Raw genomic sequence first — 72,089 nt, 5'->3', positions numbered from 1 at the left:
TACACTGTGGGTGGCTGTAAGGGCTGGTTGCCCCAGCCCTGCCTCTTCTCCCTGAGGTCCTACCCCTTCCAGGGGAGCAGAGCCCCCTTCCCCCCCAAAACACACACAGTGCACGGGGCTGGGCATGGTTGTCAGCTCCCCTGTTAAGTCTCCCAGGAGCAAAAGCAGCTTGATATCTTTTATTGCTTAGGACTTTTCCCTGCTTGATAGTGATGGCAGATTTCATAGACATTAGCTTGCTCCAGCTCTAGCCTTCCCCTCAGTCCTACCCTTGCTGTTTTCCATCAGGGCCATCCTACACATATGCAGAATATGCAGTTACGTAGGGCACCTGAAAATTTGGGGCACCACTTGGTCTTAATGTTGACCCACCCACCTCTTCTATCCTTGCTCCATGGCTTCACTTCCTCCAGAGAGGATCTAGTTAATTTAAAAATTAAGGAAACGCGCCTAGTCGGGGCCTTCCTTTATGATCAAGCATAAGGAAAGCTTTGAAAATAAGTGGTAAGGCTAGAAATAATAAAGTTGGGAGGGTGCCTGGCTCAAAAAATTGAGCTAAGGGAAGTTTCTAACAAGAAGGCATCTGACCAAGAGGGGGTGACTTCAGGTGGCTTTAAACCAAACCCAGAGAATCCATTTTAAAATTAGCCAACATGACCGCAACCCACACTCTTACATGAAGCCAGCTGCAATGGGTGGTAGGGGGAGAGCTGGACAGCAAGAAGGAATGGAGTGAAGGCCTTGGGGAAGACAATCTGTTGTAAATCTTGTCCAGATTAAGACTGGAAATTAGAGTTAACCACCTCCAGTTAGTTTTGAGCTGAAGTTAGTAATTAGCAATTATATCACTTGTGAAAGGGAATAAAAAGTAAACTCTCAAGGGGTCATTACTAATATCTGCCCAATCATGCTCGAGCCAACCAATATGAGTCTAAGCATCCCTGAATATAGCCCATTTAAATGTCTTAATAGAATGTTTATAAAGGTATAGTTACTGTTTAGATGTAGTAAATTGCTTATTTTAAGCACTTGTGTATGTACCATTTGGCCTTTGGATTTAATAAAGGAACTTATGTTTAAATATTTGATGATTTCTCATGCTGTTCACTTCAGATATTAATTCTAACAAAGCTAGAATTGTTACTGCTTTGCAAACAGGCCATAAATATTTTTAAAACCATCATCAACTTTTAGTGATATATATAATTTAAATTTTTAAGAAGGAACTTTTCAACATCCGTGCCATTATACCTCAGTTCATTACCAGTTCAACAGGTGCCATTTGTCTTTTTCTTCTATGCTACTGCTCAATGTCATTCAAGCAAGACCACAAACCTGCTCAGCGGGAACTGCTCTGACTTAATGTAAACATCAAGAACTAGGGAGAACCATACTGCTGGCAGAGCAAGCCAGCCTTAAATACGTGCCAGGGGTTTAACACTATAGTCACAAAGCAAAACATCCACAATTCAGTAATTGTCCTTGAAACAGAAGGGTGGCTTTGTGTATAACTTGTATCACCTCCAGTACAGATATACATCACTTGTGCCAGCAGGTCAACATCTCTAATGAGGGATGGTGTATGCTCTGGCAGAATAAAATATGTCTGACAGTTTTAGATGCCCAGGTTACAGGAATTGAGAAATATGATGGATTAGAGGGACTAGGTGAATAAAACTGGATTGGGACACAAAGTAACATAAGAACAATAATGTATTGTTAGCTTGTCTCTAGAAAACAGAAAACCAAGGATTGTGGGAAGATAAGTTGTCAGACTTAAATGAAGGATGGAAAGGTACCCAGAATGCTCTTAGTCACTCAGCCCCAACTGAATGGAGTTCTGATAAAATCTCTTATCTTGGGATACAGAACCCCCTGTCTGGAAGTTAGGACAAGCCTGTCAGCTGGGGGTCCTAGAGGGCCAGATCTAATCAGTGTAAATCAGCCTAGCTTCACTGGAATCACCAGCTGAAGATCTGCCTGTTTATATGCATCTTCCTTTCCTTCTGTTCTCCTTGATTTTGGCTCCCAGAAGAGAAAACCCCAAAACCGCAACAGCACCAGCCTCCTACCTTGTGCCATACAGCCTACAGCCACTACATCAGCATCAGCATCCTGGAGTCAGAGAATGGGCTGCTGAGGGGGGAGGGGGAGAAGTGGAGTCACTGCAAGGGAAGGCATCAGAGGTGGTAGTGAGCTAATCCCCAGAACAACCAGAATTTGGCACCTGCAATGACTAGAGCATCCCTTGACACAGAGATGTGCCTTTTGCCATCCCAATGAAAAGTTGCTCAGATTTGGCCAGGTTATAAACATTTGTAAAACCGCAGTTTGCATGAGTTTGCTCGAAATCCTGTGAAAGTTGATAGCTAAAATCCAACTAGCCCAGTCTCACTGAGCATGCTCCATCCCCTTACTGCTCCTAGAACAACATGGGGTCACCCTGATTCTGGGGACAAACCAGTGAATTTGGGAAGATACAAGGTGGAGAAGAAGCCATCTTGGAATTCATCTGTGTTTGCCTTGAAGTGATTTATTAAGAGCAGTTCAAGCAACAAGCTTTTGCCCCTTGAAAGCAGAAACAGATCCGGTTGCTAAGCATTCCAGGAGAGGACTGGAGCCCTTAGGACTGATGGGTCCTGGGACTAGGTTTATATTGGGAGTCACTCTGCAATTAATAGCCATAGCTGGTAAAGGCCAAGGTGGGGCTGTTGTGGTGCAGGCAGGCTGCTGGGGTCAGAGTGCTGAAGTAGGGCAGCAAGGCACTCAGGGAACTATGTGCTTGCAGGCTGGCTGTGGGGGTTTCAGCTGTAAGTCATAGCAGGAGAGCATTCAAGACACCCAAAGTTACCAGAGCAGGCGGTGATCCAACCTCCCACTGATCTGAACTGCACCTCAGAACATGACAGACACTCACAGAAGAGTGATCCGGCCCCTATCCCCTTTTGTTTATATCCTCAAAGCTCAAATGCCTCTCCACTCTCAGAGGTGGCCCTCAGACCTCACAGTGCCAACAGATTCTCAAATGGTCTCCCATTCCTCAGGTATAGACCCCGAACCCAAATACGAACTTTTCTTTGCTGCAACCACCTGTACATTGACCATGAGAAAAACAGACAGTTCCTCCTTTTCTCTTGTTCCTGAAATGTGTATGGAGAATATCAGACCCTTCGTTTCTCCTGCAGACCCAGCCTTCAACAGTACGAAGAGGTTGCCCCACAGAAATCTCCCTAATCACATCTTCATAAAGTGCTAATAGTGCATTGTAAGGGTGGGTCTACACTACAGGGAAGCCTCAAAATTAGTCCAACTCAGGCTTCCCTAATGTGGATGCGCTACCTTGAATTAGAGCCCCAGGAAGCACTGGGGAGTAATAACAGACGTTATTTCAAAATAACAATGTGAGCGTCTACACCGCAATTGCATTATTTTGAAATCATTTTGAAATAACGGGCGGCTTTTTTTTAAAATCTGTAAATCTCCGTCCACAAGGAATAACACTTATTCCAAAACAGCTATTTCAGAATAGTAGTAGAGTGGATGCTCCCCTGCTACTATTTCAAAATAGCTCCTCCTCAGGGCCATTCAAAGTAATTATTCCCCAGTGCTTCCTGGGGCTCTAATTCAAGGTAGCTCATCCACATTAGGGAAGCCTGCCTTGGACTAATTTTGAGGCTTCCCTGTAGTGTAGACGTGATATTTTGAAATAAGCTCTTTTGGGGGAAAAAAATCCCAAATAGCTAAGGGTACGTCTAAACTACATGCCTCCGTCAACGGAGGCATGTAGATTTGTGTATTCGAAAAAGGGAAATGAAGCCGCGATTAAAATAATCGCAGCTTCATTTAAATTTACATGGCTGCTGCGCTGAGCCGACAAACAGCTGATCAGCTGTTTGTCGGTTCCGGGCGCTAGTCTGGATGCTCCCCTGTCGAAATGAAAGCCTTTTATCGACATCCCCTGTAAACCTCATCCTACGAGGAATAAGGGGGATGTCGATAAAAGACTTTCAGGTTGGCGCGGCGCGTCCAGACTAGCGCGCGGAGCCGACAAACAGCTGATCAGCTGTTTGTCGGCTCAGCGCAACAGCCATGTAAATTTAAATGAAGCCGCGATTGTTTTAATCGCGGCTTCATTTCCCTTTGCCTATCTGTCTAATCTACATGCCTCCATCGACGGACCCTAATAGTGCTATGTAGACATACACTAAGAAGCTTGAGTAGTGGTTTTCAACCTATTTACCATAGTGGACTACATATGCAGCTCTCTCTGTGGTAAATGTGCCAAAACTACACAACATATGCACTACCTGTATAGCCATGAGGATGTCACATGGGCTGGAGATACATGCTGATTGGGCTGCAAGTGGTCCATAAGACAAGAGAGATATTCAAAAAAACAAATGTAGATTATTTTGGTGCATGTGTGCTCTTTTTAAATGCTTATGAGTGAATATTCATCAAGTCATAGAATACTAGGACTGGAAGGGACCTCAAGAGGTAATAGAGTCGAGTCCCCTGCCCTCATGGCAGGACCAAATACTGTCTAGATGATCCCTGATAGACATTTATCTAACCTACTCTTAAATATCTCCACAGATGGATATTCCACAACCTCTCTGGGCAATTTATTCCAGTGTTTGACTACCCTGACAGTTAGGAACTTTTTCCTAATGTCCAACCTAAACCTCCCTTGCTGCAGTTTAAGCCCGTTGCTTCTTGTTCTATCCTCAGAGGCCAAGATGAACAAGTTTTCTCCCTCCTCCTAATGACACCCTTTTAGATACCTGAAAATGGCTATTGTGTCCCCCCTCAATCTTCTCTTTTCTAAACTAAACAAACGCAAATATTTCTTATTCTAAGAAACCAAATAAATACATGCCTCAGTTCTATCTGTCCATAAGGTTTATCAGGGAAGATGATGCTCACTTAAATTAAAATGTTGGCCACTTTGAAGATGTAGGGCCCAATTCTCTCCTCACTCCAGTTTTACAATGCATGCTCTATTGCCTTCGCTCCTAGTTTAGAACAGCAAAAACATGACCAGAATCACTCCCATAGCTTTGCACACATGCCCCTTTCTCAGCAGAATCAATTTCTTGTGTCATGCTCTTCTTCAGCAGACAGTTATGCTTTTATACTCTGCTAGGTTCCCAGGATTTATTTTTCTGGGCAATAGCCTGCCCTATAAGTCAGTGAAAATAGGATGGTAAATCTGCTAGAGCATAATAGAGACTTTTTTATGTCACAATAAATGCATTTTGAAAGCAATAAATGATTACATTTCTAAAGTCACGCTGAATAGGGTACAACTCTATAGCTCTTTCTGAAGTGGGATGTTGCCTAGTTAGAGTGAGAAATGGTTACAAAAAAAGGTAAAAGCAATGTTATTTGGGAGGTAAACTCCTGATCAAAAGCATGCACTCAACTTCCATGTGCTTGATTGGAAGCTCTGCATGGATATCTCCAAGTAATATTTTTTGGGATGCTGTGCTGAAAAATGCAACTCAACCACCTAGACTGCTCAGGTAAGTGTCTCTCTGAGACCCTGACCTTTCTGTGTGCTTCGTGTAGAGCACAGAGCATCAATCCTGCTATCTCCCCTCTTGAGAGCCAGTATTTTACCATTGGAGCTAATTCTCCTAGTTGTCAGGCAGCATCCTGTCTCCAGCCCTGCCATGGCTCACTTCTTCAGTGGCTGAGTGGGGTAAGGGGCACTGAATGGCTCAGTCCCCCTGAAAAGAAAGAACAACGACCTGGCGTGTGTCTCCCTCCTCCCTTTGGCAAACTTCCATTAGAGAATGCAAGCATTGATCTTACATCCACTTGCATGCAAAGTAGATCCACCATTTGAGCTGATCCCTCCAATGAGAAGCTGGCCCTGACTCACCCATGTCACACCAGAGGACACCACATCTGCCATGTGGCCTCTTGCTCCTTTCTGAAATACCATGAGCCAGTTCAAAAGCTTGATGTGTGTCACTAATATTGTCAGAGTTGTGGGTTTGGCACCATCTGCGGACCAAGGAGGGTGATTTGGCTTTGCTGTTACAATGAAGGAGACTCACCTCTCTCACCCCAGTTCTGGGTGAGTGTTCTACTGCTTGAGCTAATTCCCCACCTACAACTGGCCAGTCTGGTACCAGGGAAGCAAAGAGCTGACGCCAGGATCTTGAGCAAAATCACACAAATGGGGTGGCAGAAATGCTGCATGTGTTGGGGTCATGCAGCCATCAATAAGAAACAATTTGGAGGCAGCCTGGGTTGGTTACGCCCGGTATGGTAGAAGGGGAGTCACACCATGTCAAAGAACAGAGCTAAAGATTAAAAAATGGTTTGTTTAGAATGGAAAAAAGAAGGCTGAGAAGGGAGATGATAACAGTTTTCAAATACATAAAAGGTTGTTACAAAGAGGAGAGAGGCGGTTTGTTCTTGCAAGGGTATGAAAAGACGTAAGGGGCTTAAATTGCAGGAAGGGAGATTTAAGTTGGACATTAGGAAAAACTTCTGGGGTAGTTAACCACTGGAATAAATGGCCTAGGGAGACTGCAGAATCTCCATCATCATCGCCGATTTTTAAGAGCAAGTTAGACAACATTGGATGCATAGGGGATCAATGACATCTACTCTGGAAGCAGAGCAGTCACGCTGGGTCAAAAAGTGGAAGGGGGCAGGTATTGGAGGCAGCCAGGGTCACTGAGTTGTCAACAAGTGCCAATCTGCAGGCAGAAGGTTCACCTGGATTCACATAAAGGAAGCCTGGAAGTAGCAGGCTCATGCGAGGGATCAATGAAGAACAATTTTGAGGCAGACGCAGTAAATCAGCACCTGACTAGAGTCAAAGGATTCACATGGGGTCACAGAAAGCAAAGCTTGAAGTTATTGGGGTCATGCAGGAGTCATTGAGGAGTGATTTTGAAGCAGCTTGGGTCAATTACTCTTCATATGGGAGGCAGAAGAGGCCATCTGGGGTCAAAGAGAACAAAGCTGAAGTTATTGCGGACATGTAGGAATCAATAAGGAAACATTTGGATGCAGGCAGGGTTTTGTCAGGGACAATGAGTTCTAGTATGAAAGAAGGGTCATATGGCATCTCAAAGAAGAAGGCTGGAGGCACTAGGTTCATGCAGGGGATGATTTGGGGGACAGCTTTGGTCAATTAGTGTCTGTTTGGAGACAGAAAGGAAACAAAGTCATGAGAGCAAAGCTAGAATTACTGGGGTCATGCAGAAGTCAGAGGAAAAACGTTAAGTAAAGCAGCCTTGCTTTGGGGGTCATACGGTACTAATCTGGAGTCAGAAAGGTCACACAAGGGTTACGACGATCTGCCGCTGTTGATCTTCCAGGGTTCGAATAGGTCTAGTGAAGACATGCTAATTTGAACTGAGAGGGGCTCTCTGGTCGATGCTGGTAGTTTTGCTTCCACAATGAGTAAGGGAAGTTGAAGGGAATGTGTTCTCCCTTAGAATTCCTGCTGTGTCTACAAGCTACTTCGACTTCAGCTATGTACCTCAAGTTGCGTATCTTAATTTATCCTTGTCCTGTAGAATACAGACATTGATCCCTTACAGCTCACATGCTAAACAAGCGCTTTGCCAGCTGTGCCACTCCCGTACCTGCAGTAGCAGCAGTGGAGGAAAAAAAAAAAAAAAAAAAAGAAGGATTTGGAGGATACAGTGGATGACAATTGGAACATGAGTCAGCAATGTAATGCACAGGGTTTGACAAGCGGCAGCGAGCCCCGCTCGCCAGCCGCACAGTTTGGCACGCTGCGCATGCGCAGATTGGCATGCTGCGGTGCCGTGCCGGGCTAAAATCTACTCGCCACAGGTGAGTCGATTACCCTAATTGTCAAGCCCTGGTGATGCAGATGCTAAAATGCCTAATAATTTTCCTTCTGGAGTGTACCAACAGGAGTAGTGTATGTGTGACAAGAGCAGTAACTGTTCCACTCCTCCTGGCACCAGCCAAGAGTTGGACAGATGTGGACCAAGTGGAGAGACTTTGAAGAGCACAACAAAAGTGAAAAAAAGTCAGAAAATCTGACTAATGAGGATAGGTTAAAAAAATAGGCCTGTTTAAACTTGAGAAGAGAAGACAGACAGGGAACCTGAAACTAATCTTCAAATCTGTTAAGGGGCTATTATAAAAAGGGTGGTGATCAACTGCTTTCCATGTCCAAAAATGGTAGAAGAAAAATTAATGGGCTTATTTGCAGCGAGTGAGATTTAGGCTAGTTATTAGGAAAATCTTTCCAACTCGAAGGACAACTAAGCCCTGTAATAGGTTTCCAATGGAAGTTGTGGAATCCCTCTCATTGAAGGTTTTTAAGAATAGATTAGACAAATCCCAGTCAGGGATGGTCTAGATACACTTAGTCATGCCTCAGTTCAAGGGGTTGAACTAGATATCCTCTGAGGGTCCCTTCCAGCCCTACATTTCATAGACTATTAGGACTGGAAGGGACCTCGAGAGGTCATCGAGTCCAGTTCCCTGCCTTCATGGCAGGACCAAATACCGTCTAGACCATCCCTGATAGACATTTATCTAACCTACTCTTAAATATCTCCACAGATGGATATTCCACAACCTCCCTGGGCAATTTATTCCAGTGTTTGACTACCCTGACAGTTAGGAACTTTTTCCTAATGTCCAACCTAAACCTCCCTTGCTGCAGTTTAAGCCCATTGCTTCTTGTTCTATCCTCAGAGGCCAAGATGAACAAGTTTTCTCCCTCCTCCTTATGACACCCTTTTAGATAACTGAAAACTGCTATCATGTCCCCCCTCAATCTTCTCTTTTCTAAACTAAACAAACCCAATTCTTTCATAGGTCACGTTCTCTAGACCTTTAATCATTCTTGTTGCTCTTCTCTGGACCCTCTCCAATTTCTCCACATCCCTCTTGAAATGCGGTGCCCAGAACTGGACACAATACTCCAACTGAGGCCTAACCAGGGCAGAGTAGAGTGGAAGAATGATTTCTCATATCTTGCTCACAACACACCTGTTAATGCATCCCAGAATCATGTCTGCTTTTCTTGCAACAGCATCACACTGCTGACTCTCATTCAGTTTGTGGTCCACTATAACCCCTAGATCGCTTTCTGCCGTACTCCTTCCTAGACAGTCGCTTCCCATTCTGTGTGTGTGAAACTGATTGTTCCTTCCTAAGTGGAGCACTTTGTATTTGTCTTTATTAAACTTCATCCTGTTTACCTCAGACCATTTCTCCAATTTGTCCAGATCATTTTGAATTATGACCCTATCCTCCAGATTAGTTGCAACCCCTCCCAGGTTGGTTTCATCTGCAAACTTAATAAGCGTACTTTCTATGCCAATATCTAAGTCGTTGATGAAGATATTGAAGAGAGACGGTCCCAAAACAGACCCCTGAGGGTCTTGTTAAACCTTTCCAGCAGGATTGTGAACTATTAGTAACTACTCTCTGAGGGTATGTCTACACTACAAAGTTAATTTGAACTAACAGCCGTTAGTTTGAATTAACTTTAATAGCGGCTATACATACAAACCGCTAGTTCAAATTTAAATCAAACTAGTGGAGCGCTTAATTCGAACTAAGTAGTTGGAATTAAGTGCTGTGTAGCCACTCAATTCGAACTAGCTGGAGGCTAGCCGATCCCAGGTTCCCCTGGTGGCCACTCTGGGCCAAACCAGGAAAACTTTTGACCCCCTCCCAGCCCCAGAGCCCTTAAAGGGACAGATTCTGGCCATAGTGCCTTGCCAGTTGCCAGCATCCAGCTAGCAGAACCCTGCACCTGGCAAAGCATGAGCCAGCCACCCGCTGCCACCCGCTGCCACCTCTTCCCAGGACCAGGCTGGCAGCTCTCAGGAGCCTTCCCCGGGGCCGCAAGAGGCGGGCACCCACCTGGTCTAGTGCGGAGATCATGGACCTCATTGAGGTTTGGGGGGAGGACTCCAATGTCCACGATCTCCACAGTAGGCATAGGAATTTGGCCATCTACAGCCACATGGCTGCCAGCCTGGCCACCAGAGGCCACCTGCGCAGCCAGTGTGCTGCAAAATTAAAGACCTGCAGCAGGCCTACGCTAGGCGCACCACCCTGCCTGGAACAGCCACCGGCACCCAGGCCAGCAGGCGCACCCGGAACCTGGAGGAGTACCAGAGGCGGCACCTGTGGCTAAGGGGGCAGCATCTCGACAACCAGGAGCACTGGGTCCGTGAGGACCTGCAGCTGTAGCAGCAGAACTTGCAGGCTCTGGAGGACCAGGGCCGTGCCTTCTGAGGCCACCTCCAGACCCTGGTGTACAGGTTCCTGCCTCCTCCTGCTCCAGCCCCTGCGGCTGCCCCAGCTTTCTCCTCCTCCCACCCCTGCTCCCCCTCCCGCTTCCTCTGCCCCCACCCGTCCCTCCTGCTCCACCCTCCACACCCACTCCCCCCCCCCCCCGATGCCCCCGCACCCGCAACGGGAGAGCCAGCAAGACCCCCAACCCTGAGCTTTCCCTTCCCTTCCTCTCCTTGCCTCCCCCTTCCAGCTCCCTCCTCCCAGGTTTCCCCCTCTCCTCTCCCACTCTCACTCCCCTCCTCCCCCCACCTGAGTTCTGTGAAATAGACATATTTGTTGGCAAAACAGGTGTTTTTATTTTACATTAGGAAGGGGGGTTAGGGAGGGGAAAGGGAAAGGAGGGGAGGGTGGAAGAAAGACCCAGTGGGGCATGCCAGGAAGAGTTCAGTCCTCCTCCACCTTGAAGCTCTCCCGCAGGGCTTCCCGGACCTGATCAGCCCCCCGCTAGGCCTCTTGGATGGCGTTGGTACGGGGCTGCACATGCAGGCCAGCCAAGTGTTCCGCCTCAGCCATCCAGGCTGGCAGGGAAGCCTCCCCCTTCGTCTCACATAAATTTTGCAGCACACAACATGCTGCCACCATGGGAGGAATATTGTGCTCGGTGAGGTAGAGGTGGGTGAGGAGGCATCTGAAGCGGGCTTTCAGGCGTCCAAAGGCCCCCTCGACTACAATGCAGGCCCTGGTGAGCCTGGCATTGAAGGCCTGCCAAGAAGGGTTGAGGTGCCCCGTTTACGGCTTCATCAGCCAGGGCTGTAGGGGGTAGGCCGCATCCCCCACCAGGCACACAGGCATGTCCACATCTCCAACCCTGATGCGGCAGTCAGGGAAGAAGGTCCCCGGTGTACAGCCTCTGGCACACAGAAGAGTTGCGGAACACCCTGGCATCGTGTGCCTTGCCAGACCAGCCCACACTGATGTCCGTGAACTAGCCCCGGTGGTCAGACACGGCCTGCAGGAGCACGGAGAAGTAGCCTTTCCTGTTGATATACAGGGAGGCCTGGATGGGGACATGCGTCCCGTCGATGGCCCCCCCGCAGTTGGGGAAGCTGAGGGCGCCGAACCCCTGGATGACCGTGTCCAGGTCAGTGAGGCAGACAACCTGCGGAGCAGCACCCTGCTGATGGCCTTGACCACCTGTAGAGAGAGACACAAAACCAAGAATCACTGGGCTGCCCAGGTGGCTGGGAGTGTTCATTCCCTGGCACTGCCCTGTGCCCCACTCCCAGAAGCAACCCCCGCTACAATCCTGGCCACCGCGGGTGGTGTGTAGTACAGCTGGGACAGACCAAACCCTCCCTTGCAGGGCACTTTCACCTCCTCCCCCCTGTTTTCCCTGGGGCAGCCCAGCCCCTCCAAGCAGCACCCCTCCCCCCCAGCCGGTGAGTGCAGTACCTGCATGAGCACTGCTCCAACAGTGGATTTCCCCATGTCAAACTGGTTCCCAACAGATTGATAGCTGTGCGGTGTGGAAAGCTTCCATAGGGTGATGGCCACCCGCTTGTGGAGGGGAATGGCGGGCCTCATGCAAGTGTCCGGTCACCACAGAGCAGGGGCGAGCCACTCGCAGAGCTCCAGGAAGGTGTCCTTCTTCATCCTGAAGTTCTGGGTCCACTGTTGGTCTCCCCAGCACTCCAGGACGATGCGGTCCCATGAGTCGCTGCTGGTGTCCAGACGCCAGATGCAGCAGGGCATGCTGGCGTCCGGGCGCTGCTGCGGCACCTCCATGGCCCCCAGGGAGGCCAGTGGGAGGTGCAGGGGGCTGACGTGCACCAGACGGTGCCAGGCAGCCTCCAGCCATTGCTGCCAGGCTTGCAGCAACAAATCCAAAAACTGCACCAGAATGCCCAGGGGCAGCTCTGGCTCCATGGTACCAATTGCTGCGGTGTCCCCAATGGGAACGACTGAAATAGACAGGCAGAGAGGAAAATACTTTACCTCGGCGAGGTAGGCAAGCCAGCGGAAAAGCTGAGAACCGGCTGTCCTGGGGGGGTCCCTTTAAGCACAAGCCTCAGATAGCCTCAGACACCAGCCACACAAAGCAACTACTGATCCGATGCCCTGATGGAACCGGTTTCAGCTGGCCTTACATGCGACCCAGCATCCAATCCGTGTGGATGCGCTAATTCAAATTAGTTTTTGGGTCTAGATGCGTTATTTTGAATTCGCTTTCTTTGATAGGATAACGGGTCTTGTGGATAAGGGAGAAGTCGTGGATGTGGTCTACCTAGACTTTAGTAAGGTGTTTGATACGGTCTCGCATGATATTCTTATCAATAAACTAGACAAATACAACTTAGATGTGGCTACTATAAGGTGGGTGAATAAATGGCTGGATAACCGTAATCAGGATATGTCTACACTACAGCGTTATTTCGAATTAACTTATTTTGAATTAGTTAATTTGAAATAAGCTATCAGATTAGTTTGACATGATTTGTTCTTTACAAATCTATGCTGGCTGTTCCCTATCACCTTCCAAGTGTTTGCAGATGATTTCCTTAATTACCTGCTCCATTATTTTCCCTGGCACAGAAGTTAAACTAACTGGTCTGTAGTTTTCTGGGTTGTTCTTATTTCCCTTTTTATAAATGGGCACTATATTTGCCCTTTTCCAGTCTTCTGGAATCTCTCCTGTCTCCCATGATTTTCCAGAGATGATAGCTAGAGGCTCAGATACCTCCTCTATCAGCTCCTTGAGTATTCTAGGATGCATTCCATCAGGCCCTGGTGACTTGCAGGCATCTAACTTTTCTAGGTGATTTTTAACTTGTTCTTTTTTTATTGTCTTCTAAACCTACCCCCTTCCCACTAGCATTCACTATGTTAGGCATTCATTCAGACTTCTCGGTGAAGACCGAAACAAAGAAGTCATTAAGTATCTCTGCCATTTCCAAGTTTCCTGTTACTCTTTCTCCCTCCTCACTGACTAGTGGGCCTACCCTGTCCTTGGTCTTCCTCTTGCTTCCAATGTATTTATAAAAAGTCTTCTTGTTTCCCTTTATTCCCATAGCTAGTTTGAGCTCATGTTGTGCCCTTGCCTTTCTAATCTTGCCCCTGCATTCCTGTGTTGTTTGCCTATATTCATCCTTTGTAATTTGTCCTACTTTCCATTTTTTATAGGACTCCTTTTTTATTTTTAAATCATCCAAGATCTCATGGCTAAGCCAAGGCGGTCTTTTGCCATATTTTCTATCTTTCTGACACAGCGGAATAGCTTGCTTTGGGCCCTTAACAATGTCCCTTTGAAAAACTGCCAACTCTCCTCAGTTGTTTTTCCCCCTCAGTCTTGATTCCCAATCAGCTCTCTGAGCTTACCAAAATCCACCTTCCTGAAATCCATTGTCTCTATTTTGCTGTTCTCCCTGCTATCCTTCCTTATAATTGTGAACTCTGTGATTTCATGATCACTTTCACCCAAGCTGCCTTCCACTTTCAAATTCTAAACCAGTTCCTCCCTATTTGTTAGGATCAAATCTAGAACAGCTTCCCCCCGGTAGCTTTTTCAACCTTCTGAAATAAAAAGTTGTTTCCAATGCAGTCCAAGAACTTATTGGATAGTCTGTGCCCTGTTGTGTTATTTTCCCAACATATATCTGGATAGTTGAAGTCCCCCATCACCACCAAATCTTGGGATTTGGATGATATTGTTAGTTGTTTAAAAGAAGCCTCATCCACTTCTTCCACCTGGGTAGGTGGCCTGTAGTAGACTCCTAGCATGACATCATCCTTGTTTTTAATCCCTTTTAGCCTAACCCAGAGACTCTCAACACTTCCATCTCCTATGTCCATCTCCACCTCACTCCAAGTGTGTTCATTTTTAATACATAAGGCAACACCTCCTCCCTTTTTTCCCTATCCTTCCTGAGCAAGCTGTACCCTTCCATACAAACATTCCAATCGTGTATTATCCCACCAAGTTTCTGTGATGCCAACAATGTCATAATTGTACTTATTTATTAGCACTTCCAGTTCTTCCTGCTTATTACCCATACTACCCATTTTTATGACACTGACCCTATAAACTGGTATGCCTGATATATAGTGAAACAACAAATAGTCTAGTAGAACCTTAAAGACTAACAAAACATGTAGATGGTATCATGAGATTTAGTGGGCACAACCCACTTTTTCAGATGGCTCATGACACCACCTACATGTTTTCTTAGTCTTTAAGGTGCTACTGGACTATTTGTTGTTTTTTAAGTTTTTCCTATCACAGACTAACTCAGCTACCCCTTTTGTATAGAGGAATGACACTGATCAAAGGGGATTCCATCTTGCCTTGGCATAATTGATACAGGCAGGTTAGATTAGGTCACAGATCTGGGGGGTCTACATGAAAAGCCACAAACTGTATGTAGCATTCCAAGACAGAACGGTAGCATTATATCAACAAGCAAGAGGACATATCATTCCTTCTGAGAAGAATGCAGTCCTGCAGTAGTGCTGGTGCACCCAGGCACAAAGTTGTGAGTAAATCCTTTCCGTCAGCTGCTAGGCCATTTCAGAGTAGAATGATATGCTGAGGGGAGAACCGTTAGCAGTTCCCTGATCAATATTGCTTGTGTGCGAATTTCTCTTATTACAGTCATCAATATTCAGGATATCCCACCCTTTAACTAGGGCTCAACAGAAAGTTTCAATTAGTTAATTTTACTTTTCATTCTGATATATTTGTACAAAGTTTGTAATAGGGATCACAAGAGAACACACGAAGCAAGAAGCAATTAGAACATTAGTTTTTTACATTTAATTCAATGTCATATTAACAGAAGGTCAATATTCAGTTTTAACGTGAAATGCATGCTAGCAAAAGCGTTACTCTTTTTACCTGATAAATGTTTGTCACTATTGTTTTAGTAGGAGTCCTCTGTGTATCTCACTCAACTTATGTGCTTTCACTTTTTGCCTAGTTGGCACTGTGTTTCCAGAATGAGACTGGAAAGCCTTGATTAAAAAGTCAGACAAGTGATTCTGTATGAGAAGGGCAGTGCTGGTCATACTACACTCATCATCCCTCTGGAGCTTTTAAAAAAAAAAAGGATTTTGCAAATATAGAAACAGAAAACGGAAGAATTAACCTTTTCCCCAAACAATGATCCATACAAATCAAGATGTACTTCATGCACACAAATTATGTCCTATATATAAAGAGAAAATAGACTATGGAACATTGATATCTCACAAAAAGACCATTCCCCTCTTCCAATTAGTTTTACAACGCCACTTTATAAACTATGTAATACATAAACTGATGGCTAAACAGAGAAATAAATCTTTTCCAGAGAATAAGGATCATTTCTCCTGCATCTCCAGGCATACCATATTGCAAAATTATCAGACTTAAGTGCCTAAGTGAGGTATCTAAATTAAATATAAGGACTCCTAAATAAGTGGCCTGATTATCTAAGTTTCTGAATTCTCAGAGTGATCGGTCACTGACTTTCTATTTACATCTTTTATAAGAGAGATGGACCAGAGACATAATGTTCAGATCCTGAGCTCAGATTACTTAGTTTTTCAGGATTAAAGATTCTTGTTTAAAATCCTCACAAAGGTAAACATAAGCTTCAGTGCACAGATACAGATACGAACACTCGGAAAATCTGTGAAAAAATAGGCTTTGGAGCTGTCTCTACTTTGAATCCATCTCTTATCTATCACAAAACTGGTGAAGAAATGGCAGCATCTCTCTGGAAATTCATATATCAAACTGACTCAAGAAATTACCAAAGATGAATAAATAAAATATCTCACCCTTTCCCTGACTGCAGCAGTTTGAATCCTTGATGTATCAAAAGCAAAATGTGTGTTCATTAATGATCTGGGTGACATGTCTTGTTCATATTATCCGACTCCTGTTCAGGTAGAGAGTCCTGACTGAAAAAAAAAAAAAAAAATAGTGCCCTACCAATGTACCATGTTGTGATATAAACAAGAGAAAACATTGTAGAATGCGACATGCATGATACCTATTTGAGACGATGGAAGGTGAAGAAAAATCAATTTCATAAGATGAAGATGGCTTTAGCAGCAGATGTGCTTATAGTAAGAATTAATTCCACTTTGCAAGGAAATGTAGTGAATTGACACACAGGGATCAAATAAAGCACCACAAGACCTGAAAGTTCACAAGACTGAGTCCAAGGACTCAATTTGACTTTGTGTTTTGTTTCCAAGATTCATGCTAATGAGACCTGCAGCACCACTGCTGTCCCTATGGGTGCGCCAACATGGGAAGTATGTGTGCACCCACACACTTTTGATTGGAGATTTGAATTAGCTGCATCTGCAGGTCCACACCTGTGCACCAGGCAGCTTTGTGCCCAAAGCAAAGGAACAAAGGGAGAAGAGTAGGTATGGCAATTTCATTGATTTCTAATTAATCAGTATTATACAGTTAGCTGCAGTGATGTCAAACACAGGTAATTAATGAAATATCATCAAAAACCTGGGTCTGTGCATTTATCAGCCAAGACTTACACAGCCATGCTTCTGAGGCAGGAAAAGGCTCCACCATTTTACATCCTGCTTACAGGGCTAACGTGGCAAACTGACTTATAGCTAAATAAGCATGGAACAGACAACCCAATACCTGCTTACTGGGTGTTCATGAAGCAAAATGTATTAAAAGGGGTCACATACAAGAGACCTACATTTCCTCAATAAAGAGTAAGTATCCGTAGAACCCTGTGCAGATACAAAAATTTATATCTGCATCTTCATCTGTATTTACAAACATTAGCCATGGATATCCACATCAACAGCCATGGATATCTGCAGATATAAAGCAGACATCTGCAGATTTTGCAGGGCTCGAAGACCGAGGTAAGATAGCACCTGAATTATTCTTACAGGGAGAGATCACCGACACAGAACATTTCAAAGGCTAGCTCCCATTTTAGCCATCGGGCTTTCTTGCACAAGAAATTAACATGGCTGTCTACACTGGTCCTCTTGCGCAAGAATACTTGCATAAGAGGGCTTATCCCTGAGCGGGAGCATGGGAGTATTTGCGCAAGAACCACTGATTTTGTACAGTACAAAGTCAGTGTTCTTGCAAAAATACTCACGGCCAGTGTAGACAGGCGGCAAGATTTTGCGCAAAAGCAATTGCTTTTGCGCAAAATCATGCCAGTCTAGACGCAGCCCCGGAGACCCAAACTCTTATTACATGTTAGTGAAATGGGTTGGCATGCATTTGTTGAGTACCTCCTAGTGGTTGGAGGTAGTACTGCAATCTTTTCCCCACTCTTGGCATCCCCTGTAGGTTGCAGACCTTGCTAGGTGAGTATTCAGTGGCTCAACCCTCCAGTGAAGTCACACAATCACAAATGGACCCTTCCCAGCATAGCAAATGGTTCACCAAACTGTCAGCCCTCACCAGGGTTTTCAGGAACATCCCTCCCAATCTGATTAAGGGAAATTCTCTCTCAACCCCAAATACAGCACTATGTTAGACCCTAGGCATGTGAGCAAGAGCCACCAGCCAGACACTTGGGAATAAATTCAATGTAGTAATTTAGAATCGTCCTCATGTAGGTGTCCCATCCCTGTCCTTTGGGGATATTTGCTACTAGCAGTCACAGATGGGGACATGTCATTTTAGGCAATCATATTATTCCTTCCATAAACTTTTCCAGTTCAGTCTTGAAACCCATCAGTTTTTTCCCATACTGCTCCCCTCGGAAGGGTGGTTCTAGAACTTCACCTATTCTGATTTGTTAAGTCATTCAAATGTTTTGTAAGTGTGTTTCACAGTACGAGAGATAACTTTAGGAAAAAGTAGGCCTAAAGCTGTGGGTTCAAAGTGAAGTGGTTTCTTTATGTGGGTCAGTAAATTCAATGGAGGAAAAAAGTAATCCTTGCCTCTATAAAAAAATAGCATTGGCGCTCTTTCCCTACCTCTCTCTTCTCAAGCTATCCCTATATTGTTTTTTCTTTTTATTTTAACTTGCAGTTCTGGGGTCAATGGAATAAACAAGCATCCCCAATGGAGAAATGTTTTCTTAAATTTCTAAATGCTGCACTTGCTCACCAGTTGCCTTCATTTAGGAAAGTGCACTGGCTAAGCACTTAGCAGTCTATGAACTCCTGCATTTTTTCCCCACATAGCGTGACTTGATACCCAAGGGCAGGAAAGCTACCCTCTCAAACACAGAGCAAATGCATTCAACTTGAAAGAGACATGGGCATTGTCATTGGCCTCTGGAATCAGCTTGTCAAAAAGGAGAGAAGGAAAGTGGGGAAGGAATGATGGGAAAGCAAGAGCAAATGATAGAATACACTGTTCCATAACTCAGTGTCACAAGAAATGTTTCTTCCTTGTGTTTGTTTACTAATAAAGATGTCAAAGGCATTTTGATGCTTAGGATTTTTCATATGCGCTTCTGACATCCGACTGCTTTTCATTATATGAGCGAGAAGCATGCCGAGGGATTTTGTTTTGTTTTGCTGACTTGTATTTATGAATGGAAGGTCACCCAAGGAACTGTGATTAATATAAAGGTATAGCACTTTCCAAAGCAAGCAGAGTGACTTGTACTGTCGGCTGGTAAATAACTATCACTTGCTCTGAAAAGTAACACTGGATCCAATCCTGGAGGCTACCTCCTTGACAACAACCCTTTTTCCCATTGCAGAGGGGGAGATGGGTGAACTGGCCCACTATCTTTGGTGAAACACATAGGGCAGAATGCCTTGAAGGAGGGGAGAAGACACATTGGACACCCCATCCTGTAGAAAGCTTTACAAATCTCAGCCTAACCCTTAATTCTGAGGCATGCTGTGAATTATCCCCTGATCAGCCACACTCAGGGCACGTCTACACAGCACCATCATTTCGGAATAACGGACATTATTCCAATATACAGTGTGCGCGTCTACACTGCAAGCCATTACTTTTGAAATAATGTGGAGCTGGAGGACTTACTCTGATACCTGTAACCCTCGTTTCATGAGGAATAAAGGAAGTCAAAGGAAGAGTGTTTTTCCTGCAGTGCAGACAGCGCTAAAAGCCGAATTAAGCTATTTTGACTTAAGCTATGCAATTGACGTAGCTGAAGTTGCAGAGCTCATCTTGACTTGAGCCCTGCTGTGTAGGTGTGCCCTCACGATAAAACAGTGAAACCCAGGGCAAAACAGAGGAATCTTTTCTATTTTGATACCTGTGGGGAAAAAAATCTTGGCAATGGCTAGACTAGCGATGGGCAACCTGGACTAGCCAGTGGGCCACATAAGTGACTTTCCTTCATCTCAGTGGGCTGTAAGATGGTAGGGTAGGTTTTCTAACTGTGCTTCCAAAATTTGCTGGGTGTGCCAACTGAATCACAGTGGTACGTGCATTGGATGCAGAGGGATCAGAGTCAACATTGTGCAATCTGCATGCACCTCACTTCGCCTTGCTTTACCTGTGTGTCACTTTAGTAATACCAGTAAGAAAAAAACCTAGGTGGATGGAAACCTGCATAGTCTGGCAACCCTGCATGTGGAACAGTAAACAAAATGTCTTACAGGCCACACATAGAACTTTAATGGGTTCCATGAAGCTTTTGGGCCAGAGGTTGCCCACCATTGTGGGCACAGTTGGTTTGCTGCGAGAATTTTTTTATACTCTTATCACTCTTTTTTCTTATAAAAAAGAGTCGGCCCCTTTTTTTGTGTTCACACTATCCACATGTTGTCTGTAGCCTTGCATGTGAACTGCAACCTCTTTGGGCAAGCATTATATGTATGTACACTGTCTAGCACCATGCATTTAATAAAGAACATAAAAAATGTGTAAACAGCTCCCAATAATAGGAATCTTTTTCATGAAAATTGTGAATGAAACAAAGCATACACCAATGTCATGGGTAAGATATGCACAAGAGTCTGCTGTTTTAATGATAATCATAGAGATACAAAAGATGGGTAAGATGAATCCAAAATCCAGATCAAAGCACTTTCTTGGAAAAAAAAAAATCAGGATTTGGATCTGATTTCTGTAGCTCTGACTCAGCTCTAAACAATGTCATAGATCCATATAACATCCTGTACCTTTCTGATACTGACTCATCTGTAAATGTTTTTATCGGCTGTAGCTAAAGTAATATTTCCCCTGCCACTAGCATGTATTTGATACTTTCTATTCACTAAACTCTAGCAGAAGACCATTTGAAAAAATAACAACACTATCTCACAAAGACATTAAGTATATTGTTTCTCCCATAGGTCTTGCAAAACTTAAAAGAATTTCCGGATCTTTCAGTGTTTGCTGATCTTCTGACGAGAAACGCATAAGGAAGGAAAGCGATTTATAAACAGCTTTGCTCCCACCAACAGCTTTTACATTTTGATATTGTTTGCAAGACTCTTCCCCTTCTATCCATGCCTCTCCCCAAAATCCAACATAATTCTTCCTTTTGCTTGATTTATTGCAGCTTGTGATGGAAGCAGCCAACTCCACTTTCCCTTGCTTTGAGATCAAGCTAAATTGTGCATTGAAACAACAACTAGGGAAAATGAATCCTGAGCACAGTAGACCTAAATAAAAGATTTAATTCATTTTTATTCACAGGGATAATTTTCATTCAATTTATGTATGCCATCGTGTGGCAGAACCGGGTAATGCTCATATGTTCTAAACCTTATTTAGGTCAGTTCCTCTGTAATTAACACACATAATGAAATAACTTGAATGTGGAAATGTTTTCATTTGAGCCAGCTGTAAGAAAGCCTGCTCTCAATTCCCAGGTAATAATAGCCCTTACTGCATCTAAAAACTGCTAGCCAGCTAAATAAGTGTATAGTGTTAGCCAATATAATTATCTGAAGTGCTATTACAAAAATAAAACCTTAATGAGTCTGCACAGTTTTCTTCAGAAAGTTCTGTCCTTCTGATACATACGCTGACAAATAACTGTACAGAATTCTATCCTTGAGAGTCACAGAAGAGCTCAATCCTGTTATACAGCTGCAGAGAGAGAGAATGAGCTTACTGACCACTTCAACAAATGAATCAACCTGATTAGCTGTCTAGTGCAAACTGCTGAGGGCCTAACATGGAGCGGTCACCTTTACACATAACAGCACAGGAAAATTACAATTTCAAAAACATTTAGACGCTTACACTAAAATAGCAAATCCAGTCATTTTCATGAATGTTGCTTAACACAATTTCATGCCCCCACAGCCTTGCTGAGCAGCATTTTCTGCTTCTCCCTCTTGACAAGGCTAAGATGAGTGATTAAAGCTGGCAGAGACTGCTCACCCCAAACAGAGCTGACTGGGTGATACTTAAAGCCACAGCAGCCTTCTGGTTGTTAGAAAGATGTGACAGAGACATCAACCCAAAGAAGGGATGTGAACAACCAGTCGACTATCCGATCAGCAAATGCTTATTGGATAGTCGACACACTAGCCGACTAGTCGCTTCCGCCCGTTGCTGCCTCTGTCAGAAAGAGGCAGCAAGTGGTAGGGGGAGTAAAAGGGGTGCTTCAAAGCAGCAGCAGCACGTAGAGCCCAGGGCCAGACCCTGAGCTCCAGGCGGTGCTGCCGCTTTGAAACACTGCATGGAGCCTGACGATGGGCTCCCCATGGTGTTTCAAAGTGGCAGTGCCAACGTGGAGCCTGGGGTCAGCTGGGGACCCCAGGCTCCATGTGGCGCTGCCATTTTGAAATGCCATGGGAGCATAGGGCCAGCGCTTTCACCTTTGAAGTGTAGCAACAGCCCCAGGGTGGAGGTGCCCTATCGACTAATCGAATAGTCAATGCAAATTGCATCAACTATTCGATTAGTCCATTAATCTGAATTTAACATCCCTACCTCTGAGTGAGCAGTTGTAGGTCAGACTTGCCTGAACATGAACACAACCCAAATTTGGTTCTGGAAGATCAAACTCAGTGTCGACTCTTTTTTATTCAAGAATAATTTTAAAGATTATATTCTAGAAGCTGTAAAACAAGGTTTGTGACTAGATAATAGACGGGCTATGTCTAGACTGGCATGATTTTCCGGAAATGCTTTTAACGGAAAAGTTTTCTGTTAAAAGCACTTTCGGAACAGAGCGTCTAGATTGGCACGGACGCTTTTCCGCAAAAGCACTTTCTGCGGAAAAGCGTCTGTGGCCAATCTAGACGCACTTTTCCACAAAAAAGCCCCGATCGCCATTTTCACAATCGGGGCTTTTTTGTGGACAACAAATCTTAGCTGTCTACACTGGCCCTTTTGCGCAAAAGTTTTGTGCAAAAGGAACTTTTGCCCGAACGGGAGCAGCATAGTATTTCCGCAAAAAGCACTGATTTCTGACAGTAGGAAGTCAGTGCTTTTGCGGAAATTCAAGCAGCCAGTGTAGACAGCTGGCAAGTTTTTCCGGAAAAGCAGCTGATTTTCCGGAAAAACTGGCCAGTCTAGACACAACCAAGGTGACATAAATGCCACATCACTGTCCACAGAATGAATATAGCTTTATAGCTGGTGTGCGGCAGAATTCTGATTTCTGCCTTTCCTACCTGCCATATCCCTAATGTTCCCTCTGCACCAGGGGTCAGATTGATTGGCTGAGAACCAGCTATACTAGCCCTAGGATTCCTATGGATTCTTCAGCTGACCTGCTAAGGATGGTCCCTTTACAGACCCCTTGTGCCACTGCTATATACATCATGTGGCAATATGAGTGAGCACCAATCAGAGCTGCCAACGGGGGGGTGGAGGGGGGGAGGCAAAAGGGCCGGATGCCCCAGGGCCTGGCAATTTAAAAGTGCCACTCACGGCCACTGCTACTACAACAGAAGTTGGATCCTCACACAACATGGCTGAGCAGTATTAAAGAGCTATCTGGGGAACATTAACCCTCCCACCTTGCCCACGGACCTGGCAATTAATTGGCAGCCATAGCACAGATACAGTATCACACACACACACACACACACACACACACACACACACACACACACACACACACACAGAAAAAGACCTCCCCTCACAGCAAAAGGGCGTCTTTCCCCACACATAGGAAAAGAAGTTACACCAAAACACCGGGAATCCATGAACTTCGCTCTATACGGTAACATTGGCTTGGTTAAAAGAGTGACGAAAATGAACAACAGCTGGGAGAACCATCCTTATTGAAAGCACAGGGACTGTTAGAATGAGCATTCATTTTGCTCTCAGTTGCTGTAGTAGTGCAGAGAGAGAGAGACAGACCCCCACAGCTTCAAAAAAATCAAATAAAAGAATGATTTAAAGACAAACTATCTTCAGTTTCACTTGCAAGCTGATGCAGTTGGCAGAGACTTGGTGTAGTACAGACCCCCTATTTGGCAGTGCTAATCATAAGGGATACCGGATTCTGTCCCAGGAGTAGATTCCAAATTGTGCTTGGGACTAGCACTATGTAGAAATCATTATACTAATCCATTTTAGAGGTTGCAAACATCAAAAAGAGCAATTGAGTTACAGCTGTAGGTGAAAGAGTTAAGTGGATATCATCATGTCTATCCAATAGCCTCTTAGACAAGACATGAGCAAATTCCTTTCAGTACAGGTCTTAAAAGTACCCTTACCTTCAGTATCCTTTCTCCAACACACTAGCATTGCCTTCAAACCATTTACTCTCATTCAAAGCCAAAGCTAACTCTCAAATTGTGAAAGACAGCATCACGTGGGGGTCATGAGAATGAGATAGCACTGTGCATCAGCTGCAGACTGACACCATAATAGCTAAAATCAGCTTGCAGATGCACAACACTGAGCTCAAGGAAAGAAGCAATATGGTAATATGGATTCCCACCTGGAGCTCTCAGGTAAACACCAACCACACAAAACCACTGCCTATAATCAAGCAGTGGGCACCATTGATTTGATCAACTTAATATATCGCTTGTATGTATCACTTGTATGTATGCCCACACATACACACCACACATCATTTGACAGCTTATTTTCAGTCTACTTTCGGATTAGGTTGGATGTGGTGCTATTTCTACTCAATATAATCATCCTGCACTACAATCTCTGGAGAGTCCCTCAAAGCTCTGGCAAATCACACTTGGCATACTACAAAGCCTCAGCATTGAGTTGTAACAAGTATAGAGCTGGTGCAATGACATAGAGGTCACTGGGCTGCATGTTGAGGTTGTCACTGATGACAGTGCTGGGACTGAGCAGAATTCAGCTCACTGGTTGGATCATTAGCTTCCCTGACTGTTGTCAGGTACTGGTGGGTGGTGCGTGCTGATCCATTGCCCTCATATTGATCCACTGCCCCAACCAATATCACTGGAGCCTTCATGTTAGCCCTTTGTGCAGCTGCAGTACAATACAGATGACACACTTTGTTGATGAATGCCAGCAATTATCTAGAAAAACTGTATCATGCCACTGAAGATGCCATCACTTGGCTAGACAACTATGTGCATGCTAAGTAATAAATTACTTTGGCATGTATGCAAATCAGTGCATGGGAGAGTGAAGAGAGTTCTGATTACAAACACCTAATTGTGCAGTGACCCCTACCGGTACAAATAAGGTCTTGTAGCCTTCATGTCACTGGGCCATTAACAAGTACAGGAAACAATTCATCATCCATACTGAAATCTGCTTTACCTGTGTGAAAAAAAAATATCCTGATTTTTTCCGAGATGACCTTTTCATATGATCTTCAAAATTCATCTCCTTACATGTTGAGAGTTTGACCAGTTATAAATCCTTTTTGATGGCCATATTGATTGAAGCACAAATAATTCTGATTTCTGAGAGTCTTCTTCTCTTTCTCTCTCCGATCATACAATACTGCTACCAACTTCCTTGAGGCACAAATGGCAACTCTCCCAATTTGACAAGATCTCTGAAGCAATAAAAGCTCCCTTTGTTTTGGACAATACACACAGATTTTTCTTCCCCAATACCAAATAGAGATGACAGTCAAATCCTGTTAATGCACGAACAGCATGAAGAAATCCAGAAGAAGTGCATCACAAACCACAGGCACAAGAATGAAAAAATGTTTGTTACTTGTGCTGATAACAGGTTCCTGTTTCAAACCACATCTTAGCTATGTATTCCATTTTTGGAAAGTACTCAACACCAAGGACACAAATATCCATATTACAATTACCGTGGTTCCCTTGACACCAAAAGAGCCCGAGGGCATATTGGCACAAAGAATTCAGAAGCATTCTTGTGTCTGTTTCCTCAGGAATACCGTACAAGTCTTGGGCTTCTACATTTCTACTGAGGATGGGTTTGTTTACTACACCACTGGAAAAATATCCAACAAAGAGGAGTGTTTGCTGGGGTTGTGCTCCCAACCTCAGGTGCATTTTGAATCGTATGTTCACACAGGCACAGGGCATCCCTCAATCACTTGGTATTTCTTGCATCTAGCCCTTGATCATGTCCAGTACTGTCTTTCTACAGTTTTCACAAAACTGCTTGTGTCTTATCTGTCAAAGAATTTGGTTGCCAAATTAAATTTTGGTAAATCCTTTTTGGACCTGCCTCAAGTACCCAGCAGCCATTTGTGGAATTTGTCTCCAGACATTATTTGTGAGATAGCTGTGGCATCTCAGACATACACGGTGGCTTCTTTTTTGCATGCTTTTAGCTCATTGATTGTTTCATCCTGAGCTTCCAGCTGATGCCCTAATTTGGCTTTTTCTGTTCTTCTCAGTGTTCCATAAGCACAGGTACTATTCAGTGACTAAAAACAGTTGTCACTGAAGCATGCTCATCATCTCTCTGCACCTTGCTACGCATAGGTCTCTGTGGAAAACAATTTCTGGACAGGTGGCTGTTGTAACTGTCCCTCCTTTGCCACTGTCCCTCCTTTGCCAGACTTACATTTGGTCATGACCAGATCAGCAAAGGGACCTTGATTCTAGAAAGCACTTAAGCACATGCTTAAATCCACCCCTATACAGGACAACACTTCAGCTATGCTCTGAATGGAGATTTCCTGAATCTAGGCCTAAGAAAGGCAGAGGCCCAACTTGAAGATAGTAACTTGAGGCTCTTCAACTGCCTTTCAAATATCTGAATGAAAAGAAGTAATGTGACCAGAGAAGACGCCATGTTTATCCTCCCTTGGCCCAGATCTGTCCTCACCAAACACAGCCAATGTGGTCTAAAACCAACTGATCTTGCATTCAAAGCATCTAGAAAATGCTTTGCGGTAAGAAAAGTCTGAAACTGAGTGACACTGTTAGAATTAATCAAATCAACTATGTGGAAGAGATGTGCTCAATGAAATTTTGTATATGCAGTAGCAATGCGGGAAAGGCTCTCTTCATGTCCAACAGTGCCACAGTATAGCAAGTTAACATCACAACACATCCTATTTGGAAAGTGATTTCTGTCCACACAAGTCTTACCTTTACCCAGTGTCATGTATGCATTGCAGGTCATCTGGGTCAGAGATATATAAGGATACAGAGAGATAACTAAATCAGTTACAGGTTGCACCTCTAAAAACCGGCACACTCTGGTCTGGCACCATCCATGGTTCAGCAGGACCACAGATGCTTGTGGACCACAGATCTAGGGAGCCTAAGGGCTGGAGGGCCAGCCAGGGTCAGGGGAAACAGGGTCAGCAGCCCAGGGGCAGTGTGGAACTGGGGCTGGAGTCCCCTACCAGCCTGTGGCAGCATGGGGCCAGAGCCCCGCGGCAGCCCCATGGAGCACAAGGTCAGGACTGGAGTCCTGTGGCAGCCCATGACAAGTGGGGCTGGGTCCCCACTGCAAGAGCCAGAGCCTGGGCCATTCACGGAGCCCCCAGTAATTGAGCAAGCAGCCCAGCCAGGTTGCGGGGATGGGCAGAGGGAGCAGGCGAGGCAGGTGCTTGCTGGGGTAGCCTGCCAGCAGTAGGCAATATACTTGGGGGCCGGTGGCTGGGGACCTGCTCTGATCTGGCAAATTCTCCTGTTTGGGACCAGTAGGGGCCCAACAGTGCTGGACCAGAGAGGTCCAACCCGTAGTATGTTATAATTTTAAAAGTAAGATGTTTACCCATATTGTGTGTGTTTTATACAGGAAGAATGCTTGGAGGATGGGGTGGTTGGTTGGTTGGTGCCCCCTTTGATATTTCCTTGGTCACCATGGCCATGCAACCTCTGGATTTGCACCAAATTCCACTCAAACAAATTTAAAATGCATAACACTGGACAGACACCTCCACTGACAGACAAACCCCCTGCATCCTCTACCACATTTACTCTTGTAAACACTTACACATTCCAAATGCTTTATGTATAGCTAGAGCTTGTTCTGGTTTATATGTGATATACTAAAACTAAAAAGCAGAGAAGTGTCCAAGAACAAGACAAACTCTTTAAACAGAAAATACAAATGTGTACATCACCCGCTGTTTGTGGTGGATTGGATTTGTTGTCATTGTAGCTCTGTCTATGTAATCAGTAAGAGACTTCCAAAGGTCTTTAAATGTATCTATTTTACTGCGTATACTGCCGCCTTACAATATGCTGTTGATTGTGTTACTATTACACAATTACTATTCTACTTTGGTAAGCAGTGATTTTTTTTCCATTGCCTGTCATATAAAATATTGGGAAACAATTTAACTATTTATTAATAACTGTGGAATTCCACAGGAATGCTATATTCAATGATATGGCAGAAAAATGCTTGCTACAACAAATTTGTTATGGTCACTTTCAAAATGTTTGGACAACAAAACCCCAGCTCAGAGTTTTCACAGATAGGCACAGAAAAAAAATCATGTATACACCCTTTATAAAGATTCTATAGACATTTGCATGTTTACAATTTCCTATTGATCTTTTATGGCAGATCTGTGATTTAAGAACAAAGTCCAATATTAAGAGGACTAAGGTTCCTGGACTTTGCACCTAAATGACTTGTAGTCCTCAACGAGGAGAGAAAGATCAAGCAGACACCAGCGTCGTTTTGAACATTTGGGAAAATCCTTAATCTGCAGGCTAAATGCAATGAGTGTCCATCCAATCTATTGTTTTAATGGAGACCAGAAACAATACCCTAATGGTCCATAAGCAGTAAGGTGGCATAGGAGTCAAAAGCAAGTGGACAAATGGCTGAGCCAGTAGGTGCCATGACCTGTTTGCCTAATGTGGAAGTTGTCCTCAGACAGTCTTATTTTCACAATCTCTTGTCCTTGGTAGTCACCTCAGAACTTAGATATTGCCATACAAACCAGACTAGTGGGTTATTTAGTGTGGCATCCTGTCTCTAACAGTAGCCAAGTGTTTCAAATGAAGATGGAAGGAACCCTACCATTCGCAATCATGAGTAGTACACCCCTAATAGAAATTTCTTCCTAAACCAGGCAGTACTTAATTGACTAATCTCCTGTACCATAAGGATTTATATTCCTTTTATTCTCATTTCATTGCCATGCTTGCCTGCCAACTGATATCCACACCAGAATGGCCTAAATCAATTAGCCAAGTTCCCCATCTGATTGCTGGACTCAGGGCTCTTCAGTATCGCATATTACCCAGGCTAAAATACAAACAAAGACACCTATACGTTTCCACGAGCAACACATCTTCCTCATGAATTAAAAGGGGAACACCCCATAGCTGAGTCAGAAACAGTTATGGTTTGCTTGTGTCATTTGGAAGCTTGAGACTTCTGTATGTCATACGTCTTAGTTTTAAACTATAGCCCTGACCACTCAATTCTCATATATTGTGTACCTCCCTCTTTCCTTCTGAGCAAGTCAACACTCTACATTTTAAAATATCTATAGCAAAGAGTTTCTATAAATAATTTATACATCAGAGCTATTTTGGCTTTTGTTGGGCTGTGTTAGTTATTTGTCTTGGTAATCTGATTGGTCAACTGGCCAATTTACCCCACAGAAAGAATATTTATGGGGTAATTAGCACCATATTCTTCTATGAAAGCCTTGAAGTCCAACGTTATGTCATATCAGACATCCCATTTGTCATCCTGAAATGCTGAGAATGAAAGATACACACCCCTTAAAGATGAAGGGATTCTTCGAATAGAAATCAGCTATGAAAAGTTAATAAAATGTGAAGACACTGATGCCCAGGGTCATCAGGTTCATGCACAGAGTCTTCTTTAAATAACTTCCTAGACAAAAGGAGAGAATTTAATTTTGCTGATAAAATTAGATCAATTAATCAACCAGCACAGCAAAGGATATATTCCCCTCCTATAAGGGAAAAGCAGCTACGTTATGATAAAGAATTTATTAGCAAGAAGAGTTCTCCTTAGATTTCTTTGGGATATGAAGGGCAAGCCAATAGTAAAATATTTTAAACCTCATTGTGGGATTTTGGCGCGCTGGTGAAATGTGCACCATCTATAAAAATTATTAAGATGAAACTATTAACCCTCTGACAGTTTAATAACCATTCTTTATGTTATAATAACACAGGGCCCCTTTGGGATCAGAGTTCCAATTTTGGAGGCAGCGTCCATCATTTGTCAAGGAAACTGAACCTGTGTGTGGAGCAAAACAGCAACAGGCATAGGCACCCCTAGTTACCGAGCCTGAACATTAAGTCCAGGACTATATTCCCTGTAATAGAGCCATTTGGACAGCATACTGCTCTTGGAAAGCACAAATCCCTAGGATAGGAGAACAAGCAGGAAATAGGATTATTGAAACACTGTCTTTCAGTCTGAACATTTCTGCAGCACACAAGGGTTTAGGTCTTTAATAGCAACGATGTGTTATGGCAGCAGATAATAGCCAAGTCCTTGTGGGCTAGCACAAGTTGTCATTGTTTCCAGGTATATAGTGACCCCGTGTGATGTACAAAATCATACCTTATTATAGTAGCCGTTACTCCCATTCAATGAATATTTTGATATAGGCAAGTAAAAGATTATTAATAGTCATACTCCGTATGGCCAGTGACATGTATTCTTGAGTTACAAATCCATCAGGTTTAACATTCAAATAATTGTTGATAAGTAATTACATCCTACAATTTATGGGAAAACACCCTTTTTATGTCTTAAGGGGCAGTGAACTCCAGTGCCTAGCACTAAAGACTAAGAAACGAGGGTGGTTTGAATTCTAATGGTAATGGAGATGCAGAGTCACTTTTAGCTTGGGCCAACTTTTTTGACTTTTTATAACAATGGCCATATTGCAGGCCCATATGTGGGGAAAGGAGTGCGAAGGGTGCAAACAAACCCTCCTCCCCCACAGTCCTTCATAGTCTGCCATGGGGCCGATTCTGGCTAGTCTGGGAAAGGCAGAGGTGGCGTGCTGCCAGCCTCACTTCCCCATGCTCTGGCCAGCTAGGGGGAATACTGAGGTGGATATGATAGAAGTCTATAAAATTATGACTGGCCTGGAGAAAGTGAGTAAGGAAAATGTTTTATTTGTTCCCATAATGTAAATAGTAAGGGTCACCAAATGAAATCAATAGGTAGCAGGTTTTAAACAAACAAAAGGAAATACTACTTTACACAGTGCAGAGTCAACTTGTGGAACTCCTTGCCAGAGGATGTTGTGAAGGTCAGGACTTCAACAAGGTTTAAAAAGAGCTAGATAAATTCATGGAGGATAGTCATTAATGGATCTATGAGCCAAGATACGTGTCCTTACCCTCTGTCAGAAGCTGGGAATGGGCCACAGAGGAAGGATCACTTGATGATTACCTGTTCTGTTAATTCCCTCTGGGGGCACCTGGCATCAGCCACTGTCAGACGACAAGATACTATGCTAGATGGACCTTTGGTTTCTACCAGTATGGTCATTCTTATGTTCTTAATAGCACATGTATTCATTAAGTGATCGATCCCGTGTGACCATTCCCAGCTTCTGACAAACTGAGGCTTGGGACACCATCTCTGCCCATCCTGGCTAATAGCCACTCATGGATCTAGCCTCCATGAATTTAGCTCATTCTTTTTTTTAAACCCTGTTCTAGTCTTGGTCTTCATGATATCTTCTGGCAAGGAGTTCAATTGGTTGACTCTGCACTGTGCGAAGAAATAATTCCTTATTTCCTTTGGCGACCCCCTAGTCCTTATGTTCATAGAAGGAATAAAATCCACTTCCTTAGTTTCCTTATTCAAGTCATGATTTTATAGAATTCTATTATGTTCTCCCAAGGGAAGTAAGCGACTAATCGACTAGACCACTATCTGATCAGCAAAAGCTGCCTGCCCACCAGCTCCAGCTTCATGGGAGGGGGCAGGGGTACAGCGGCGGCCTTCCACCTTTGAAATGTAAGAGTGTCCCCCCGCTGAGACTCTTGCACATTTCAAAGCAGAAGCATCTTATGGAGACTGGGGCCAGCAGGAGACTCAGAAGCATCTTATGGAGACTGCTGGCCCCAGGCAGGTTTTCACACTGGGGCTCTTGTACATTTCAAATGTGAAATGCCGCATGGTACTTCCACCTTTGTTTTTGCTACATTTCAAAGCAGAAATGCTCTTATTGACTAATCGAATAGTCTATAGAAATTCCATCAAGTATTTGATTATTTGATTGATCTAATTTTAACATCCCTTAGTTGTCTCTTTTCCAAGTTGACAAGTCCACATTTTATTAATCCGCCCTCTTACAGAAGCTGTCCCATATCCCTAATCATTTTGTTTAATTTTTCTGAACTTTTTCCAATTCCAATAAATCCTTTTCAAGATAGGGCACATATGCACTCACTATTCAAGATGTAGGTTCATCATGGAGTTATATAGAGGCAACATGATTTTTTTGGTCATATTCTCTATCCCTTTCTTAAATGATTCCCAACATTCTAGACACTTTTTTGCTGCTGCACATTGAGTGGATGTTGTCAGAGACCTAGCCACAATGACTCCCAGATCCTTTTTTGAATGGCAATAGCTACTTTAGACTCCATCATTTTATGTTTATAGTTGGAATTGTGTGTTCCAATGTGCATAACTTCAAAAATTATCAACATTGAATTTCATCTGCCATTTTGTTCCCCAGGCACCCAGTTTCATGAGACCATTTGTAGCGCCGCACAATGTTTCTGGGACGTTGCTGTCTTGAGTAGTTGTGTGTCACCTGCAAATTTTACCACTTTTCACCTCAGTGTTTACTCCTTTTTTCTAGATCATTTATGAATATGTTGAATAGAACTAGCCCCAGTACAGACCCCTCAGAGACACCACTGGTTGTCTCTCTCCATTCTGAAAACTGACTGTTTCCTCCCCCCCCCCCACACACACACTGTTTCTTATTTTAACCAATTACTGCTTTAGGAGAGGGACTTCCTTTTTATTCAATGAGAGTTTACTTTACTTAACACCCTTGGTGAGGGTCTTGTCAAAGGCTTTCTGGAAATCTAAGTACACTATATTCATTGGATTCCCTTGTCCACATGCTTGTTGACCCCCCTCAAAAACACATCTAGTAGAGTGGTATTTATCTTCCACTTTTTAATGGATGCCTTTTTGCTTCTCACTACTTTTTACTTTGCCGTTTAAGCACAGTGGCACCTTTTTTGGTTTCTTACTAAGTTTTTTTAAATTTAAGTATATATTTAAGTGGAACCTCTATTATGGCATCTCTAAAAAGTTTCCATGCAGCTTACAGGAAACTGTAAGCACTGTACCTTTCTATTTCTGTTTAACTAACTTCTCCATTTTTGTGTAGGCTCCCTTTCGGAAATTAAATGCTACAGTGTGGGGCTACTGTGGTGTTTTCCTCACCTCTGGCTGAGTTACTGAAGTCCTCAGATCATGATTCAAAGTCTCCAAGGGAGAGTTCTTTTGCAGAGACATACTGTATACATGAACCAGATACCATCTTAGTGTGTAGCTAATCTAATTCTGCGGTGTTTATGTATAAAGGGAAGCTTTTTTCTCTATTGTTAGCTTGGTCCTCTTAGGCAGTTCATTCTCTGATGCTGCAGGGAAGCATTTGTCATGTCACATTTAGATCCTGGCAATAGCCCGGATGAAACTCCTCCAGAATTCTGGCCAATTTGGATCCAGAGTTTTTACTGAGCTCATAACAGAGCTCCAATTCCAGATTTCCCCCACACGTGCAAATGTTTAGCTCCAGTTTTGGGGTTAGGGCCAACTCTGGTCAGACATTTCTGTGGAGGATGAACTGCAATGTTGCAAACAACTGATAGTCATCAGCACCAAACTAAGTAGGCAGCAGGAGCAGTTTAACACACGGGCTACATCTACGCTGGCACGATTTTCCGGAAATGCTTTTAACGGAAAAGTTTTCTGTTAAAAGCATTTTCGGAAAAGCGCGTCTAGATTTGTGGAAAAGCATCCTGCCAATCTAGACGTGCTTTTCCGCAAAAAAGCCCCGATCGCAATTTTCACGATCGGGGCTTTTTTGCAGAAAACAGTACTGTGCTGTCAACACTGGCCCTTTTGCGCAAAAGTCTTTCGGAAAAAGACTTTTGCCCGAACGGGAGCAGCATAGTATTTCCGGAAAAGCACGGACGATCTTACATGAGATCGTCCGCGCTTTTCTGGAAATTCAAGCGGCCAGTGTAGACAGCTGGCAAGTTTTTCTGGAAAAACTTGCCAGCCTAGACACAGCCATGTTGTTTTAAGCTTAAATCTACTAGTGAAAGAGGTGGGGGACCAGTTCATGAAAACAACAACTGGCCTGAAATTTTAGAACAAAATCTTTTGAGATTCAAAAAACAGGACTTAAATCTTTTATCTAATTATTATTTCCTCCCCCTATTCACCCTTCCAATTTCACCTGCCTTTGCATTTCCTCTTTCTGGTCCAACATACAACAGTCAACGTTCTGTAACACACAATTTTTACAGTGTTTTTTGCCCATTTTAGCAGGCCAAAGGTCTCTAGATAAACATCATGGAGCAGCTTCTCAACTGATATAAACAGTCATCATTCCACTCAACTCAGCGAAGCTATGAGAACATACGGCAACTGAGGATTTGCTCCTTAAATTTTTGGAAGCGCATCCAGTATTCCAAACCTCATCCAGTTTCCCATTATTAGTCAGAAATCCTAATCAGAGATTTATAACTAGCAGTTGTCCAGGAAGCCTAAAAGAGAATCTGAAAAGCTACAGCTATCAACAGAGAAAAATGAAAGGTGTGTTGATTTATTGGGGATCACATCTGAACAGAGAGATTAGGTCAAAAAGGCAGAGTCATTTCAGCCAGTAACTCACAGAGACTGGTTTTACAAATAAACTGAACCCATGACTCACTGTCAGCTAGTGACTCAGTCGCTCAAGATTCTTATCTACTTAAGTCTTGAGAAGCCTTTACATTTGGGGGCACTGCTAGCTTTGATATTGGTCATACCCATAACAGTCAAATAGTGATTCGGGGATTATTAGAGACCATAAGCAATGCTGAATAATAGTACGTCAGGTATTTATAGCATGGATTACATAATTCTGGTGCTAGAACTCATCACCGAGATGCACAAATGAGAAAAAAAAACATTTATATTCCAAACATTGAAATAGCAAATGATACTAACTGAATTGATAAACAGGCCAGGAGAAGAAGCTCTGGCAGGTGAAAATGGTACGGAAACTTGCTTGCATGGCCTCAGTATTACATTGGGAGCAGTAGCTCCAATGTCTTGTGGAGCAATGCCAATCCAAGTCTAATGATGCCATCTTGAAATGAAACACAACATTATCTTCCAAATTCATCCCTGGTGAAGATTCAACTGGCATTACAACACAGGCAGATTTGATGCATTAGCCCAGCCTTCAAAAGGACTGAGTCTGAGCCAATGACTGACTGTAATCTAGCTAGCACCACTAAAATAGCAGTGCGGGCACAGCAGGAGAAAGCCTGGAACAGGCTAGCAACATGAGTAGATATCTAGAGTTCTCAAGAGGCTTGTATAGCCCACGCCGAAGCTTGTGTTGCTACATCTTCATGGACATGAAGATAAAAGCTGGAGGGGGTGACTACCTGAGGGGTGTGGCCACCAATTTCACTGCAATATAGACACACTTTTAGACTCTAGTTCTAACCACTACACTATGCCTTGTTCCTCTAGGATACTAAATCATTGAAAAGCATTGTTTAGATTATTTTCCCTCCCCATTTCCTTTCACATAGCTCTTCTGTCATTTCAATTTAATTCTTGTCTGACACCATTACTCTTCCCAAATTTAACTCCATCATCATCATCATCATCTCTCTCTTCCAGTACAGATCTAATTTCTCTCCTTTCCATCACTTGCAACAGCATTACCTTTGTATTATTGACAGTCTTATCAGAGGTCTGCGTCTGACTGAAGTGGCCCTCATACGTTAAAGTGACAAGATTTATAGGAGTTCATGTTGTGTCAGCAATCTGGATAACCAGCAGCTCTTCCCTTCTACAGAAACTCTCCCTTCCTCTTTACACCATTTTCTCAGACACGCATTGAGACACTACGATTCACCCTATCAAGATGGTCTTGCACACTCAGCTGGAAGCATATTCGAAAAAGCTACTGTATAGGTCCTGGACCTAAGCTTTTTTCCTACTAATGCAAGTTAACTTCTTGAACCTCTGTTATACCCACCTCCCTCACTTTTGTCCCTGGCAGACTTGGTGTTCCCAGACACTTGCTCTCCAAAGTTACGCACAACAGAAATAGAACTGTGCAATTAGTATGAGTATCTTTCCATAACCTGAAAGGGATTTATCCCAGGCCTTTTTAGGTTTTAAGTTTCCTGTGCTAATATTTGTACATACATCTCATTTAGCTCTGTCACATCCAAAGTGCAGGGGGCTGGCTCTGTGCTCCCAGAAGGGGCAAGGCCTCTGGCAAAAAAGGGGCGAGGATGAAGGCAGCCAGCCCTCGGACGTCCTGAAACATCTCACTGCACTCCATAGGCGATTTAAAGGACCCGGGGCAGTTGCCCCTCCTTCCCCATTGGTACCTACCCCTGTCTAAAATTCCTTACAATCACTGGTAACAACGTATATTCAGCCACATCCTCCTCCCCAGTCCTTCCTTACTGCATCTCAGGGAAATCCTCTGATTATTTGAGGTTTTCCCTCCCAATAATCAGACTGAAAAGAAAAAGGATGAATATGTTTCTAGTGATTGCCTTTTGGGTTGGGACATTTCCTCATCTCTGAAATGATCACACGCCAGCCTCCTTCTCCCTCAGACTGTGGGTTTGACAACTGTACGTGTGTCAGATATGAGCCCCACCTGAGCAGTCAGTTCCTAGTCAAAGCACATGCTTGATTTTCAGCATACCCTTAAATATCACCGAAGTGCTGAGAATCGGCAGCTAAATCAGCACGTTGGTCACTGTACGTCAAATCAGTCTCCCTAGCAAAAGGCCTGATTTAGGGAAGCGGGGGATAATTTCTAGTGTCGGAGCTAAGAAGCTAGTTAATGCATCAACTGGAAGAGGCACAGGATGAAAGCACAACAGGGCAGAGACAAAGAAAGGGGAAAAGGGTAACAAGGCCAGGGTGAAGGGAGATCTCTGTGGGAAAGAATATTTTTGCTCTCTTTTTTCTTACAGTGAAATACTACATCATCCCCATTTGCAAGTGAAGTAAGTGGCACAGGACTGTAAAGGGGGAGACAGTTTGCAAAATGGAGGTATTTCAGCCTTGCGTATCCGAAGACAGGATGGAGGACTGCAACCTGTCACATACTATTGACTTCAAATTGGACTTCAACATGCCATCATGTACAACGTTCAATAGGCTTGGACCTAAATGCTTTACTGAAAGGAGACCTTAAATAATCGTATCTAATACAAGCTATATATTTATATTATATCTATCTTTTCTCATTTCCCAATTCTGTTTTCTCACTAGCAGAGTTTACATTTACAGTTAATAGCATAGTTAATATAGAGAAGTGTACATTTTTCTATCTACTGGATAATCTTGTAAAGATTTCAGAGGAAATATTTCTGGACCAGGGATCTGGAAATTGCTTTTAAAATGAGGAATATGCACCATGCATTGTGTAGAGCATTAGAGAAAGAGGAAGGATACTTTAGGGAACAGATACCACAGATAAAAAACATGCAACAATTCATTTGCATTATGGTTAAAGTACAAGAGGTTACCCAAGCATTTTCAATCCACAAGATCTTCTACGGTTGCTTTTTCCCTCCTCTTTCACATTTTGAGCTCACATTTTCCAGTTATGGTTGCCACTCAACATTTTTATTTTTTGTAAACGTCAAGGAAAATTAGTTCAGTTTTTTTTTTTTTCTTTCTATGCCTATTCTATGGCTGCTGAAGCCTGGTGAGTCTAGTTAATTTAAAAGTGAAAAAGCCTGCCACCCTTCCAGACTTATTAGCACAACAATGAAACTGTTAAAGAGCCATTCAAGTGGTAATGAAACCATTTTTACAAGCATATACCAATCTCCAGGTATACTCTCTCAGTTTCAGAATTTACTGCTACAAACAGCTTTTCACTGTTGTAATATTTTCCTCAGAAAATGTTAGATTACAGGACTTCCGTTTAAAATTTCCTTTTAAAATATTTCATTAGTGTGTTGCTGAAGGTAATAAAATCACCTCTGAAAATATCATCCCTTCTCATGGTCCTCTCACCCCCATCCTCCTGGCTGCTATCAGGCATAGGGGCATCAGTTTAAGAGTACTGTGTAAAGCCCCATAAATCCAAAAGGATGGCCCTGACAGTAGCAGTATTATACTGTGCTTATGCAAAACCATTTTTAATAGGATTTCATCATGCAGAGGTTTTCCAGACTGGCTAGTGACCAGGGCCGTCCTTGTGAGAACAGAGCACAGGATGTGCAAGATTGGGGACAACCCTGCCCCCAACTCCACCTCTTCTCCAAGCCCCATTCATGCACCACTCCCGCTCTGCCCCATTGCCCACTCCCCCAAGCAATGTGGCCCAGGGGATCATGGGAGCCTTGCACAGGGCGACAGTAAGAGTCCCCCTGAATTCACCAGGTGGGTGGCAGGAGCTGGAGCGCTGGGGCAGCCTGCTCTGCTCCACTCTACTGCCTTCTCCTGGCCCACTATGCCTGTCATCTCCACAGCAACAAGAAGTGGAGCCCCCTGGGGCCGCAGCACTCCGCTTCCCACCACGGCGCAGCGGGCCAGAAGGGCAATGTGGCAGGGTCTGGCTCCCTCTGCCTGTGTGGTGAGTGCAGGGGGTTGTGATCCCTCCTGTCGTCGCACGCCAGACTCCCATAATCCCTTGGGATCCCTCCCATCCATGGGATGGTTGTGGCGACCAAAAGCCTGGGGTGGCTACCTCAATCCATCCTACGGTTCTGGCAGAGGCAGTACGAACAATTTATTATTTTTACAATATAAGCCCTGGGACAGCCTGCCAGAATGGACAATGCCCATGAAGTGCACTGATACTCAGTTCCACTTCCAACCTGTAGGAGTCCATAACACGCACCAGGAACAGTAATACCCTCAGTAACACTCTGAGATTGCAGGGGACCAGGCTTAGGAGAAAGCCAGAGATGGCATCAGAGCAAGAGCAGCTGGCTGCATGGTAGCTGCAGAAGGGTAACCAGCTGCTTGCTAGGACCCAACAGTACCCCTGCCAAAAGGGAACCCAAGAGTGGGAGGAAAACAAGAGAATTTAACTCTGGCTAGTAGATATGCAGGCCTGTGTGCAAATTCCTCTGGGAGAGCGGTGTAGAGTGGATATTCTGTCACTAGCCCTCCCACCACCAACCTAGCACTGTATTGGGCTGGGTTAGGAACTGTACGATTCATCTTTTCCTGAGGTTGTTAACAGGGGCGGCCCATCCATATAGGCCAACTAGGCGGTTGCCTAGGGTGCCAAGTTAAATGGGGCACCAAATGGTGACGCAATTTCATAGAGGGGTTTGGAGGTGGGGGCACCGATTGCATGGTTCACCTAGGGCACCAGTTGCTGGCAGCTACTCTAGGGCCGCCCCTGGTTGTTAAAGCAACTGTGCACAGGATAGGGACTTTGCACCTTTTTTGTTCTAAGTCTCCTCTGTCACTTCCACAGAGTGCTCTAATATTCATGGGACTCCACTGAGGACTTGAAGCACTGGTGGCATTTGTAGCCAATATGATACATGGAGCACAGTACCACACACCTAAAGAGGGCAGCGGTCACAAAGCCACACCGTGCAGCTGTATCCATTACAGCATTTAGTGTGTTTAATTTTCAGAAAGAAAACCCCGTGTTTAAAGTTGGGTAAACAGAGAGCAGCTGGATAGTGTGCAACCTCGCTCTTATTTTAAAATAAACACTGTGACCCTGTTCTCCTCCTGTGTACAATCTAAATCAGGTAGAGCCCTGCAGCAATAGTAGCAGGTTGATATTGCAAGTGAAGACAAATGCTATTCTTGTTCACATGACGTCCCTTTAAAAGGTTCAACACTTCTCCCTAGCCTCTGCAGTCTGGTAAAAGCCAATATGATCACATGCAATATGCCCTCTTGTAAGAGAATACTGTGCTTTCCCAGAACAATGGCACTGTTATTCTTAAATCCTTCCTCAGTGAATGGAACTGATTCAAATCCAGCCTCACTAATCCCTGCGGCATCCATTCATGAACTGACCTCTCTCCCACTTAAGCTTTGTTGCCATTTGGACTCTGGTGCAGAACTCCTTCTGCTCAGACTATCCTGTGGGCTCATTACACGGACAGCCTTTATCTTCCTTATTTATGCTGTCCCCAAAATTAGTCACTTTCTCACTCCACATCGTCTGGGGAAGAGCCACCCACTGAATGAGAAAACAGTGTTCTCTCTAAAGCTATTCTGTCTCCTTCAGCTTTGCTATGGGGGTTCTGCCTAGAACCCTCTCCAGCTGCCCTCCTCAGGTCTGGCTTTCTGCAACAGATTTAAAGAAACAATACACAACTCCCGACAGATGGACGTGTTCACAGTCTTTTAGACCTCCAAAGCATTGGACTTGTCATCACAGTTTCAAGGCAACTGTAACCCCCACTCTTTTGTCCAGTCAAGTGCCAAGTCCCCAGGCATCACCTGTCTTTGGGCAGGGACCATGGGCAGTGGGTGAAGGTAGTGCCTCCCCCACCCTGCTCCCAGCCCTGCCTCTTCTGCCTAGGTCCCGCTCCCCACAGGAGCCACGCTGCTCCCCCCACAGCACCACAGGGAGGTGGGGTAGTTCATGGCCTCAGCCTCCCAGGCCTGGAGTATGGGGAGGGCTCTTGGGGGCAGCAACACTCCATCCCCAGTATGCCTACAGTAGGCAGAGTGTGAGCAGAGCCAGGCTGGCGGTTTGGGATGGCTGTGCCCCCCCCCCCCCCCCCGCCTAGCATACCAGCCGCCCATGGCAAGGACCTTTGTCCCACTCTCTTTTGAGAGAGCTATTTCAAAGCTGCACACCTCCCGGCCTTACACCGTGATATCCCCAGCAAGCCAGTCTGCCTAATCGCCATCACCTAGGTCTTGCTTTCTCTGCAGGGTTACCAATCACATATTGCCAGCCGTTACAGGTTACCACACAGCTCTTTCTAATCAAGCACATTTATTCTGAAGGTAAGAGAATTGAAGAGAAAACATCATAAAAATCAACACACAGATGTAAGCACGCTAGGCCTACTAGGAGTCACCCAGGTGCCTTACCAGGCCCAAGCAGGCCAGAGTCTTTCCAACCCTTCTGCAAGGGTTGAGGCCCTATTTGAACAGGAAGCCCTGTCCATTTGCTGGATCAGGAGGAAGGCTCCATGTCAATCCAAACTCCTGCTTTTATACCAAACCCGTCTCCTATTCTCTGGAAAGCCCAGTTGTGCAAACCACTCCAGGAGGTGGTATCTCTCCAGAGGTTTACAACCTAAATCATTCACTTTAATCACCTACCACTGTTTTAGTACCTGGAGGAGCTGTGGTAATGCCTACCACTGGCCCAAAGCAATATAGGAACCATCCATAAGCTTAATTCAATATGGTTCATACAGCTATAGCATTGCAAATGCAGTATCTGTCACACTTAGTTCAAAGAAAAGCCACACTGAATGGTATAGAAAGATATCTGAAATGATCATCAGGAAAACAAGACACTCAAAACTAGCCCTATTTTACAGAATAATACTTTGCAGCAAACTTCATCAAACCATTTCATTTCCTATAGAAGCTTTCAAATTGCCTCCAGGCATTCTTTGACCAGCTGTATGTGATATCAGCTAAACGTCCTTTGAGTGAAAAGTGTCCCATAACAGAGGCACCTGCAGGATGTGTTGCAAGACACTTCTACTGCACATACTTCATGCAACCATACAGCTCTGCAGGCTCATCATTTACATTCACAATGGACAGCTGGTGCCAACTAAATTAAACATTTGTTTGTGCTGTCATTTTTTTTAAATGGCTTTGAAAGTTCCTCCAGACACTCTGAAATGTTTAAATGTACTCTCCACTGCAAACCAATCAAAAATGTGCTATTCTCCTGTATAATGAGCACTGGTAGGGGGACTTTTGCATCCACTAAAATATTGATAAATCAACTCACTGAATTTGTGAACTCAGAGAAAGAAATAGGCTTACTGCAAGAGCCTGCCTCATTAACCAATCATCCTTCCACAGAAAAGAAAGCCCTATGCTGTATCTCACTAGCAGAACAGAGGCAAATTGAAGGTTTGTCAGTTTAGAATTCTTAAGAAGGTAGATATCTGCTAATGGGGATATTCTAGCCTTATGTGCATCTTAGGGAATCCTAGTACCATGGACTTCAACAGGGCCACATTTTCATCCTGAGTGGCTAGGGCCCAATCCTGCAAGGATTTAGGTAAATGCTTAAATTTTGTACATTTGAACAATCCCATTGATTTCAGTGGGGCTACTCACGTGCATCAAGTTAAGCAGAGAACACACCGGCAGAGCCCGAATGTACCCCGCTCTGCAGCGCTCTAGCCGAGCTTTGTGTGTTCTCTGCAGGGACTCTGGTGGCAGCTCCCAGGAGCAGCTCACCGGCTCCAACTAGCGCTCCTCTCCCTCCTGCAGCATTGGTGGCCACCTGTGGATGGAGGAGACTGGGCTGGTGGCTGCACACGGCAAAGGCAGTCCCGCAGTGGGAGGGAAGAGCCATACAGTGCGGGGGAGGGACTTGCTGGATAGCGGCACATGCTGCATGGGAGCTCAGAGGTCTGGACACTGCGTGCTTCTGGCAGTGCTCCTGGCTGCCCGCGCAAAGCGCCAAGGGAGCCACTTATGTGCTGGGTTGAGGCAGGGAGTTGCTGCTGCGCCGTCCTAGCACTGGGTGTCTTTAAATCTGGGACTGTCTCAGAAAAAAAAAAGGGATGCATGGTCACCATATTTCCGCAGCACACCAATGTGCTGCGAAACACAGTTTAAGAAATGCTGGTGTAACAGACAGAATTTGTACTGGTTACACAGTTAATATTTTTATTTATTTATTTTACATCCCTAGACTGCACCAGCTCACACACTGTATGGGTAAGAGAGGAAAGACTACTCAGCCAAGGGATACCTGTGTTTCTGCAGGATGGAGGAGGAGCACAAGCAGGGACTGGTATGAGTCCTTGGGGTGGGGAGAAGACTGAATTTATCATCCCCCACCCCAAGAACTATGTGAATAGGCACCACTGCTAACAAGTAGAGAGAGGGGAAAAAAATAACCCCAGACACTGAAGGAGACCTCTAGCTCATTTCAGTCACTGCTAGAATTGGGTGGCCAATTAGCAACAAGAGAGTCATTTGCGTGACCTGGTACACAGACTGATCTTTACTAATTTCTTCACTATTCACAGTAGTTCAGCATATCCATTCTACAAACACCTTTCAAACCTAGGTTCTTGGGAGTGTTCATGGAGATATTCAATATTCTCACTGTAGGACTGGTCCCCAGAGTCACTTTTTTGTTTGTTTCCTGTCCCACTTAAACTCACAGATTTTAAGAGACTCACGCAGGCACTTCCATTGTGCACACCCAGTGACTATACCAATAGTCACAAAAGTACTTGCCTGAGTGTTCCTCACCGTTTCACTTTCTTCAGTCTCACTAACCAACGTGTGCTTGCATACAGGTTAATAAAAGCGAATTAACTGCAAAATAAAGCTTTAGTTTTATATGAAAGAATACTTGTGTATTCCTTCAGCTGCCTTACACCCAGCTCTTCTCACTGCTATTGATAGCTCTTTTTCAGAGACCTTTCACTACTGACTTAGAACTCACAGGTTCTAGTCTGGCCTAAGTAGCTCTATACCCCATCACTAATTCTTAAAGACTCATATTTGCCCCTCTAACCTAAACATTACATCAAACAGCAATGCTCATGGCTAAACGAATCATTATAGAGGGTTCCACACAAAGAGACCTTTATATGCCCAACTGTTGTTTGTACCTTAAGACCTAATTCAATGCCCACTGAAGTCAGCAGGCTTTAGATTGTGCCCTTAAATATCCTGCCTTTTTCACAGGGAAAACAGACATCAGTTTGGTTGAGCTGTCCATTCTCTGTAAATAAATGCAAATATAATCACTTGATTTAGCGAAGAATTGTTCATCATTATCATCTTTGCCTTTGCTAAAATACCCAAGATTTATCTATTTAAATTTTTGGACTGACAAATGTATTTTGAAAGCCATTTATTTAATACCAGACCCATCAGGGAATGCTACCAGTGATAAACTCCTGCTGTTAAAATAAATGCTGCATTCTGGTTTGCATCTGTGTTTATTTTTAATGCAGATTCCTAAGGACTTGTTCAACAGTGGGAGTCTATTTATGTGCACAATGCATTCTCTTATTTACACATCATCACTTGATAAGGTTATGTCTATATATAACAGACAAAAGGATAAGCTGGGCTGAAACCATGTGAATTTAACAAAGGGAGCTCTCTTGACAAAACAGAATACGGGTTAGGATTTTTTAACACTTCGTGTTATGAACTGTCAAATGATGCCAGTGGTCAGAATGTTAATAAGGTTTATAACCAGGTCCGCAGCACTCCCTTGTTTCAATAAATATTGTATAATTGTTTGCATAAATAATACAAGCAGCAAGACAGGTTCCAAGCAGACTATTTCTCAGAATAATTCAATTAGAACAAGGTCAGAACAGAAAGAGTCGGGCACAAAATTCTCTCTCCAATGGAAGAACTAAAGTAACTTAAACCAATCTGAAAGTTTTCTGAAGTGCAAAAATCTTGAGGAGAATTTCCATAAATATAAATCTGTTCTCTTGTTTACCTCATTTATCTATACCAAAGTCTCCACCGTCTTCAACAACTGAACTTTATTCTTCTTTCCCACCTCCCACCGATCCCATTGTCTGTCAAGCTTACCCTCATCTACACCTGTCTCAATATCAGCTTCAAGGGATCGTTCTTGAATATCAGAAGTTTGTGACCGGAGGATAGATCTTCAAGCTAGCAAAAACTGACACAGCTCCATTTGAAGGCATTGGAGCTACACCAGTTTAGATCTGGCCCTGAAAATACTAAATGCCTGACCCTAGGCTCACTGAAGGCAACGTAAGTTTTTTCATTTATTTCAGTAGCCAGAGGTCGAGGTATAAAAATTTTGTAATACATACATGGGTTATCAGATCACACCTGTGTATGCCTCTTATTCTATTGCTGTGTGTGTGTGTGTGTGTGTGTGTGTGTGTGTGTGTGTGTGTGTGTGTGTGTGTGTAATCCAGCCAATACACCAGCTACAGTGAACTGTAAAATCTGTTAGCCATTTCTTGCCATGTGTATCCAATGTTAATTATCATGGTTCTGATTATCCACTCAGTTACACCAATCAAGCTCCATTTACTTCAATCAATTTACACTTGTGTTAAACTGGTGAGTAAATCATCATTCCCAAGGCTCTACACCATGAGTGAGTTAGAGAGGAGACACTGACAGGAGAAAAGGTCATACCAAACTAATACCCTGAAACTGACTCAGCGTGACTCCAAGTTCTTTCACAACATCTATTGATAGCGGTGGGTACTTTCTAGTCTCTTCTTACTGGAGGATGGTCTTTCTGGACTCTTTGCAATCCGAGAGAGTATTGATGCACTACAATGACCGGTTTGACTCTTTGGCCAGATATTTAAACACTGAGGGTATGTCTATACTTGAACCCTAGTTCAAACTAGGATGCAAGTGTAGACATACCCTGAGACTTCAGTCAAGACACTATGAGAACATACAATTGACTTTGCAAAGCAGCCAAGATTTGGAATGTAATGCTTTATGTGAGCATTGGACAAGCCACTAAGTTTCATAAAGATGCAGCTAATTTTACATAAAACTCATATACATAATGTTACTTATTTGCATAATGGTCCCACCCCACCCTTCTGTAAAGATTTTGGATCAACAATTGAAGTGGTTACTAAATAAAAGTCTCTTTAACTCGACTAGCAAATTTCATCATGAATATGGAATGCACTTTGCAGTATGTGTTTTTGATTGTTACAAGTAGCAATGGAGTCAATCAGGAGACAATTTTTCTGTTTGCTGATAGAGTTTTGAAGTATCCCAGGGGAAACATACATTATAGTGTAATCTTGTGCTGTGTAGTTCAGTTGGTATGATACAATGAACGCATTTCGAAAGCTGCATCTAAATGAATTTGTATAAATGGACAACCTCACTATGAACTGTGAATGCGACAGAGTGATGATCTTCAAATTATGTATTTTCCTTCCTTCAAAGTACTGCTAGCCTGAGTTCTCTGTCATGTCTTAAGTGATAAGTAGAGCCAGAAAACAAGATTGGAGCATTTTGTATATCTGCTATCATATTTCACATAAATATAATCTTTTAAGTGACATAGAAAGAGAAATCTGTATAGACTTTATTTCCCTTGTGAAACATTCTAGTCAATGATTTGCTATTTTTTATTTCATTTTTGCTACTTAACTGTCCAGCAGGGGGGAAAAAACCCTCTATTTTGAGAAGAACAATTCAATCTGCTGAACTGCATCTCTTTTGCCATTTTGCTTTAGAAGTCACTAGATAAAAGTTGGATCTCTTGCATTAGATAATTTTATCATGGACATTGTTAAGAAGTGAATGGATTTATTTGTGCTTAGGAAGCCAAAGTTTAACAATTATATTGTGTTAAGATTATAGCTTGTCCACAAAAAGTGTACAGAAATAACTCCAGTCATTATAGCTTTAAGTTGTGATAGTACATGTTATAGAACATTAATGTAGAACACAATGCTTCTTTGTGACACACTTTGAGGTCTATTGATGAAAAGCACTAGGTAAACAAGGTATTATGATAAGGAAGCAGACAGAAGTTGTGAGGATGTTAATCAGTGCTGCATGTGTCTGTTAACAAGTAGATTTTTAAAGTATTTATAGTCCCTAAGGGGAGTGTGGGAATCCATCTTGTACTACATAAAGCCCAAGTAATCAGACTGTGCTAAGAACTCTGGGGAGATCAGGAAGGATTAAATTCCCATCCCTCACTTGCACACAGACTCTGCAGCAACAAAGTGTCTTATCTACAGTCATTTATACAGTTTGTGGGACGGAATCATGATGAATCCTCTCTCTGGGTCTCCTGACCCCAGATACGCAGAATCACATATACAATGGCTCTTCCTCCAACCAGCCTCAGACTATACCAACTTTTTAGCAGAATTACCTCTGCATGCCAGAGGAGAAGAGCAATTCAGGTCTTCTTGTCACCATACTCCTGGGCCTGCCTGCTCCCCACATATAGGCTCTTCAAGGAATCTTGAGCAAGGATTAACGAAAGAGCTTTAGCAAAAGTCCCCTGACACAGCCTACATTTGTCTTTCCCACTGCCTACTGGAGGTTCCACATTCTATTATCAGTCCCGTTTCCCAGATTCTTTATAGTTCAGGCTATTGAGTAGACTATATATTTTCATTATTTCTTTAGAGGGAACGTTTATGAAGTCTTTTCATGATAAAATTCAATGGTGACGACATCGCAAATTACACTGGACAAGATCAGAGTTTCAAAGAGTAAATCGGATAGGATTGAAGACCTGGATATTCTGTAGAAGATAGTCCCAGTCAGTCCTAACTGGGAAAGATGATATTCAGGTGCCTGCATTTTCAATTTTAAGATTCACCTGTATATTTCACACCTGCTTTTCTTCATTTTGAGGAAAGCCAAGCTATTTGTTTTGCTTTTATCCTAACCATGTTCCTCTAATGTCTTGTTAAATGAGACTACACAGATACAAAACACATATACGTCAGGATAGAGAAAAATAAATGCAATTGATATAGAAGTACTAAACAAAGAATGTTCACACAAAGCTTTGCTTGACAATGTCAATGCGTGTTATTAATTGGTCATATCTTTTACATTCTGAGAAACATCAGAGATAAAAAACAAGCCATAGAAAATGCATAAGATATTAAAGCGCTAATGCTGTTTGGAGAAAAATGGAAAAATAAGAAGGCAGTTATCTGGCTGCTTAGTTCCCTGTACATTTGAGAAATGTGTAATACCTTATCACCTGTCGCAAAACCCTTAAACAGAGATGAATACACCATACAGACATTCGTAATATCAACTCCAGTAGTTGATGCTGTAGTCTAAGCAAGCATGCACACCTCCATGATCACAAAAAGGAACTTTATCTTACAGCTTAATGTTTGTATCTCAGGTTGGACGGACATTTGAAGTGGCTCTCTCTATAAAGCATTTCACCAGTACTAATCAATGTCTTTCAATACCAAAATAAATCTTCGGGTTTGAACTCTTTCATAATTACTGACTGTCCCTGCTTTAGAACCCATATTTTTCACCTGCCCCTCATTTAAGAAGGCATTACCCAGGAAGGAGGCCCTGGTAGAAGGGACCAGCTCAGGACTCAGGGTAGAATGGGACCCACTGCCATGAGGGATGGGCTAAAGGAGAGGGAACACCTCTTCAAGAAGAGAGATAGGGAAATAGGGGAGAATCTTGGGGAATTAAAAAAAAAATGGAGAAGCGCATAGGAATTGCCTTTCTGCTCCTGGAAAAATTAGGGCAAACTTCAGGGTGAAAGAAAAGGAGCTACTTCCTGAAAATGTGAGAGAAAATTAATCTGCTCTCATCCTCTAAAGAAATAAGAATGGAAAACAGTATGCACGGGAGGGAATGGGGAAGGAATCCTTCTCCAAAGAGGCCTGTGAAAGATAGCAGGCCATTAAACTTCCTACCAAGATGACAAAAGCTGGTTTGGAGAACCTAATAGCAAGGAGTGCTTGGAGATAAAGGACCAGTTGCAGTACATCTACACTTGAATCAGCCACCCATAGTTGGCCTGAATCAAGTGACTTGGGCTCATCTGGCTGGGGCTAACAGGCTGTTTAACTGTGGTGTAGACATTCAGACCTGACTCAGACTGGCCTCTGGGACCCTGCCACCTCACAGGATCTTAGAGGTGGGGCTCAGGCCTGAATTGGAATGTCTGCACCACAGTTAGATAGCCCCTTAGCCTATGCCCCATGTGTCTGAGTCAACTGGCACAAGCCAGCCACAGGTTTTTTAACTCCAGTGTAGACATACCATTGGGCTACATCTAAACTACACCCGTCTGTCGGCAGAGGTATGTAAATTAGATGTATCGAAAGTGTAAATGAAGCTGGGATATAAATATCCTGGACTTCATTTACATAATGGCGGAAAAGCCCTGTTTTTAAAGATCCTGTACTCCTCAAAAAATTGTCGAAAATGCCGCATCTAAACTGCTGGGGGTTTTTCGACAAGTCCCATTTCGAAAAAAGTGGCGGCTGCCATTATGCAAATGAAGTGCGGGATATTTAAATCCCAGCTTCATTTGCACTTTCGATAAGTCTAATTTACATCCCTCTGCCGACAGAGGAGTGTAGTTTAGACACAGCTTTGGAGAGCAACCACAGGTTTGGATCAACATTTAGAGACTGATCCAGATGGCAGAACTTGTGAGATTTTTATCATTAAGGTTTAAAAAAAAGTTAAAGTTGCATACACAGCCCTCAGCAACTTGGGCCCAGTATACCCTGGCCCCAAAGTACACCATTTTTTCATGAACAGTCTCCAGACATATTTTAAATGCTGTAAACTACATCACTTCCCATATCTGCTTTCCTTCCAAACCTGTACAGTCCGATTTAGATGGCCACAGTCACTGTAAAGTTCGAGAGCAGATATCAGAATTCAAAAGGATATTTTACATTTCTATTGGTTATTTCAGACTTTTTTCTGGGGGGGGGGGGGGTAAGGGAAGCAGGAGATGGTGGCAAAACCAATGAGAGTTTCAGTCAATAATCCCAGCAGTAGTAACAGATTTTAGTCACTGGTGATCAATAGATTAGCCTCAAAATGATTTGCAGATTCCAATAAAATGATCCAAACAGATTGCCAGGTGTTCCATTTTCAAAATGAAAAGTTCCATTTTCAGTTGAAAAGGGAACCTGACAGGTGACTGCAATAACCACTGGGGGTGAGAAGAGCAGCGACTCTGTCTGGAGCCACAGCTCAACCATTGAACCCTGACACAGAGCAGTGGCTGGCTTCCAAATCAGACCCCGAGAGGTAGGTGCCACCACCCAGGGCGAGGGCATCCTGTCCACACACTCTTCTGCCATGCTGTGCACTGACTGTCCCTAGGGTTGCCAGATAGTTTCACATAAATTACCGAACACGACGGGGAAAAAAATTGGTTGCGCAAAAATAACAAAAAAAGGAACCAAACTCTCCCACACTCTCCCTACCTTCCCAGAACCGGCAAAGGAAGGATGTCCCCAGGGGCCTTTCATCTGAGAAAAAACAGAACACACCTGACATGTTACATGTCTAGTATTTTCTGGGGGAGGTTTCCAGACACATGCCACAAATACCGGATTGTCCAGTCCAATACCGGACACCTGGCAACCCATTATTTGCCCCAGCCCTGGACCCTTGCTCCAGGGACCAATCCCTGCAGTGTCCTGCTGTGCCCCCTCCCAACCCCTGATTGATCAGTCTCCACATCAGCTTCTCCCAGGCAACAAGTCTGAGGCATCAGTGAGTGTGTATATAGGGGGAGAGGCAGCATGCAAATGGAGTGAGCGGGGGGGGGGGGGAGCCTTGGGAAAAAAAGAGTCAGGGCAAGGGGTAGGGGAAGGGTGTGCAGTTTTCAGCAATTGGAAAGCTACCCTCTCCGGTCTGCAAGGAGAATTAGAGCTCTTGGAGGAACCAGCTTCCCTGTCAGACTACTGCCCAGATTCAGCCAGGATGAAGTTCTGTCAGAGCAGTTCCTCTTGCTGCACATTAGTACATCTGCTTCTAGTCCCAGGGAACATCCAAGGTATGTGGAGATGGAGTGTGGGGGGAGGAGGAAGTCAGGCAGATATTTTCAAAGGGCACAAATGAATGCTGGGACTTTCAGGGAGCGGGATGCCTAACTACCCATTGTGTCTGACTAATCTCTCCCTTTGCCAATATTTTTCAGGGGGCGAGTCAAGAGCAAACATTCAAAACAGGTATTTTAACTACATTGGCTTGCTCTATCCCTACTATGCATTGCTCTTGGTATACTTCAAATTCATCTTCAGTTGTTCTAGAAAAATAAAACTGGGTTATGGACATAGACCAGAATATCCAAATTTTCTTAAATAAGGTCCTAATCCTGCAAACACTTACTACTAAGCATAGCATTTACTACCAAGTATAATCAATGGTCTGGTAGTAAGAGTTTTCAGAATCAGGCATACTTTGTCCCGAACCTTGCTGCACAACTAACAAAATGAAATTGTAGGTAGGCTACTAAAGATAGTAAAGAAACTGCTTTGATTAGGAAATATTATTAGAGGAGGAAATAGTAGTCTGCAGTTCTGGGCTCTGTTCTTGTTTCTGCTACTGACCCAATACTCCTGAACAAGTCACCGAACCACTTTCTGCCTCAGTGTCCCTATCAGTGAAAAGAAGAATTCCATATTCTTTACAGTTGTATTTGTGGATTAGTTAATGTTTATAAAGTGCTTTTATGTGCCAGCTTTCTCCAAAGATCTCAAAGAAAAGTATTTTTATTATACTAGCCATGTACAGACCATGTAGGATAAGATTAAGTGCAGAGGTCTGAAAGAAAAGGTATCAAGGAACTGTCGTCATGTCCACATGGGGCAGCGTATGTAAATATATCAAGCGACAGTGTCCTCGTGCCTCAGCCACTTAAAAAAAAAAAAAAGGGCAACCAAGCCACCATTCTGAGCTGAATACCTTTAGCTTATTAATTCCTTATGGACAGGTTAAAGAGATGGGAAACCTCTGAGGCATGTAAATTCTATTATAAATGGAAGCGCTTTTAACCCTGCACAGTCACGCCAGGCCTCTGAAGCACACCCTGTCAGCCCTCGAATGTCAGACTGGCACTCACAATACTGGCATTAAGCTCAGCACAATTCTTCAATTAAGGAAAGGCTGCGTCAAAGAGTTTTTTTAACAAAAGAAGGGTGAGGGTGTGAGAAACAACTGCATCAGAGTATCACACATCAAGTACAGAAAGAAGATAAAAAAGATCAGTGAGCCACAGGTTTTATAACAATGAGGCCACTTTAACACATACCATCAGGGCAATAACAGGTTTTGTTACTTCCTGGGCAAGGTGGAGCATGGTTCTGTGCTCCTGGGCGGGGCCTCAGGCAGAAGGGGCAGGGCCAGGGCAGCCAGCTGCTTGTGCCACCTGGAGCATGGCAAGCTCCCCCGACCCCACCATATACTCTGGGCAGCGCTCCAGGTGGTGATTTAAAGGGCCCGAAGCAACTGCCCCCTTTGCCTCCACACCATCAGCAGTCCTGCGCACCACACAAGGCCTTCAGCTGTCAGAGTTGATTCTCAGGAACTCATTTGAAATCCTCTCCTGAGTATAGTCATTCTGTTTTCTGAGTGTGTTAAAGGAGCGGTTCTCAGTCGGGGGTATGTGTAGCAGTCTTCTGGGGGGGCAGGAGGGATATCAATTCCTCTAGGTATTTGCCTAGTTTTACAACAGGCTACATGAAAATTACTAGCAAAGTCAGTAACAAGCAAAAAATTCATACAAACAAAATGAGAAGCTAATGTATCAGTAATAGTGTGCTGTGACATTTTTGTAATTTTACGTAGTTTTTACGTGAAATGCAATCTGAGGCGTATGCAAGACAAATCAGACTCCTGAAAAGGAGTAAGTGCAAGTTGAACCTCTGTGGTCCAGGACTCTGGTCCGGCAACGTCCATGGTCTGGAAGGACAACAGATATTGCTGGACTAGAAAGCCCTAGCACAGAGGTTGCTGGCAGCTAGGAGCAGAACCTGCCAGCGGAGCAGCGGAGCCCACAGGGAAAGGGAGCAGCAAAGCTTGCAGCAGGCCCGGAAGCTGGCATGGCCACTGGAGTCCTCAGGATGGGGGCAAGAGGAGCTGCTGAGCCCGCAGCCGGCAGAGCCGGGAAGCCAGCGGGGTCCTGGAGTCTGCGGGATAGGGAGGCCACAGCCAGCAAGGCCAAGGGCAGGCGGGCTACGGAGCCTACAGCAGGCGGGGCTGCGGAGCTCATCGGGCCAACAGGGATACCGGAGCCAGGAGTCTGATATTTTTAAAGACTTGAGCTTTCATTCATGGCTCATTGTCTCCTCTTGTTTGATCCTGCAGTGAAGTCACATGATGGAGCTTCAAAAGTTATAGAGGATAGGGTTGCGTGAGCACCCAAAAGTTGCATGCTTGTTCAAATCTTCTCTAATCTATCTGGACCACCAAGGGTGGCATGACTGGGATGGAATTCTCAGAGTTACTTTTTCTACTGTCAGTTGCCAAAATGAATGCAAGGTATGTTTAACAGGCAGGATTATTTTCTTACTTGCACCAGTTATACACATCTCTAACTGGACTAGTGATATATTTACACACACACACACACACACACACACACACACACACACACACAATATATTTACACACACTCACTCCAGGGAGTAAGTGCGCTGTAACATTCAGCACTCACGGCAGGTGACAGAATCTTTTGGCAGTCTGGACAAGAAGGAGTTACAAGACTCCAGCTGTGAGGTTTTGAAGCCCCAAATAGCAGAGGGAAGATTACAGCCTGAGAATAAGGAGCAAATACTACACAGGTTATAAACCTGGTAGGAAAGAATCCTGACCCTCCACCAGCTGCATCTTCATATCCAGAGAGCAATAAATTCCATCAGCTCCTTCTGATTCCAATATTCCAATTTACCACCAGGAGAAGACATCAGCTGATTCCTGGAAAGGGTAACTATCTGCTTTCTCCAGATGACTCCCACGTGTGTCTCGTTTGTTACGAGAGGCCTTTCCAATTTAATGGCCACCTCCTCAAACTGAAGTGGTTGTTGAGTCAGGGATTGAATGGGAGATTGGATGTATGCCTACCTAATGGCAAGCCAATATTACAAGACAAGTTGAATGCTGAATTGCAAATTAAACATCAGAGCTTCAGAATGACAGACCAAGTGATGAGCATACACGGCTGGCTGGGTTTTCCCTTCTGTGAGATGGTGTTCTAGTAGAGAGAGGGGGTGTGTGTGGACGGGGGGGAGATCAGATGAATTACCTGACTTCTGCATCAGGAGAAGTTTTCTAAATAAGTTTTCTGAAATATCCTTCTAGCAGGACTTGGGACTCCTACCATCAAGCTATAAGGAATCTAATGCTTTTTAGCATTCTTGCCTTTGATTAAAAGCAGTCATGGATTCGGAAGAAGGCAAGATTTATATTACAAGGAGACGTAAATTAAAGAAAAATATAGATACAGAGACGGAAGTAGTCGGAGCAAGGGAAATAAGTGTATTAAAGCTCCTCAATGTAAAAATATACAAAATATTGTTCATGCCCTCTGTCATGGTCATGAGGGATGGCCAACAGCCCGGGGACTAAGGGGTTAACTGTACCTAGCTAGGTAGCAGTCAGCCAATAGAAATGCAGATAGGAATTTCAAACTGGGACAAAGGGATTTTCCCTTTTTTGTCATCTCTGGCCAGTTTGCTCTAGATACTGAGGGAGACAGAAGACATGTCTCTCTCCAAGGAAAAGACTCTTCATAATGTGTAAGTAGGGTAATGTTTAGATAAATCCATTAGGTTTTATTGTGGGACTTTGTCTGTGCTGTTAGTTACAAAAGAGAGGAAAACCCATTTCTAAGTTTTGGCCCATGGGAGGTCCCCATGAGTATATTAATTGGTGACTTTTTCCATCTAGTCTTTATGCTTGCAACAGGAATATTGTTTTGATAATAAAAGTTTCCTTTTTTATTAAGCTGGTATTGGTTCAGTTCTTTGTCCTGGAAAACCTGTCTGTGGGATCTGCATGCCTCTGACTAGGGGATAGCAGCCACAGACTGCAATTTGTATTTTCTTTTTTCTTTTTCAAGCTCTTTGGTGGAGAAGAGCTTGGGATGCCCTGGGGTTGGTTTCAAGTGTCCACCCCTGTTCATGAGTTAAAAATCCACTGCCACCATCAAGTGCTTTTGATCTCCAAAATCTAGGTTTTTAAGATGGGGGGAGGGTGGAGTTTTATACCAAAGCCTGGAAAGACAAGGTTTTGGGGTACTTTTGCTGGCCCCCACTTCTGCATTCATCATGCCAGAGTGGACAACACTCAAACATAACATTCACATGTACCAATCTAGTACAAAAACCTCTATATGCAGTAACATTTTTCATGTAGGCCTCCCCATATAGCCTACTCAGAAAAATAAATTAAAAAAGTCATAGTACCCAAATAAATATTTACCTGTGAACCTCATCAGTATAATGGGCAACATTTTCAAGAGTACTTAAGTGATCTACGAGTCTAAGTCCTCTTTTCAAAGGTAACTTAGACACTTCAGAGATGTCTCACAGGAGACGAAATGAGATTAAGACTGTTAAGTGCCCAAATTATTTTTGAAAATGGGACTTTGGCATTTTTTAAATGTTTACCTAATTATGCATTGGTATTTCATACAACTGTTGAAAGCAAAGTCCCTTCTCCTGAGGAAATTAAATTTCACTCATATGCAATGCAACTGCAACAGAGTACAGGCGTGGTCAAAAGAGAAGTGTTGGAAGCAAAAGACGACAAAGCAGATTTTGCGACCAGGGAAAACTAACAAACAGAACCCAAATGCCCCAATAAGGAACTTGGAGAGAATAAAATAAAACCCAGTGAAAAGCTCACAACCATGGTGAAACTGTAGATATTTGCAGTAGAACCCCAGAGTTACACACCTCAAAAATTTAGATTGTTCATAATGCTGAACAAAACATCATCATCATTCATAGGACCATAAAGTTGGAAGACACCTCAACAGGTCATCAAGTCCAACCTATGCTAAAAGCAGGACCAAACCCAGCTAAATCATCAGAACCAGCGCTTTGTCAAGCTGGGACTTAAAAACCTCTAGAGATGGAGATTCCACCACCTCCCTAGGTAACCCATTCCAGTGCTTCACCACCCTCTTAGTGAAATAGTTTTTCCTAATATCCAACCTAGACCTCACCCACTGCAACTCGAGACCACTGCTCCTCGTTCTGTCATCTGTCACTATTGAGAACCTTTTATTTCAAAAGTTGGCAATTGAACATTGACCTAATACAGCTTTGAAACTACTATGCAGAAGAAAAAAGCTGCTTTTAACCATGTTAATGTAAATGACAAGCACAGAAATGGTTCTCGTTTTGTCAAATTTTTAAACTTTCCCTTTATTTTTTTAGTAATTAACACAATACTATACTCTACTTGAGATGTATGGATGTGTCTCTGCCGCTGTCTGATTGTGTACTTCCCCCAGTTCCAAATGAGGTGTGGTTGAGCAGTCAGTCCTAGGGTTGCCAGATGGTTTCAACAAAAATACCAGACACACTTGACATTATATCACAATCTACATTACATCTTATTTAGAAAATACTGGATATTTATATTTTTTCAATTTGTTTCCCAAAGAGAAAGCTTAAATACTGGACTGTCTGGTTCAAAACCGGACACCTGGTAACCCTAGTCGGTCCATAAAATTGAGGTTCTACTGTATACACAGTGCTCTCTTTCCATTCTGAATGAAAGGAAAGGGTTTAATACCTGTTGTTGAATCCACACCATGAAAACTGAAGGCTTGGATTTCCACCTCCCAAGATAAGTAACTCTCATTGCATTCAAATGGGAGCTTTGTGACACTGAAAGAGGCAGAATCCAGCCTCAAATACCCACATTGAACATAGCAACTTTAATACACACACATATATATTTGCTAGTACAACAGAAATGCCTCAGAGCCCCTCTCTGCTGCTATCCTAAGGAGGAGAACCTGACTAGGTCAACTGACTCTCAGTCTTACACATACAGCCACTAAAAATGTAATATTACAATTGTAAAATATTTCCCTCCTTGTCAGGTTATGGGCAGAAAGGTAATCCAGTCATGTGCCTTTAAACTTGAAGTTACAGATACAAAAATGCAGGCATTTGGAACATCCAAAAATACAAGCTCTAGTCAAGAGAGTTAGTAAGAAACTTTCCTGTGGAGAGGTTGTTCCTGGGGCGTCTTGTTTTGTTTTGAAACAACCACTATTGATCAGTATCAGACAGAATACTGGACTAGCTGGACCACTAGGGAACCCTCGGGCAGAAGGGGCAGGTCCGGGAGCTAGCTCCTCTCTCTATTTCCCTCGCCAGCCCTTCAGCACTACCTGGTGCATGCCGCCTGGGGCTCTGGCGACAATTTAAAGGGCTGGATGCTCGGCTCCGGATGCTGCACTGGCAGTAGCAGTGGCCCAGAGCCACACTCCCTTTTGAATCGTCATACCCTAGGGCAGTTGCTCTCTTTGCCTCAGTCCTGCCCCTGTCGGCAGGCCTGGGAGAGCAGTAGGATTTTCAGTACCAAGAAGAAAAAAAGGAGCTGCATATCAGTGATCAAATTTGGAGAACAAAGAGGGGAAGGTGTATTATCTGGGGAGCATCAGAGAAAAGAGATATTGGGGATCCTCCTTGGTTGTGCAGAAGACAGCACTATAGAAATTCATCAGCTCTGGCTCATATCACTATGACTCCCCTACAGGGCTAGCCCTAGGAAGAATGCTAGCTGGAGACTTGAGGGAAACACCCCATTCCTCAATGCTTTGAGTCTTTGGGAGGGAATCACAGGCAATTAGTATTCATGTTTACATAAATGCAGTGGGCCCACTTCATCCCAGTTGTAGGGACCTGGGCTGGGTTAGGCTTAGGCTTTTCCATTTCCAAGGCAAGTCATAAAATGGATGCAGGAGATTTTGTATGAGAAACAAAATTAACAAACAACAAAGGGAACCTTTAAAATGAGACTACGTAAGAGTCCTGTAGAAGCTCACTAGTCTGTGATTCGCTAAATCACCCGTTTTACAATCTGAACCAAAAAAAAAAAAAAAAAAATGGTGATTCCTCCTCTTCTCTGCAAGATTTAAGAGCTTGTACTACAATAAGGTCTTGTATTTCATTATTTCTGGCAGTACACTGATTTTTAGATTATGAATATTTAAGACTCTGGTAACAGTGACAAAATAGGAGAATATATTTTGTGATGAAACATTGTGAGGCTTTCTGGGGTGCTTAGAACCATGAGTCACCTTATTCCCTGCTGCTATCTCCAGCAAGAGGAAGATCTGTTTATGAGTAACTGGGCGTCAGCTTCCTGACACCTGTGGCCTGTTTGCCACCCAATCAATCTCCTCAGGGCTATGCTAGCCCTTATGTTGCCTTTCTGGTTGACAATAGAGACGTGTCCCTCTCTGAGCCCCTTTGGAGAGTCCACCTGTAACATTCGGCCCTTTATCCACTTAGGGTTGCCAGATGGTTTCAACAAAAATACCGGACACATTTGCTATTACATCATAATCTACATTACATCTTATTTAGAAAATACCGGACATTTATATTCTCATTTCTATTTTCTCAGTTGGTTTCCTGAACAGAAAGCTCAAATACTAGACTGTCCAGTTCAAAACCGGACACCTGGCAATCCTATATCCACTGCACACTCACTGTTGTTCTAGATTTCTTGGCCTGACCCAAACAGTACACGCCAGTCTTCATGATTCAGCCCAGACTAATTTCAAGTATAACACCACAGCACTAAAATGCGTTTACAGTGAAAACAATCATGTTTATTACCAAAGAGTAAGATGGAAGAGATAGTAGGGCTAATAGAAACAGAAAGATTGCATAGAGAACAAAATCATAACACACTTTCTAGAGATTAAAGGCAAACTTCCTATCCAAGTCGACATCACCCAAAGGTCCCTTACGGTGCCTCCATCCAGGGCAGGGATCCTGTTATCTTGAATGTCATCAATTACATTATTAATTGATTACTTCCTCAGATTCAGTATACAGGGGTGTGTTTTTGCCTTTCTTTTATGTTCCCCAAGTTGAGTAACTGCATACAGAGACAAGCCCAAAAGTTTCATTTTCTGAGATTGCTCTCTTCCTGTTGACTCTGTGTGTAAATAGAGTTTCCATTGTGTAGACTTATAGTGTTTAATTCACACCATCGAGATACACATCTTACCTCCTGTTTGGAAAAAACCTGTTTTTCAGTTTGGTTGGTGACAGACTTTAAAATAATGTTTTCAATGTGTATACACAATTCTTTAAACATGTCGGAATGATTACAAGATCGTATGACATAAGCATCTATTAAAGAGTTCACATGACATCATGTACGCCAGGAAATCTGTGTGCTCAGCATAGTGACTCTCCAGGACTACTAGGAGTTTCTCTTATACAGCAGTGAACCCTCTGATGGTTGGCACTGAGAGGGGAATCACAAGTATTCTTTTTATAATTGCAGGCCTCCTTGCTTCTATGAAAATCTCAGTAATTCACAACTTGTCTGCCATGATTCACACAAATTACAATAGAACTTCAGAGTAACATACCCCTGGCAACTGGAAGTTGTACGTAGCTCAAAAATGTTCGTAATGCTGATCAAATGTTATGCTTGTTCTTTCAAAAGTTCACAATTAACTATTGATTTAATACAGCGTTGAAACTTTACTGTTGCAAAAAGTAAAATGTTGCTTTCCCTTTATTTTTAAAGTAGCTTATGTTCTATTTGCTTTTTGTTTTGTGTTGTTTTTGTCTATCCTGCCTGATGGTTTGCCTCCAATTCCAAATAAAAGCATGTGGTGGACTAGTCAGTTTGTAACTCTGGTGTTCATAACTGAGTTTCTGCTGTAGCAGTATCATATTTAAATGAATAATGGTGAGCAACTATCTGGACAGAGGCCACGATTTTTTTTAAAAGGGTGTCTAAAGTGAAGATCCTAAACATAAAAATATTTAAATAAAGGTAAAGCCCACTGGAATCAGTCAATGGAAATCTTTCCATTGACTTCAGTGGGCTTTTCTATCAAGTTTTCATGGCCTGATTTTGGGAAGTCCAAAGCATGTTAAGTGCTCCCATTGGCTTCAAGGGCACACAGGGGCTTCAAATGGACGGAGAAGCCTAAACAGGCTGTTGATTATTCAAGTCTTTGTTTGACTATCTGATGCAAAGTGTTCCAAATATAATTAATTCTAAATTATCTTAACTCGTGAACTAAGATTTGGCAACTCACATGCCAGCTCCACATTGAAAGGTAATTCTTTCAGTAATGGACTTTTCTACCAACTCAAGTATCTCCCATTAACACATTCATGCTAATGAGATCTAAACAGCAGGAGGGGAGCACCATTTCTTTATTAGACATACCTGGTTGCCTTCTTTGATGTGACTTCTTCTGACATCTTTTCAGATTCCATTTACAGCTCTTCCTATGTCAAAGTTTAATAGTGAACCTATTCTACTTTAAGAAATAAATTATCCATTCATCACACTCCAACACACTGGACAGAAATTTCACACACGAAAAAGTCTGTTAGCAGCTCCCAGTGGAAGTTAATTATCCCTCTTAGTAATTTTACTTTTAACGGCAGAGCACAATCAGAAGGGCCACTGGCTCTGATTCTGATCTCAGCAACACCAGTGTAAACCCAAGTGTTTCCAGTTAAGTCAGTGGTGGCGCTTCGTTTTGTTTTTTTCCTAGGGACACTGAGTTCAGAATCTGATCCTTTATCTTTTACGTCTAGACTGGCAAGTTTTTCCGCAAAATCATCTGCTTTTGCGGAAAAACTTGCCAGGTGTCTACACTGGCCCCTTGAATTTCCGCAAAAGCACTGACGATCTCATATAAGATTGTCAGTGCTTTTGCGGAAATACTATGCTGCTCCCACTCAGGCAAAAGTCTTTTTCCGAAAAACTTTTGCTCAAGAGGGCCAGTGTAGACAGCAGAGATTTGTTTTCTGCAAAAAAGCCCCGATTGCGAAAATGGCGATCGGGGCTTTTTTGAGGAAAAGCGTGTCTAGATTGGCCACGGACGCTTTTCCGCAAAAAGAGCTTTTGTGGAAAAGCGTCCTGCCACTCTAGACGCGCTTTTCCAAAAATGCTTTTAATGGAAAACTTTTCCGTTAAAAGCATTTCCGGAAAATCATGCCAGCGTAGACGTAGCCCTCAGGTTTTTATGCATGCTTTGCAGAGGCGGCACAGTTTGCAAAGTAATAGCTTTACCACTAGTGGATACAAAGCACCATTTTTCCATACCCAACTCAGTACATCCACACAGAGAAGGCTCCTGCTGTAAAAGTATACACCAATGAGTCGCATTTTCTTTTCACTTACAGATCAGGATCAAAGAGTTAAATAGGTATGAGAGAAGAGTCAGGTTCAAGGATTCTTCTGCCTTTCATCTTAAACCACTACATATTGATCCTCTCTAGTCCAGCACCCTTGGGACTTGACCAGTTCTGACCCAGAGAATTTTCCAGATCACGGGAGGTCAATATAGTCCAGCAGTATTGCCACTGCTTACTGAGCTGTTATAAGACATTTAGGGGTAAATTAGAACTAAACAAACAGCACACAACACTGAAAGCCAGGACTGGTGGCTGTAAACAAACTTTATGGGACCACGGGAAACTTGGCTACACCCATGGGAAGTGACTGTCCGGCTAAATAAAATCATGCTAGACCATGGATGTTTTCAGACCAGAAAGTGCTGGACTAGAGAAGTTCAAGCTATAGTTGTGAGCAGACACTGACAAATCAATCATCAAAATTACACGAAAATATAAGCACTGGTAGTGGGCATGTGTTTTATATCAACTCCCACCTCCCGCCTTAGAGCTGACAATGAGAGAAAGGACAGAGTTATGGTGAAGGGCTGGAGAAGCTGGTCTAGGCTAGGATTAGGATTCAGATCTGAAATATGTATTGCCACATAATACAGAGTTTAATCATCACACTTTAAACTATGGTGCCTTGCCTACCTCATAGCAACTACAAATGCTGCTTTAGTCCAAATCCTCATATCTTGTAAACCCATAGATCTATCACCTATCTTGTAAACCTCATTAGCATATGCCGGTGTTGTTTTTTCAAGAGCAACTGAAGTCAGTTGGCCTCAAGGACTCAGTGCATTCTTTATGCTATCAAAGTTTTAATTTGTAACCTATGTAAAATCAATTGTTTAAATCCCCAGAAGACAGGAGGAGGAGGGGATTTAATTGTATCTCTAACCTTACTTACAAGGTTTTCCTGTATCTAGGTAACAACCATTTAGTCAATTACTTTGATCATCTTAAGTTCCAGGCAGCAGAGATGTACCACAAATGTTAGTGAAATGTGTCCAAGAACACGTGGAGATAAAAATCTTGAAAAAAGTCAACCTTGAAGACTCAGAAACTGCAAGGCAAAGAGGCCAACATTTATGACTTTTCAAAGAATCCCATGCTTTTTAAGCCAACCTCAATTTTTGAATGCTTGGTGCTGGCCGTACCCAGGCTGCACAGCTGGCTGAGGGGACCACAGGGTATGGAGCAGAAGGGGCTGAAGCAGCACTTTGGAAGCACACGAGGAGGTTTGTAGGAAGACGTGGCAGTTATCTGGGCAGCATTGTAAGCAGAGTGGATCTGCATTCATTCCAGTAAGGCTTAAGGAGCACCCCATGGCATGTCCCTTTCTAGACTACATTAGAGATGTATTCTGGTGGTTTTCAGCACTGGGTTGTAGAATATCAGGCATTGGGTCTCCTTGCTGCAGGGTGCTCAGGTGACCTGCACTGGCACCTCAGACTGTGTTGCATCCCAGACGTTACCAGCAACAGGCTGGGCTCCTAGGGGGAGGGAGAAAAGAGCACACAAGGCTCTGCACGCTGCCCCTGCTCTGAGCACTAGCTCTGCTGCAGGCTGCTTCGGGGGTACAGTATGGTCTGTGGTGCGAGGAGAGGCAGGAAGCTGCCTTAGCACCCCCACTGCACCGCTGACCAGGAGTTGCTCAAGGTAAGAGCCTCCTGCCCCAGCCCTGACACTCCCCACAGCCAGACACCCCCGCTCTTACTCCCGAAAGCTCTGATCCTCAGCCCCATCCCAGAGCCCACACTCCAGTTAAATTATGTTGGTCACAGGCATCAACAATTTTCTTCAACTGGGCCATGAGGGGGAAAAAAAAAAAAAAAAAAAAAAAAAGTTTGAAAGCCACTGATGCATTCCCATGCAGGTTTGGGCCCCTGCTCTGTGAACTCTCAAGAATTTTCATACCATGTCATCTCATCTGGACAAGATTCTTCCTGCTTCTCCCACAATGCCCTCCAGTTTAAGAGAGATGTAATCAATTAACATTGCTGCATCACGCAGCAAAATTCACTATAATTGTGTAGTATAGACTGGGAGCCTTGCTGATAAATCCCAAGAACTACAGCTGGGTATTCCTGCATGTTATCAGAGAGAGGATAGGAATTTGCTTTGACAGACACTTGTGGAGAACTATATGCTGTACTATTTGGATGTTGATTGAAACAAAAATTATTGCTCACCATGTGCTATTAACACCATGTGATAGTGAATGTAGTCTTCTCCTTTCTTATTGGTATTATAAAATTGCATAGAAGCTCTTATCATAGACCAGCACACCATTACATAAGAATGGCCATTCTGGGTCAGACCAAAGGTCTATTTAGCCCAGTATCCTGTCTTCCAACAGTGGCCAATACCAGATGCCACAGAGGGAGTGAACAGAACAGGGAACCATTAAATGATCCCTCACCTGTCATCCATTTCCAGCTCCTCACAAACAGAGGCTAGGGACACTATTCCCACCCATCCTGGTTAATAAGTATTGATGGACATATCCTCCATGACTTTATCTAGTTCTTTTTAGAACCCTGTTAAATTCCTGGTCTTCACAACATCCTCTGGCAAGGAATTCCACAGGCTGGCTGTATGTGGAGTGAAAAAAAAATACTTCCTTTTGTCTGCTTTAAACCTGCTATCTATTAATTTCATTTGGTCACCCCTAGTTCTTATGTTATGTGAACAAGTAAATAACTTTTCCTTATACACTTTCTCCACACCAGTCATGATTTTATAGACCTCTGTCATATTCCCCCTTATTCTCCTCTTTTTACATACATCAAAAAAGGAGTGCCTCTGCCCCAAAGAGCTTACAATCAGAGACTACAGGTGCTCTGCAGAGCATACAGCTGCACTGCTGCTAATGCAGATGTTCTCAGGCAACAGAAGAGAGCTTTTACACTGGCTTAACAACTCCAACCTCCATAAATAGTAGCAGTTATCTCAGTGCAAGAAACTCTCCCACCGAGATAAAAGCCAGTATGGTCAACATAACTTATATCACTCAGGGGAGTTGCTTCTTACATCCCTGCGTGCCATGACTTCTACTTACAGATATAAGCTGTAGTGTGTACATAGCCTAGGTAAATTACAGAAGACAAAGGCAATGGCTTCAGGATGTTAAGAAATGGTCCTACAGAGGACTCGGTCCTACAAGGTACTGACTGCTCTGAATTACCATTGACTTCATTGGCACCTAAAGACATTTAGCACCTTGTAGGATGAAGGCAGACAGAGCGTCCCCCGCCCCTGTTCGATGGCCTCCATTAGCTTCACTTCATTTCCTGAACTCAAGATATCGCTTTTAACCCATAAAGCTATTTGAGTCATGGCTGGATTACAGATGGCTTCTCCTCCTACTTCAATGAGGAGCCTGACCTGACTGTTCTTAGAGACTGAGGATTTTATTCTCTGTGTCCAACACCTAGTCATGATTCCTCACAGGATGTTTTCCACTCACAGGTCGATATTTCTGGCACACACTTCCCCCCTTGTCCCAACTCAGAGTAGATAGCCTCCAAGGCCTATCATTCACACCAGCTTCTTCTGCGGGGAAGAACAAAAGGAGAGAGAACTTTTCTTTTTAAAAAGGGAAGGTGAGTTTTTAGAATTTCATCAAAATTTTTGACAGTGTATATGAGTTATGCTGTGTGTGTTTTAACTGTATTGTAAGTACACGTAGCGATTTATGAAAGGCAATGTCATAAATCAATGAAATACATATAGGAGGATAAATCAGGAAGCAAGCCGAATCTGACAGTTATCAGGGAATGTTTTTTTCCAGTCCTCTCTGAGTCTTTATCACATGTTAATTGGGGAAAGAGCCAGTATCAAACCTGAACTCACTTTGCCCTGGGTTAGATTTGAACACATTTCCATGGTTTGGTTGGGTCCTTCCCGTGAGATTTATATTTATTAATGGCCCTGTAGCTATGAAATTCTTGGGCAAAGGTAAATAAGGCAATAAATCAATATTTTATGCAGTCATCTGCTGTGCAAATGTAACTGTGTATTTTTATTACTATAATAGTCAGGCTTGGCTGGACTAATGATTTTCCCTTTTTTTATTAATAACTGGAACATATCATCCTTTTATTAACCTCAGCACTCAGAAGTGAGAGGGAAAAAATACAGTCCAAAGAAATCCAGCAATACTCCCACTCTATATAATAAAACAAAGCATGTCATTGCTTTTAGCAACCAAAAAAGGACCCTTGTCTTCTGTCAAGTTGGACAGAGCAATGTAGGTTCTGGGTCTCTGCCTACTGGAAAGTTATAAATACTAACAAACAGCTAATCTCTGACCTACTGCACATTTTATAATTTTCTAATTGGTCCCATTTTGAACCAATCAATATTGTACAAGCCCCTCATAGGCAGCCCTGCTAATCACTGAAAATGACCTGAACCACCAAACACCCTTCAGCACTGAATATTCATATGGGAGTGCAAATGTTAATTCATACAGTGCTCGCATTACATCGCTCTAATTATCTACTGGAGGCATCTCTTCAAGGCATGCTGTCAATCCTGCAGATTGGGTTCAGCGGAGTGAAACCGAATTGCATGCCTTTTCCGCTAATTGGAAAAAAAGACACTGCCTTGACATGCCTTTCAAAGCAGTCAAAAAAAACCACCAAGTTTGGCCAGCATGCTACTGAGCACGCCCTCCTATTGCCTGTCCCCTCAAGAGGCCCCAGAGCTTATTTCCAGCTGTGGCAGATGGAAGGCGAGCAAGACGAACACAGCAAACCGTGCTGATTTTTATTTGTCATACAAGGGGACAGCTCTTCAGAAAAACTGCTCTCTTGCAGTAATGAAAATTTGAATGAACCGTTTCCCAAGTAACCTTTTGGAGTTGGTATTTGCAGATGTAATGCAATGACTGATGCTACTGCTGTCACAGAAAAGCCTCCCAATATATCGGAGCCCTGGTAATGGGAGATGAAAGTAGAAAAACAATGTCACTGCTCAAATAAAAAAGGGAAGGGGCACAACTGTAATATTCAATAAGTGAATGGAAGCAGGAGTCCTGACAATATAATCATATCCGTTGCCCCTATATATAATCTCACTTCCCCCTCCCCTCCGGCCTCCATTTACTGGGAGATTCATGCTCTGACAACCCATCTCCCAGTGCTCAATTTAGCAGGTCTAGTAAGGACCTGCTAAATCAACCACTGATAGAATCTCCATTGACTCCAGCACTTTACCAGGTCATAAGGAGTAAGGGTAGGTAATGAGTGTCTCCCATCCATCTCCCACAGGGGGATGCTGCAGAAACTCGACCTAAGGTACATTGACTCTAGCTATGCTATTCGCATAGTTGGAGTTGCATAGTTTAGGTCGACTTTGCTCCTTAGTGTAGACCTGACCTAATTCATAGCCAATTGTTTTTCTTTTTTGCAGCTGTCTGCTTAGACCGTGGCCCCCCAGCTGGACACTAAGTTTCTGCGTTTCAATCTCAACACTGGATTTATGCACTTTTAAGTACCAATTTGGTCTAGGTCAGTGGTGCCAGTCTTTTCCTGGGGCACACTCCTCCCTTTACCAGTAATGGGATTGGTCTATGCCCCCTCTCCATTACTGCACCATTGACCCAGCAGAGCAGGTTGGGCTGACAGCAGAGCTAGGGGTAGAACTGAGGATGGGGGAGGAGCTGAGCTGGGGGCAGAGCAGGCAGTGGAGTACAGCTGCTACTGGGGTCAGAGCTGGAGTGGGGGTAGAGCAGGGCTGGGTTGTGCTCCCTCCCTGGAATCCCACAGTCTGTCTGTTCAGGCCTTAAGACTAGTAACAAGTGTAAAACCATCTCTTCCCCCACCCACCAAATTCCCCAGTAGCTTAAGCATCCTCTTTCCAGAAGTCCATTCTTGCGGGTACTCTGGTTTATAGCCTGCCCTTCAGGGACATGCGATAGTTAAATACTACAGAGATTTTGCAGAGTGATTTCTAAATCAATCACTCTTTGTGCTAGACAGTACAAAAAGATGTACAGATCTATGCAAAACAACACACACTGATATATCATCCCCTGCCTACATTTCCTCGCTACACTTGCTCATTCCTTGAAATTTGATCAGAGTCCTCCAGGAGTCAAGGATACTTCCTCTCCCCTTCCTCCTCTTGCATAGCTTTGCTTTCTGATTTTGGTCTCCCTCTAAGAAGGCTGGTGTGAGACCCTTCCTTTTGCAGACCTTCAATCCCCCCCTTCAGGTGGGGCAGCCACTCTGTTGCTTAATCACCAGCCTCCTGGAGTCCAGATTTGAAAACCTGGGTTGCTCTTACCATTAGCCAACTCTTTGTCCATTCAAATGGATGATGATCAAGGTTACATGACCCTTCTTAGTTGGCCAGCTGGTAGGTACAAGTATTTCTTCTAACACCTTCTGTGTATGTCAGCTCAGTATGGAGGCTAGAGAGCCAATATGAAGGCACAGTGCCAGCTTATAATCAAAATGATATTTAGAAAACAAAATGGAGTTTGATGTAACTAAATACACAGAGTTTATAATATCAAATGGACTCAAACTGCACATAGACAGGTCCCCCAAATCATCTCCTCAGCTTACACAGTCCAACACACAATAGGCATCTCCCCTTTAAATTTTAAAAGGAATAACAGAGAAAAACCATGAAAAATATACTGCAGGTACTGCAACCAAGATAATGTTGAGAGAGGAATACTTAGACCTCTCTCATGCACAAGACTCAACACCACATAAACATAACACCTCATCCTGAGAGCTACTAGGTGTTGTGCTTGCTACCACAAATCTTCCCATTGGCTTCCCCAGAGCTATGTGTGGTGGGTGTTTTTGTTGTTGTTATTGTTTTTTTAAGTCCTTCAGAATTTAAAAGGGCTGTAACAACAGGATTTTACATCAGTGTAAAAGTTTTCCATAAAAATTACTCTGGAAACTATGGAACTTAATAAAAAAAAATTCCCTTGTATAATGTTTTTCAGCCATCCTATGGAAATTTATTAAACACAGTAAGATGGCCCCCAAAACAAACATTGGTTTTTCAGGATTCTTCCATAAGGATAAAGACAATGGCCATTGATGGTTGCAGAATTAGGCTGTACACATTCTATCACCAACAGCAAATATGCTACATGTGAGACATTGCAAAACTACCCCTAGCAACAAATATTTAGCCATCTCATTTCTAGCACTCGATGACACAGCACAGAGTAGCCATACATTGTGGACTGATTAAAACACATCAAAAACGGTACTTTGTCTAGAGCTAAACTTACTAAGTTTAGATGGCAATCCCAACCAGAAATATGGATTGGCACTATGAGGCCAGCCAAACGGATAGAGGAAAGGAAAATAGTTAAACTATAGTTAGAAAAAGAGAAGAGACAGAATATTTAATGTTATCCAGAGAGGTAAATCAAAGTCACCTTAAATAGTAATAAAATATAGAAATTCAGTACCAGAATTTAAACAAGGTCATATATTGAAAATATGCTTTGAATATTCTGTTATATACAATAGGAAAATTCATGAATATCATCAGGGGTATTTACATGATCCACTTCTCTCCTGTGCAGTGTTTGCCTAATGTAATGAGATCTGGATGGCTTAAATAAAAACACAAATTTTAGAGTGTTATACCTGAATCTGACCATGCATGTTTTAAAAAAAGCAAACAAGAAGCGTTTTATGCATATAATACTGAATGTTAATATTGACAATCAACTGCATTAATATTGCAGGCTATTGGGAGTGAATTAACAAGGCTCACAAATTAACAGCATTTCAGGCCATGCACAATATAGGAATATCTTCTGTATAATGATTCTCTGCAGTTTGTTTCTATTCAGGTCAAGGCCTTGACATTCTAATTTAATTTGAACAATTCAAATCTTATTTTGTGAGGCAGACAGTGCGAGAGAGCAGGTAATAGTGACAGAAGATGGATTGGCTTTATTCACTGAAACCCAAGTTAAAGTTAGTTCTCTCTCTCTCCGGCATGCTACATATCTATGCACACACACACATACTTATATAGCTATTTACATATGCACATATAGATAGATGAAACCCACCACTCTTTCAAACATTACATCAGGGGTGGGGAACCTTTTTTGGGTTGGAGGCCGTTAATCTATAGAAAAGTCAGTCAGGGGCTGCACACAAGTGAGAAGCAAAAAACCAACAACCCCAAACACCCTCACTGACTGTTCCCCAACTGAGAAGGACACTCCCCACATTCTCCTCACACATAGGGTTACCAGAGGGTTTCAAAAAAATACCGAACACACTTGATCTCAGATTGGGGGGGGGGGAAGAGACCAGCTGAGAGGGGAGCAGGGCTAGCCAGGAGGAGGTCGGGGAGAGCGGGACTGGCCGGGGGGGACCAGCTGTCGGGGAGCAGGTCTGGCCCAGGTACACACAGATCCTGGGGTGCTGCCCTTCCCACACATGGTCCCGGCAAGTCTAGCCTCAGGGATTCCATCCCACCTCGCCTCCCCTCCCCCGTACTGTGTAGTTGGTAGACACACTCACACAGCGTGAGCGCGTTTACCAGCCAGGCAGTATGCAACTACATACGGATACTCTTGATAATAATAAAACAATTAGAAAATACCAGATATTTATATGTCTGGTATTTTCTCACTTTGTTTCTTGGACAGAAAGCTCAAATACCATACTGTCTGGTTCAAAACTGGACACCTGGCAACCCTACTCACACACCAGACCCCAGGGGGCTCAGTCTACTAATTTTGTGTGCTCCAGGCCCTTGGGGGCAGGGGTAAGGAGGAGGGGGAAGGGTGTCACCATGGGGGAGCCTGAGCCTAGGAGGCAAGCAAGCCAGGGGCTGCATACAGCCCCCAGGCCTGAGGTTCCCAACCTCTGCATTAAAAGCTGAATGACATTTACTGATGCAGGAAGTAAACACTACTAGCTGAAAAACCTTCCATCTTTCTGTAAACCTTCAGCACCGCATAAGTTATACAAAGCAGCTGTCCCTAAGTACAGTAGTCTGCTGCACTGAGAGACTAAAACCAAGGTGTTTTAACTAAAAACATATCCCTGTGGCACAAATGAGAGCGCTCTCTCTGAAACTAAAAGTAAGTTAGGAGCTTGCTAATTGTACAGCTGTTTGATTTATTCTTCACTTCCCTGCCTCAATTCATGTTTTAAAACTGCCATGGTTCCCAGTATTTGACTGCTTATATACTCCCCTGTTTGGAAGCTTTATCAGTTTGTAAGGATTCAATGAATGCCAGTTTTCTTTCCTCTGAAAAGGAGGTAACCTTACCTTAGCCAGCCTGCCGGAGACACAGTTTGCACCTGATTGAGCTCGACTCGCTAAACATACTGAGGAATGCAGTGCTAAACTGATACCTGTCCCCAGGGAAATAAACACATGGATGATGAGACAATTTTGGGAAACAGTCTCCTCCCAAAGGATTTTTAGCTAGAGTCAACTGCCATAGTTCCACTGAAGACTGCCAAGGGTGGATAATTCACAGCAGCTGGAGATCAATCAGTGGAGCTTCAGCAATTTTCACCAGCTGAGGATCTGCTCTAGGGTTTGGTTGCCTTTCCACCATCCAGGATGCTTTAGGAATGAGGGAACTGGTGTTACTGATCATGTAAACGGCCTGTGGGCTTTTCTATTTTTTCAAGCACTGGTGCAATGTCATCTTCTTTGGTAACAAAATCTGCAGATGATTTGCTTTCATTTGCATCAGCTACAGTATTCTCAATACTGTTTCTTGGCAAACATTCTTCCTACCAGACCAGCCAGCCGTGATAGCCTGAAGCATGGGCTGTGGAGTATAGTGGATCTATAGGGAATGACAAATACAGAGTAGAGAACCTTCTGCCACAGATAAGAGACAAGGTGTAGCGTGTGCAGATTCAGAACTATAGGGAGAGAGCAACTGCTTACAAAGAGTTTGAGCCTAACATTCCTTAATGAGAAGTTGGTGTATGAGAATACAGATCAGAGGGAACAGCTGCCAGAGTTGAAAAGAGAGAGCTGACCAGTCTGTATGCAAAACACAATGGTTTCTCTGATCTTCTCACAGTAATGGAAGAATTAAACTGAAATGAGGTTGGAACTGACACAGTACCCACCTGTGACACCTGTTGATGCAGCTCTGCCCTAGTGCTACCTGTGATGCTTTGGGAGTCTCCCAGACTAGTAAAATGTTGCATCAGTGCCTGCCCTGATGACCGAGGCTTGTGTGTATTCTGGGAAGCTTTGTCTCAGTCCTGACTCCAGAAGCCTAGTTCAACAACCATGACCTCCTCCTATCTTCAAGCAGCCTGGTTACTCCTTATAGCAGGGGTGGGGATCTAAGACTTGCCTGGATCTGGCCCCTGGGGTTCAGGATTCCCCTCAGCACTGGGGAGCCCACTTTGGCATTCCAGTCCCTCACCCCCCTGCTGTTCTCCCCGTGGGGCTGGAGCACACAAAATCTACTAGCTTGGGTCTGACTGACATTTCTGTGGGTCAGCGGCCCCTGGCTCAAAAAAGGTTCCCCGCTCCTGCCTTATTCCTCTTAAAATCAGGAATAAGGGACCTTTCAGAAAAGGCTTTATTTTCCAAAAGATCCCATCTAGACTGGCGCTTTTCTCCGGCAAAGCCCCGAGCTGGAAAAAAGCAGCAGCCATGTTTATACAAATGAAGCGGGGGATATTTAAATCCCCCGCTTCATTTGCAATTCCGACTTGTCTCATCTGCATCCCTTTTCCAGAAAAGGGGTCCAGTGTAGACACAGCCAAAGAGGCTAAGAAGGCTATTCTGTTAAAAGCCCAATCACATCTTTTGTATAAGAAATAATAGTTCACCTTTTGTTTACAGTCTCACTCATTTTAATATTCAACATTGCCAGAGCTCACAGTATATGTCAGCCACTACTGAGGAATCTGCTAGTGAGGGTGGAACAGAATAATTTGCAGCTGCTAGGAGTTGCCAGGTTCTTTCTTGAAATATAGGATGCAGCAAGAAAGTTAATGACTGAAGTTTCCCTCAACCCTACCCTCCACTATTAAATGTGTAGCTGGAAATACTCTAGGCAAAAATAATGAGTTTTCTCATTAAAAAGGAGCCCTGTATTTTTAAATGTAAACGGTCAAAGCCCTAGTGATAGATTGTCAATTGACGAAATAGTAGTCCTAGTTGCATGATTTCAGATTTTTTCAAAGGCCAACTTACATGCACAGGAGCACCAGTGCACCTCACATATATGAGTAATTTTAATGCAGCAATGCTTCTATGAGGCAAGGACCCGTCAT

At 43.5% G+C, this 72,089-nt stretch overlaps 1 long non-coding RNA gene across 1 annotated transcript; it reads right to left on the bottom strand.

The window, feature by feature from the left end:
* Positions 1-15,046: 15,046 nt before the first annotated feature.
* On the bottom strand, positions 15,047-70,265 carry LOC142826891 (uncharacterized). Its single transcript, XR_012901153.2, has 3 exons — positions 70,102-70,265; positions 16,081-16,203; positions 15,047-15,348 (listed from the first exon to the last, which is right to left on the bottom strand). It is a non-coding gene; the product is annotated as an uncharacterized LOC142826891 (long non-coding RNA).
* Between the last annotated feature and the right edge of the window lie 1,824 nt (positions 70,266-72,089).

Source organism: Pelodiscus sinensis, chromosome 1 (assembly GCF_052426305.1).
Source record: "Pelodiscus sinensis isolate ZL-2025 chromosome 1, ASM5242630v1, whole genome shotgun sequence".
Taxonomy (NCBI): Eukaryota; Metazoa; Chordata; order Testudines; family Trionychidae; genus Pelodiscus; species Pelodiscus sinensis.
Note: the sequence above shows the minus strand (reverse complement) of the source record. Positions and strands in the feature narration are given on the sequence as shown.